This window comes from Dasypus novemcinctus, chromosome 5 (assembly GCF_030445035.2).
Source record: "Dasypus novemcinctus isolate mDasNov1 chromosome 5, mDasNov1.1.hap2, whole genome shotgun sequence".
In the NCBI taxonomy this organism is placed as follows: domain Eukaryota; kingdom Metazoa; phylum Chordata; class Mammalia; order Cingulata; family Dasypodidae; genus Dasypus; species Dasypus novemcinctus.
The window spans coordinates 130,116,507-130,188,595 of record NC_080677.1 but is presented as its reverse complement, the minus strand read 5'-3'; the positions used below and the strand labels follow the sequence as shown (position 1 = coordinate 130,188,595).

At 38.7% G+C, this 72,089-nt stretch overlaps 1 protein-coding gene and 1 pseudogene across 1 annotated transcript; both read left to right on the top strand.

The window, feature by feature from the left end:
• The first annotated feature begins 23,915 nt into the window (after nucleotides 1–23,915).
• LOC131278432 (zinc finger protein 425-like) lies at nucleotides 23,916–27,981 on the top strand (annotated as a pseudogene).
• Nucleotides 27,982–35,330: 7,349 nt separating this feature from the next.
• Nucleotides 35,331–69,252, top strand: ZNF786 (zinc finger protein 786). Its single transcript, XM_023586292.2, has 4 exons — nucleotides 35,331–35,512; nucleotides 60,564–60,690; nucleotides 63,464–63,616; nucleotides 64,413–69,252. Exons 1-4 carry the CDS (start codon nucleotides 35,495–35,497, stop codon nucleotides 66,506–66,508), a joined length of 2,394 nt encoding a protein of 797 aa, XP_023442060.1. The 5' UTR covers nucleotides 35,331–35,494; the 3' UTR covers nucleotides 66,509–69,252.
• The last annotated feature ends 2,837 nt before the right edge of the window (nucleotides 69,253–72,089 follow it).

Below are 72,089 nucleotides of genomic sequence, written 5' to 3'. Positions count from 1 at the left end.
AGCCTGGATCTCCTTCCAGCCCTGAGGCGGGTACCAGCCCAACTCCTGCCTTCACTGCTCAGCCATCAGTCTGCCGGGAGGATCTGCCTTCTAACCCTGCCTGAAGAGATTAATCCTCTCACCAGAAGAAAATGCAAAAGAATGCCCTGAGGTCAGTAGCTTGCAAGACATTTCTAATCCTTCTCCTTACACACCCACACCACCCCTCTTCTTTTCCAGACCTTTTACTAGACTAAAATCACAAGAAGACATCAAAAGTGACATACAAAATGTGACTCAGGAGGAAGTACTCTATACTCTGAAAGAACTGCATGTGCTTTCCAACTTATATAGGCAGAAATCAGGGGAATATGTGTGGGAATGGATACTAAGGGTATGGGATAATGGTGGAGGGAATATAAAGTTGGATCATTCTGAATTTATTGATATGGGTCCACTAAGCAGAAATTCTGGATTCAATGCTTTAGCTCGAGGGGATAGATAGGGCTCCAACAGTTTGTTTGGGTGACTGACCAAAACACTGGCCAAAAGATGTTATTCATTTTGCTTGGAAGAAGAAATGGCCAGAGGTGCATTTGTATACTGATTCATGGGCTGTTGCCAGTGGTTTGGCTGAATGGTCAGGGACTTGGAAGGAACATGATTGGAATATTGGTGACAAAGAGGTCTAGGAAGAAGTATGTGCTAGACCTTTCTGAGTAGGCAAAAACATGAAATTTTTGTGGCCTACGTGAATGCTCACCTGAGGGTGACTTCAGCAGAGGAAAATTTTAATAATTGAGTAGATAAAATGACCCACTCTGTGACTAACACTCAGCCTCTTTTCCTAGCCACTCCTGTCATTGCCCAATGGGCTCATGAACAAAGTGGCCATGGAGGCAGGGATGGAGATTATGCATGGGCTCAGCGAGATGGACTTCCCTTCACCAAGGCTGACTTGGCTACAGCCACTGCTGAGTGCCCAATCTGCCAGTAGCAGAGACCCACACTCATCCCCCAGTTAGGCACTATTTCTTGAGGTCATCAGCCTGCTACCTGGTGACAGGTTGATTACTTTGGACTACTTCCACCATAGAAGGGGCAGTGATTTGTTTTAACTAGAATAGACATGTACTCCAGACATGGGTTTGCATTTCTTGCATGCAATACTTCCTCCAAAACTACCATCCATGGACTTACCGAGTATCTTATCTACCACCATGGCATTCCACACAGCATTACTTCTGATCAAGGACCCCATTTCACAGCAAATGATGTGCAGGAATGGGCACATGCCCATGGAATTAACTGGTCTTATCATGTTCCCCATCGCCCTGAAGCAACTGGATTGATAAAATAGATAATTGATAGATAATTGATAAAGACTCAACTTAAAGCACCAACTAAGCAACTACTAAGCAGCAACTACTTAGCACCAACTAAGTAGCAAAGCCTTGCAGGGCTGGGGCAATGTTCTCCAGGAGACTGTGTAAATCAACATCCACTCTATGGTGCTGTTTCTCCCATGGCCAGGATTCATGGGTCCAGGAATCAAGGGGCAGAAATGGGAGTGGCACCACTCACTATTATCCTTAGTGACCCACTAGGAAAATTTTTGCTTCCTGTCTCTGCAGCCTTAAGCTCTACTGGGCTACAGGTCTTAGTTCCAAAAGGAGGGGTGCTGCCACCAGGGAACATAACAATGAGTCCGTTGAACTGGAAGTTAAGACTGCAACCTGGCCACTCTGATCTCCTCTTACCTCTGAATCAACAGGCGAAGAAGGGAATTACTGTCTGGCTGGGGTGATTGATCCTGACTGTCAAGGGGAAATAGGACTGCATCTACATAATGAGGGTAAAGAAGAGTTTGCCTGGAACACAGGAGATCCTCTCAGGCGTCTCTTAGTACAGCCATGCCCTGTGGTTAAAGACAATGGAAAATTGCAACAACCCAATCCAAGCAGGACAAACAATGGCCTAAATTCTTTGGGAATGAAAGTTTGGGTCATCCCACCAGGCAAAGAGCCATGGCCTGCTGAAGTGCTTGCTGAGGGTAACAGGAACCTGGAATGGGTAGTGGAAGAAGGTAGTGATAAATATGAGCTTCAACCACATGACCAGTTACAGAAATGAGGACTGTAATAGTCATGAATCTTTCTTCCTTGTTTTGTTATGAGTATGATATGTACACAAAATGAATTTCTTTGTTTTCTTCCCCAACATTTCCCCTTATCATATGACAAGTTGTATTAGTTACATCATAATATTTAAGGATATCAAGTTTTTTGTTTTGTTTTGTTTTGTTTTTTTGGCTTTACAACTGGAATTTATTGGCACAAGGTTGGATGTCAAATTTAAGAGTGAATATTATCTAAGGACTTGCACCCTGATCTGTAGGGAGTTAATGCATTTCTGGTTGTATGCAGGAGAGTTGAACATTATTAGGCGGAAATGTAGCTGGATTTTGTCTAGGTTCCTGTCTAATCTGCTAGAAATGAACTTCAAGCCACGTTGATTAGGCCAGTGATTTATTAAGGTAAGGAGGGAAGAGAAATGGGAGAAAATTCCCAGTAGAGAGGAAGGGGCTGAAGAATGATAAAGAAGGCTGATTTATAGAATACAGTTTCCCATATAGATTATAAATCCCTGTTTTTACTTGTGTATTGATCCAGGAGGGGGCAAAGAAGCCATTTCCAAGTCATTATCCATTTAGGCTAAAATTATGGATGACATTTAAAATTTTTAAAATATTTTCATATTTATGTGATATAAATGGGTTGAAATTATTTTCTAATTTTAACAGTGGCCATGAAAACGCTAAGATTAACATGTTTACTTTTTTTTTAATGTACTGGGGCATTGAACTTGAACTCAATCACTGAGCCACATTGTCTCCCCCAAGTTGGTTTTTCTTGTTTGTTTGCTTGTTGTTTGTTGTTCTGTTTTTGAGGAGGCACCTGGGACCAAACCTGGGACCTCCCATTTGTGAAGCAGGCACTCAACCACATGAGCCACATTCACTCCTCACATTTAAGTTTTGCCTTTCTCCATTCACATTTTATTATTTTCCTTTGCTTGCAGAACATTTATAAAATATGGGGATGTAAAAAGAAGACAAGAATTGCCTATAATCATACTATTCAGAGATAACCACTTTTAGCATTTTTGGTATCTGCCCTTCTGGGCTTCTTTTTCTACATGTATTTGTGTGTTATTTTTTTTTTTATTTTTATTTTAAAAAATTTTTAGCAAAGATTGGGCCTTGGATAAACATCATTGACTGTGATACTACCACTGTTTATTTGTGCTTTTTAAAAACAGACTTGTAATCATAAATGCCATTTTGAAATCTGACTTTATTACTTAATATATTTGAACATCTTCCATAGCATTAACTAACATGAATGTCTGTGTATTATTTCATTGTATGAGTGTTTCATAATTGATTTATACATTTAGATTCTAGGTTTTTTACCACTAAAAACCTTTAGATGATTCTACCGATACATAAATCTTTATTTTATGGTTTCCATAGTATAGGAAAATAAGATTGTTTCCTTAGAATCAGTTGCTAGAAATGGGAGATTACTGGGCAAGGGGGATTTATTTAGGCTCTTGAAGCATATGGCCAGATTACTATTCAGAAAGATTATGCCAGTTTACACTCCCATCAGCAATATATAACTCTAACTTTCATTTTTTAAACCATGCCTTTCAATGTTCCACTGTTTTTATTAATATAATCAAATCTCTCAGTGTTTCCTTTTATGGCCTCCAAGTTTTATGTTCTGCTTCCTTACCCCAAAACTATAAAAATAGTCTTACATGTTTTCTTCTAATACTGTAAAAAAATCTTTAAAGTTCTTTTTCCATTCTATGATATGTTAATATCAATAACTCTGACATTTATTGAACGTTTACCAAATGTCAGGGACCATACATCATACTTTGCATGTTTTATATGATCTGATCTCCTCAGCCATTCTATAATGATTACATGTTTTATTTATTTTTAAAAGATTATTTATTTATTTATTTCTCTCCCCTTCACCACTCTCCCACCCCCAGTTGTCTGTTCTCTGTGTCCATTCACTGTGTGTTCTTCTGTGTCCGCTTCTATTCTTGTTAGCAGCCCAGGAATCTGTGTCTCTCTTTGTTGTGTCATCTTGCTGCATCAGCTCTCCGTGTGTGCGGCCACCACTCCTGGGCAGGCTGGACTTTCTTTTGCGCTGGGTGGTCTCCTTGTGGGGCGCACTCCTTGTGCGTGGGGCTCCCCCATGCAGGGGCCACCCCTCCGTGGCATGACATTCCTTGTGCGCATCAGCTCTGTGCCTGGGCCAGCTCCACACAGGTCAAGGAGGTCCTGGGTTTGAACAGCGGACCTCCCATGTGGTAGGTGGATGCTCTATCTGTTGAGGCAAGTCCGCTTCCCTACAGAAAGATTAAACAATTTAAAAGTTTAAATAAGAAATGGACAAGTCAAGATTCAATTGACTTCACAGTCCAACCTTTTGACCACTATGCTGTGCTATCTCCTTTGAGGTCTTTTATTTCATTTTTTTCTTAATTTTTTTGTTTTTCCTTTGTGGTCTTTAAACCATACCTTAATGTGAAATTAGCCAAATGAAATAAAGAGAAAGGGTCTGAAGATCAGATATAGCTGAAGATTGTTTTTTCATTGAGAAGACATTGCAATTCCAATATTAAAAAATATGCAAACTTCTGCTTCTGTCACTGCAAGGTGTAAACTGATGAACAGCTTTTGAGTTTGGGAAGTCATCAATGATCACTGACACTATGACATTTCTTTTCCGTGTAACTGATTGCTTACCATGTGACAGATATTGTTCAGGGGATAAAGAATAGAGTAAGGTATAGCTCCATTCCTCATGTGGAAAGTTGGGTGTGGGTGTGGGTAGGGGACAAGGAAGCAAATATCTTCAACTCAATGCATAATGTATATTTATGTGATACAAACAAAAAATGGAGAGCAGTAGTAAGTAGTACAGAGGAATGAAAATTTTTACTTATCCTGGGCATGTCGGATAAGGCTTCCTAGAGAAGATAACATTTTAGCCGAGTCTGGAAGTAAAAACAGAGTTTGTCAGTTGTCCTGGGTATGGGAGATGTACATTCTAAGCAAAGTGAGCAGGAACGCAAAGCCAGAGGCACACACCAGCATGTTGTATTCAGAATACTGTGTGTAGTGCAGTACTACTGGATCTTAAAAGTATGGTCACGTGGGGAGTAGAGCACAAATGTGGAAGACCAGAGAGGTTCATAAGATGGATGACTTCTCAGAAACTTGACAAATGAGGTTTGAAAAACTTTTTAAAAAACAATTATTGAACTAGGTAAGGAAATTAACATTTAACTTGTCATTACTATTCGTTGGGCACTTTACACAATCATCTAATTTAAATCTTATGTCAACCACAGGGGATAGATATCCCTATTCTACTTTTATTTATGGTTAATGTGAGGTTTTTTGGTGTGAAAATTACCATGGTGGTTCTGGATGTCTTGTGACAGCTTTTATTCCTTAGCACATTATTACAAGAGATCTATGATATATATTCACCCTTTTTGGGAAAATGTTTATGGTTTAAAAATTCAAGCAATGGAGAATTGTGGTGAGTACAAATTCAAAATCCTACTTCACTTCCCTCAATCTACTTCCATTCTCTCCCAGTAAGAAACTATTTATACTTTCAGACCTTATAAATACATACACATCAAGTTTTGTTTACATAAATGAGATAATTCTATCATCTATCTACCCACTAACCTATCTATCTAGTTCTGAGATATGCTTTGTTTTCAAATAACAATAGAGGTCATTTCATTTCAGTACTGTAGCTCCATCTCAATTCTTTTATCAACTGAATAAAATATTTCATAAAATGGATATATTATTTATATAATTATATCTCAACTGGTGAACATTTAGATTATTACCAATTTTTCACTCATAAAAATGCTGCAAAAAAAACCCCAACAACCTTGTGGATAATCTGTCTGGCACATGGTATTTCTCTAGTGAATTTCATGAGTCAAAGATTAAGCACATTTTTAATATTGTGATTGTCCTCCAAATTTCTGTAATAACTGACCTCCCCAGCAAATGATTTTCTGACTCATTGTTCAATCTATTACTGAGAGATATAGTTAGATATTTTAGCTAAAATATCTAACTATAGGAGGGCAGATGTGGTTCAAGTTATAAGGCTTCTGCCTACCATGTGGGAGGACCTGGGTTCAATCCCTCAGGCCTCCTGGTGAAAAAGAAGAGAAAGTGTGGCTGTGTGGCGAGCCGAGTGCCCATGTGGCTAGCCGAGTGCCCATGTGGGTGCCCACATGGCAAGCTGAGTGCCTATGTAGTGAGCCAAGTGTCCATGTGAGTGCATGCGTGGTGAGCCAGTGCCCACATGGCAAGCCGAGTGCCTGCACAGCAAACTGAGTGCCTGCATGGTGAGTCAGTGCCCATACAAGTGAGTCACACAGCAAGATGATGATGCAAAAAAAGAGAGACAAAGGGGAGAGTCCAGGTGAAGCACAATAGAGACCAGGAACTGTGGTGGTGCAATTGACAGGGAACCTCTCTGCACATCAGAGGTCCCCAAGATTGAATCCTGGTGAATCCTAGAGGAGAAAGACAAGAGAAGATAAAGAGAAATAGATAGAGAAGATCACACAGAGAATGGACATAGACAGCAAAAACAGCAGGGCAGGGTGGGGGAGGGAGAAAAAAAGACAAAAACCCATTTAAAAAATAAAAAATATAAAAATATATCTAACTATAATTGTGGGTTTATCTTTTCTTTCAATTCTATCCATTTATATATATATATATTTGAAATTCTTTTATTGGAGGTATACATATTTAGGATTGCCATAACTTCTTGATAAATTCCCTCTTTTATCCTCATGAAATGTCCCTCTTTATACCTAGTAATAGTCCTGGTTGATGTCAACTTTGTTTCATAATTATATAGCCAGTTAAGCTTTCTTTTTCCATCTTTTTACTTTCAACCTATCAAGGTAGTAATTTTTTTTCATTTGAGAAGTTGTTTTGTGTGTTTACAAAACAATCATGCATTCCATACAGGTTCCTATACATCACCCCAACGCCTTATATTGTTGTGGCACTTTGTTACAAATGATAAAGGAACATCGTCATAATATCACTGCTATCTATAGTCCATAGCTTATATTTGGTCTTTTTTCCCCACAAACCATCTTATTATTAACACCATATATTAGTATTGTTTATTTTTTATAGTTCATGAGAGAGTGTTCTCATATTTTTCAAGATTGTATTTTTAATGTGGTGTTATTGTAAACTGCATTTATTTAACCTTACTTTTCTTTTTATGAATCCAATCTTACAATCTGTGCCTTTTAAATGGGTGTTTAGGCCATTTATATTATCAATAAGGTAATGATTAAGTCTACCATACTGCTTGTTTTCTATTTGTTCCATTTGTTTTTTAATAAATATCTTAAAAGATTTATTTAATTTATTTTCTCCCCTCCCCCACCTCTTTGTTTTACACTTGCTGTCTGCTCTCTGTGTCTGTCTGCTGTGTACTCGGGGGGTTTTTTGTTTTTTGTTTTAGGAGGCATTGGGAATATACCCAGGACCTCACATGTGGGGAGGGAGGCAGGCACTGAATGGCTTGAGTCACCTCGACTCCTGTTTCATCTTTTTTTTTTTTTTTTCCCTCTTCCCTGTTTGCTTTGGGATTGAGCATTTTTTAAGAATTCACTTTTGGCCTATTATCTGTAGTAGTTTCATATGGATGGACTAACAAATTACCACAAACTAGGTAGCTTAAAACAGAAATGTATTATCTCATAATTCCGGAGGTTAGAAGTCTGAAATCAAGGTGTCAGCAAGGCTGTCCTACCTCTGAAGGATTGAATTTGTCAGGATTCTCCAGAGAAACAGAATGGACAGGATATATGTATGATTTATTGTGAGGAATTGGTTCATGTAACATAGAGGACGGCAGTCTGAAACCCTAGGGTAGGCTATGACCTGGAAAATCCAATAATGGTGATTCTGAAGTCTAGCAGGTCCAGGTATTATCCAGTGGAAGTTGGCCAAATTTGAAGCAGAAATTTTTCTTTCTGATTTCTGAAATCCTCAGTTCAGACTTGATACCTCCAACTGACTGGATATGGAGACTCACATTGCTGAGTGCAATCTCTTTTTGTTGGTTGTAGATGCAATCAACTGATTATAAATGCAAATCCATCTAGTGAATACTCTTGCAATAACAAATCAGGCCACTGCTTGCTCAATCAAACAACTGGACATCATAACCTAGTCAAGCTAACACAAGGCTCTAGCAGAGACTCCTTTCTTGCCTCTTGTTGTCACTCACTTTACTTCTATATATGCTATAAAGCCCATAATACACAGTTATTATTTTTGCTCTAACTTTCAAAGATCTTTTATAGATATTAAACATGAGGAAAATATATTTTATATGATCTATTTACCATTTTCAGTCCTATTCTTTTGTGTAGATCCAAATTTTTATGTTATTATTTTCCTCTTGCCTGAAAAAATTTTAATCTCCCTAAAATTTATTGTAGTGCCAAATTGCTGAAAATTAATTCTCTCAGCTTTGCTTTTCAGGGGGAAAAAGTCTTAACTTTGACTTCTTTTTTTAGTAATATCTTTGTTGGATATTGAATTCTAGGTTGACAGGATTTTTTTTCTTTCATATTTTAAAAATTTCACTGTATTGTCTTCAATCTTGTATAGTTTCTGAGGAGAACCCTCTCTTACACTTATCTCTATTCTCTCACTGCTTTCAATATTTTCAAGTTGTCACTGGTTTTCAGAAATTCGATTATTATGTTTCTTGATGTGGTTTTCCTTTATGTTTATTTGCTTGGAATTTGCTGAGTATCCTAGATCCTTGGGTTTATAGCTTTCATCAAATTTGGGGAAATTGTGGGCACTATTTCTTAAAATATATTTTCTGTTCATTCTTCCCTTTCAGGACTTCAATTACACATAGTTAGGGAGCTTCATGCTATACCACAGGTCACTGTGGCTCTGTTCACTTGTGTGTGTATGCATTTTAATGTTTATTAAAATTTAATAATAATCATGCTTTATTTTCTAGGCTGCTAAAGAAAATACTAGGAGGTGGTTCTTATCAAACAGTGCGAATGTTTTGAAGCCAGGAAGATGTCCAAATAAGGCATTATTACGGGTGGGTTTGTCCCTGAAGACTGTGGCACTCTGGGCTGGCTGCCAGTGATCCTTGTTTCCTCTGTCACATGTCATGGCAGGTGGCAGGTCTCCTGGTCTCTTCCTTATCTTTAGGAATCTGTTTCGATTTCTTGCTTCCATTGTTTTCTCTCTCTCCTTCTGAATTTCATTCTCTTATAAAGAACTGCAGTAATAGGATTAAGACCCATCCTGACTGAGGTGGGTCACACCTTAACTGAAGTAGCCTCATCAAAAGAAGTTCCTTCTTAAAATGGGTTCATGTCCATAGGAATGAATTAAATTTAAGATCATGTTTTTCTGGAATACATATAGCTTCAAACTACAACATATCATAATTCAGTGGTGTTGAGTAAATGCACAATATTATGCTACCATCCCTATCATTCACTATCAAAATGTTTCCACCACCCTCAATAGATTCTATACCAATTAAGCTTAACTACCTATACCTTACCCCTTTCCCAATGCCAGGAAACCTGTATTCTGGTTTTTGATTCTATGAATTTGTTTATTTTTGGTTATTTCATATCGGTGAGATCATACAATATTTATCTTTTTGTGTCTGTCTTATTTCATTCACAATGATGTCTTCAAGGTTCATTCATATTGTAGCAAGCACAGAACTTCATTCCTTTTTTTTGACATTTCTTTTTTTTTTGTACTTTTATAAATTGAAGTTTATCATTCATACTTAAACATCCATAAACAATAAGTGTATAGTAAAAGTTGTGAATTTACAAAACAAACATGTGTATCATCATATAGGGCTCCCATATAGTACCCCACCACCAACACCTTGTATTGTTGTGAAATAATTGTTACAAACTATGAAATTTCATCATCAAAACATTACTAATAGGAGATGTGGCTCAAGCAGTTGGGCACCCACCTCCCACTTGGGAGGTCCCGGGTTCATTTCCCAATGCCTCCTAAAGAAGACGAGCTGCAACAAGCCTCAACAAGCCACTAGCAGAAGTGGCTCAAGTGGTAGGGCACTCATCTCCCACATGGGAGGTCCTCGGTTGGGATCCTGGTGCCTTCACGAGCAGACAAATGAGGGAGCCACCTGGGGGAGGGATAAAAAAATTTTTTTAAACCATTACTAGTAACTATAGCTAATATCTTACATTTGGTGTATTTTTCCCCCAACCCACCCAGTTAATGACAAGCTGTAATAGTATTATACATTGTTATAGTTCATGAGAGAATGTTCTCATAACTGTTCTGTTTACCACAGTCCATCATTTGCCACCAGATTAATTCTGTTATACCATCCCATGTTTTGTAAATGTGTACATTCGAAGTGTATATTCAGTGGCTCTCATATTCATCACAGAATTGTGCTATCATCACCTCAATCAATTTTAGAAGATTTTCTTTACTCCAAAAGGAAAAATCACATACCCCTTAAACTCTCATTGTTGTCCCTTAGAATTGATATAATATCATTTTGCCATTGCTGCAAAAATATTACAATATTATTGTTAACTATAATCCATAAGTTACATTAGTTGTAGTTTTTCCATGTTTCACTGTATACTTAACAGTTTGAGAACTTCATTCCTTTTATGGCCAAATAATGTTCCATTGCATGCATAGACCTCATTTTGCTTATTCATTCATCTGTTGATGGACACTTGGGTTGCTTCCATTGACAGTCAACTGGGAATATGCCACTATGAACATTGGTGTGGAAATATCTGTTTAAGTCCCTGTTTTCAATTCTTTTGGGAATATCTAGAATTGGGATTTCTTAGTCATATGGTAGTTCTATACTTTTGGAGGAACTGCCAAACTGTTTTCCACTGTAGTTGAACCATTTAAAATCCCATCAACAAAGAACAAATGTGCTTATTTCTCCACACCCTCTCTGACACATGTTATTTTCTCTTTCTTTTTTAAAAGTAACCTTTCTAGTAGGTGTGAAATGGTATCTCATCATGGTTTTAATTTGCATTTCCTTGATGGCTAATTATGCTGAGCATCTTTTCATGTATTTATTGGCCATTTGTAAATCTTCTTTGGAGAAATGTCTATTCAAGTCTTTTTCCCGTTTCTAAATTGTCTTTTTGTTGTTGAGTTATAGGGTTTTAAAATATATGTATATCCTATTAAAACCTTATCAGAAATATGGTTTACAAGTATTTTCTCCTATTCTGTAGGTTATCTTTTTACTTTCATAGTAAAGTCCTTTGATGTATAAAGTTATGTTTTTATTAAGTCCATTTTATCTAATTTTTTCTTATGTTGTTTATGCTTTTGTTGTACAGTTTAAGAAACCACTGAATAGGTCCTGAAGATGTTGCCAAATGTTTTCTTCTAGGAGTTTTATAGTTTTAGTTCTTTTGATCTTTGATCCATTTTGTGTTAATTTTTGTATGTTGTATGAAGGAGGGGTCTAACTTCATTCTTTTGAGTATGGCTATTCCTGCTCTCCCAATACCATTCATTGAATAGACTATTCTTTCTCCCTGAGTAGATCTGGCACCTGTTTCAAAGATCATCTGGCCAAAGGTGTGGGAGCTTATTTCTGAACTCCCAATTCTATTCCATGGTCTGTATATCTGTACTTGTGTCCTTACTACACTGTTTTGATTACTGGAGCTTTGTAATAAGTTTTAAAATCAGGAAGTGTAGGTCCTCCAACTTTGTTCTTTTTCAAAATGTTTTTGGCTATTTGGGGCTGCTTACTCTTCCATATGAATTTTTTTTTTTAAGATTTATTTATTTATTTCTCTCCCCTTCTCCCCCCTCACCTCCCACCCCCCATCCCCCACCCCCCACCCCCCATGGTTGTCTGCTCTCTGCGTCTATTCGCTGCATCTTCTTTGTCCGCTTCTGTTGTTGTTAGCAGTACGGGAATCTGTGTCTCTTGTTGCGTCATCTTGCTGTGTCAGTTCTCTGTGTGTGTGTCACCATTCCTGGGCAGGCTGCACTTTCTTTCGCGCTGGGCAGCTCTTCTTATGGGGCGCACTCCTTGCACGTGGGGCTCCCCTACCCGGGGGACACCCCTGCGTGGCACGGCACTCCTTGCACGCATCAGCACTGCGCATGGGCCAGCTCCACGCAGGTCAAGGAGGCCCGGGGTTTGAACCGCAGACCCCCCACGTGGTAGGCAGACGCCCTAACAACTGGGCCAAGTCTGCTTCCCTCCATATGAATTTGATGATTAGATTTTTCACTTCTGCAAAGAAGGCTATTGGAGATATGACTGTAATTGTGTTGAATCTGTATATGACTTTGGATAGAATTCACACCTTAACAAAATTTAGTCTTCCGATTCATGAACATGGAATGTCCTTCCATTTATTTAGGCCTATTTAGTTTCTTGCAATAATGTTTTGTAGCTTTTCATATATCCTTGGTTAAATTTATTCTTTTTTTTTAACAAATCAATTTTATTGATGTAATTAATAAAGCATATAGATCATCCAAAATATACAATCAATAATATCTGATGTAATCACATAGTTGTGCATTCATCACTTCAGTCATTATTAGAGCATTTTCATTATTACAGTAATAATAATAATAAACAAAAACAGACAAACAAACAAGAAGATTCTCCTCCTCTCAATCTCTCTATGTTTCTCCTGCTTCATATAGCTGCTATTTCTGGCTATTCTTGCACATTTATTTATTTATTTAGCAGTTTTATTGAGATATTTCCATATACCATATGATCTAAATATGTAATCAATGGCTTTTAGTATAAACACAATGTATGCCTTCATTACCACAAAAATTTTAGAACTATTTAATTGCCTTCCCCAACCCTACATAGCCACTAGTCTAATTTCATCTGTATAGATTGATTTATATTTACATTTTATGTAAATGGAATCATACAATATGTTACACAATATATTTAGTTCATAGAAGCGTGATCATACAGTATTTGTCTTTTTCTGTCTGGCTTGCTTCACTCAACATAATGTCCTCCAGGTTCATTCATGTTGTCATTTGCTTTACAACTTCATTTCTTCTTACAACTGCATACTATTCCACTGTGTGAATACACTACAGTTCATTTATCCATTCATTGGGTGATGAACACGTGGGTTTTTTCCAACTTTTGGCAGTCATGAATAATTCTGCAAAGAACATCAGTGTGCAGATGTCTGTTCACATCACTGCTTTCAGTTCTTCTGAGTATATACCCAGTAGTAGTATTGTAGGGTCAGGTGGCCAATCTATATGCAACTTCTTTAGGAACTGCCAAACGATCCTCCACTGTCATTGTGATTGTACCATTCTATATTCCCACCAACAGTGAATAAGAGTTCCTATCTCTCCACATCCTCTCCAACACTTACAGTTAGAATGCTTTTGGCATTTTATGTGCCCTTTCCCTTCCAAATGATTTGATAATTGCTTTTTCTATTTCTGTAAAGTAGACTGTTAGAATTTTGATTGGTATTGCATTGAATCTATAAATTAGTTTGTTTAGGATTGACATCTTCATGATATTTAGTCTATAAATTAGTTTGTTTAGGATTGACATCTTCACGATATTTAGTCTTCTAATCCATGAACTCAGAATATCTTCCCATTTGTTTATGTCTTCATTGATTTCTTTTAGCATTGTTTTGTAGTTTTCTGCATATAGGTCCTGTACTTCTTTGGTTAAACTGATTCCTAGGTATTTGAGTGTTTTTGTTGCTATTGTAAATGGAATTTCGTCCCCTGATATCTTTTTTACATTGTTAGTCTAGCTAAGGGTTTGTCAATTTTATTGATCTTCTCAAAGAAACAGTTTTTGTGTTTGTTGATTTTCTCAATTGTTTTTTTGTTCTCAGTGCCATTTATTTCTGCTCTAATCTTTATTATTTCCTTCATTCTGCTTGCTCTGGGATTGGTTTGCTGTTACTTTCCTTGTTTCTCAAGTTGCTCAGGTAAATCTTTTGAGTGATGTGTTGAAGTCTCCAACAATTATTGTAGAGATGTCTATTTTTCCCTTCAGTTTTTGCTGGAGTTTTCCTCATATATTTTGGATGCATAGATATTTATGACTGTTATATCTTCCTAGTAAATTGTCCCTTTTATTAATATATAATTGTCTTCTGTATCTCTTACTTTTTTGCATTTAAACTCTTTTGTCTGATATTAGTATAACTACCCCTTCTCTTTTTTGGCTACTGTTTGCATGGAGTCTCTTTTCCAACCTTTCACTTTCAGCCGGTTGTATTTCTCTGTGTAAGGTGCATCTCTTGTAGGCAGCATATAGATGGCTCATGTTTTTTTATCCATTCTGTTTGCCTATATTTTTTAATTGAGGAGTTTAAGTCATTCATATTCAATGATATTATTGTAAATGCATTATTTACTTGCACCACTTTATTCTTTGATTTTCATATGTTATATCTTATTTTTTTCTTTGTTTTTTTACTCTTTTGGTTATCCTTTCTGCTATTCTTTTTTCTATATTCTCCTCCAAGCTTCTCTCATCTTTTTCTTTCAGCCTCTAAGGCTTTCTTTAATACTTTCTGTAAAGGTCGATTCTTTTCTACAAACTGTCTTAGTTTCTGTTTGTGGATATTTTATACTCACCTTCATATTTGAAAGACAGTTTTTCTGGATAAAGAATTCTTAGTTGGCAGTTTTTCTCTTTCAGTATTCTAAATGTATCATAGCACTGTCTTCTCATGTCCATGGTTTCTGATGAGAAATCCACACTAAATCTTACTGGTCATCTCTTGCATGTGATTATTTGCTTCTTCTTTGTTGCTCTCAGAATTTTCTCTTTATCTTTGACGTTTGACATTCTGAGTAGTGTCTGTCTTGGTGTAGAACTATTTGGATTTATTCTGATTGCAATTCTTGGACATGTAAGTTCATTTCTTTCATGAGAGTTGGGAAATTTTCAGCTATTATTTCCTCAAATAATCTTTCTGTCCCTTTCCTTCTCTTTTTCTGGATCTCCCATGAATGTATGCTGTTGCATTTCATGTTGTCACTCCACTCCCTGAGCCCCTGTTCCATTTTTTCCATTTTTTTCATCTCTCTGTTTCCCCCCCCCAAGATGGCTCCCTCACCTGTTTGTTCATTATTTTTGCTCAGTGTTTGCGCTCATTGTTTGTATTTTTTGTCTGCTTGTTTTCTCTTTAGGAGGCACCAGGAACCAAACTCAGGACCATCTATGTGGGAGGCAGGTACCCAACCACTTGTGCCACACTGCTCCCTGCTCATTTTGGTTTTGCTCATTGTTGGCTTGTAGTTTTTTCATTGTCTTACTTGTTGTTTTTGTTCATTGTCTGCTTGTTGTTTTGCTCTTTGTCTGCTCATTGTCTGCCTGGTGTTTGTCTTCTTTAGGAGGCACCAGGACCTCCTATGTGGGAGGCTGGGACCCAACCTCTTGAGCCACATCCACTCCCCTCTAATGTGTTTTTGATCTCACCTATTGTGTCTTTCATACCCATGAGCTCTGTTACTTTTCTATTCAGGTTTTCAAATTCTTATTTCTGCTTGCCCAATGTCTTCTTTTTTATTTTTTTTTTTAAGGATTTGTTTATTTATTTAATCCCCCCCCCCCCCCACCCCCCGGTTGTCTGTTCTCTGTGTCTATTTGCTGCGTCTTGTTTCTTTGTCCGCTTCTGTTGTCGTCAGCAGCACGGGAAGTGTGGGCGGCGCCATTCCTGGGCAGGCTGCACTCTGGGCAGGCTGCACTCTCTTTCCCGCTGAGCGGCTCTCCCTACAGGAGCACTCTTTGCGTGTGCGGCTCCCCTACGCGGGGGACACCCCTGCATGGCACGGCCCTCCTTGCGCACATCAGCACTGCATGGGCCAGCTGCACACAGGTCAAGGAGGCCCAGGGTTTGAACCGCGCACCTCCCATGTGTAGACGGATGCCCTAACCACTGGGCCAAGTCCTTTTCCCCCAGTGTGTTCTTGATGTCATTTATCTCTTTAGCCATATTGTCTTTCAACTCATCAATTTGATTTTGGAGATTTGTTTGCATCTTTTTTGGGAGTTTGATATATTCCTTTACTTGGGCCATGTCTTCCATTTTCTTAGTGTGGTTCATAATTTTTTATTGATGTCTAGGCACCTGATTAGTATGGTAAGTTTACTCAGATGCTCAATTTCTTTCTCTTTCATAGGGAGTAGTCATGGAAAGCGGTGTGTTACTGTTGTTCTTTGATTCTTGATTCAACTTGGGTCTTTAGGGTTGGCTCTGTTAGTTGCTCAAAAATGGGCTCTGGACCCAGTTATGGGTTACAGACCGGCTTCTTAGGACATTGGGGCCAGAAGAAGCCTCTCTTACTTAATTTCTTCACATGCACCTCCTTAGTCTGTCAGCAGATGGCTCTGTTTGGCAGCCCTCTCAGTTCAATGTTAGGTTGAAGTGTGTTTGTTGCAGCACAGACTGGATCAATGTGATATGGTTCCTGCCTGGAGGCTAAGAGCCTTGTTATTCAAACTTTCTCAGAGACGGTTTCGAAAGTTTGCTAGCAGCCTCTTCCCTTTTCCCCTGGCAGGAAATAATTCCACTCCCTTCTGCATCCTCAACAATCATTCCCAGTTAGTAGAAAGGAAGATTGAGAGGGTTGGATCTATTTAGTCCTATATCTCTTTAGTCTCAAACTGGCTCCCAGCACAAACAATGGCATGGCCCCACCCAGCCTGGAAGGGCTGGCTGGACAGACCAAATTTGTGAGTCAAAAGCTGAATCAGCTGTGTCCCTCTCTCTCCCCTTTCCTGGAGAGGTGAATCCCTGGGGCCCCTCTTATCTGTAGCCTGAGTGTTCAAAAGTGTCATTAGTATAGAGAAGAGTGCTGACAGTAGCAGCTGCCACTTTTATCTTACAGTTTTGTTATTGCAGTTCTTTTCCTTTGTCCCTTTCTCTTCTAGGCAGTGTCCAGCCTTCCCCTATTGTTCTATACTCTAGAAGATTTTTTCCAGGGCATGTCTGCCTGTCCTCTAGCTATTTGTCTGGGAGAGAAGAGAGTCTCATGTCTTTCTAGTCTGCCATCTTCCCAGAAGCCCAAATTTATTATTATTATTTTTTAAAGATTTATTTTATTTATTTCTCTCCCTTTCCCCCACCCCATTGTCTGCTCTCTGTGTCCATTTGCATTTTTGTCAGGTGGCACCCGTAATCTGCGTCTCTTTTTTGTTGCATCATCTTGCTGCATCAGCTCTCTGTGTGTGGTGCCACTCCTGGGTGGGCTGCATTTTTCGTGTGGGGTGCCTCTCCTTGTGGGGTGCACTCCTTGTGCATAGAGGTCCCCTATGCGCAGGGCACCCCTGCTTGGCACAGTACTCATTGCGCGTGACAGCACTGCATGTGGGCCAGTTCACCACAATGGCCAGGAGGCTCTGGGTATCAAACCCTGGGCCCTCTACATGGTAGGCGGATGTCTATCAGTTGAGCCACATCCCCTTCCCCAAATTTATTCTTGATATTTATTTTAGTTGCTATTATAAATAGAATTCTGTCCTTTTATTTCCTTTTGGATTATTTATTACCAGTGTATAGAAACACCACTGATATTTGCATGTTGATGGGCAATTTAATTTTTTACAAAGGTGCAAAAGCAATTAAATGGAGAAAGGATAGCCTTACAACAAGTGGTGTTTTACCAATTGGACATTTATATGCAAATAATAGTAATATACCTCAGTCTAAAGCACATGCATTTTATACAGAGTAACTCAAAATAGACCATAGGTATAAATGTGTATCATAAACTATAAGCTTTCTGGCAGAAAACAGAAAACAAATTCTTCATGACCTGGGATTAGGAAAAGAGTTCTTAGACATGACAATAAAAGTACATCCACAGAAGTACATCCACAGAAGAAAATAATGATAAATTGAACCTCATCAAAATCAAACCTTTTTGTCTGGAAAAGATACTATTAAGAAATGAAAAAACAAGTAACGGACCTGGAGGAAATATTTTAAAATCATATAACTGAAAAAGGACTTAAATCCAGAATATACCAAAAACTTTTAACACTCAGCAATAAGTAAATAAACAGCCCAATTAAAACATGCATAATGTGCAAAAGATAAGATCAAACACTCTACCAAGTGATGGCAATTAAGGGCATGTGACAGTTTGAATTTTGTGAATCCCAGAAAATATTACATTCTTGAATTAATCCATTCCTGTGGCTGTGGGTCCTTTGAGTACATTAAATTCAGTTAAGGGAACTTTGATTAGATCAATTGATTAGATCATTTTAGAGTCTTTTATTGGCCTACAACAGTGAGGTATGACCTAGGTTGGGTCTCGGCCCTCTTGAAGGAGTCTTCTTTTTCTTTTTTTTTTTTTTTTTTGGTGTCTTATATAACCTGAGAACTAGAAGCAGAAACACTGAGAGAAAGACAACTGCCATTTGATCCCGCCATGTGAGAGAATGGGAAAAACCTCAAGAGACTGAGAGAGATGTCAGAGACTGGAATCAGCAGAGAAACTGAAAGAGACAGGCCCAGGGAGAGATGAGCCATATGTTTGATCAACCACAGCTGACCTTGAGGAGAAGGGGAAGGCAGGAACATAGGTCACCATCTTGCCTTGTCACATGGCATGACTCCACGATTTGCCAATGACATTTGGTGAGAAAGCCAACTCTGACGGTGCCTTGATTTGGACATTTCATGGCCTCATAACTGTAAGCTTTTAGCCCAAATAAATTCTCTTTATAAAAGCTAACCCATTTCTGATATGTTGCATTGGCAGCCTTTTAGCAAATTATTAGAGAGCATAAAAAGATGTACAACCTCACTAGCCATTAGGGAAATGCAAGTTAAGCCTGCATTGAGGGAGCAGATATGGCTCAAGTGGTTGAGCACGTACTTCCCACATGGGAGGTCCTGAGTTTCGTTCCTGGTGCCTCCTAAAAATAAAAGACAAACAACAAGTAAACAAATGAAAAACAGTTCAGGGAGGCTGATGTGGGCTCGGTGGCTGAGTGCTGGCTTCCCACTTACAAGATCCTGGGTTCAATGCCTGGCCCCAGAACCTAAAAACAAAAACAAAAAAACTACATTGCGACATCTTCACAGATCAATTGGAATGTCTAAAATAAAAGAATAATAAACAATACCAAGTGCTGGCAAGGATGAGGAGCAACTGGAACTCCCATACATTGTTGGATGAATTGCATAATGGTACAGGTACTCTGGAAAATGGTTTGCCAGTTTCTCATAAAATTAAAAGCACAGTTACCATAGGACCCAGTAGTCTCATTCCTATATATCTTCCCTATAGAAATGAACACTTATGCTCACACAAAAAACCTGTACTTGAATTTTTATAGTATCTCTATTCATAATTGCTAAAATTGGGAAAGAACCAAAATATCCTTTGATTAGTAAATGGTTAAAGAAATATTAGTATATCCATACTATGGAATACAACTCTGCAATTAAGAGAAAATAAACTACTATTGGTACACACAAAAATATGCTGCAAAGCATTGTACTTTTGAGAAGCCAATCACAAAAGGTTCCATTTAGATGATATTTCCAAAAGACAGAACTATAGTGATGGAAAGCACATCAGTCCTCACCAGGCAGTATGTTTATAGAGGGGGGGCGGGGGAATGACTAAAAAGAGATAGCATAAAGGAGCTTTGAGGATGATGGAACTGTTCTTTATCCTCATGTGATGATTTGAAACTGAATGTACCCAAGAAAAGCATATTCTTAAAAAGTTAATACATTCCTGCAGATGTGGACTCAATTTAAGTAGGATCTTTGATGAGGTTACTTCATTTAAGACATGACCAGGGTGGGTCTTAATCCTTTTACTGGAGTCCTTTATATGAGATGTTAACTCAGACAAAGAAAGGAGAAAGTCATGGAAGCAAGAAGTTGAAAGCAATGAAATCCAGAAGAGAAGGAAGAGACCAGCAGATGCCATGTGCTTTGCCATGTGACAGAAAAGTTCAGGATTACTCCCAGTTGTTCTTTAGGAAGAAGGCATTGTCTTGATAATGCCTTGATTTGGACATTTTCACAGCCTCAAAACTGTAAGCTTGAAAGCTAATAAATTCTCATTGTTAAAAGACAACCCATTTCATAGTATCTGCTTTCAGCAGCCTAGCACATTAAAACACCTGATTATGGTGGTATTAACACATGTATTTATACATGTTAAAGTTCACAGAACTTTACACTAAAAAAAACTCAATTTTATTGCATGATAAGCTAAATTTTATAGAAAATAACAGAATGATGAAAACTTCTTAGCTACTGTATTATTTGGATGGACAAGGAAAAATCAGCATTTTCTGCTTTATTTTCCTTTTCTCTGAGACAGTCCTGTGCTGATTGTGAATATGAGCACAGGTGAGACTTTTGTAGGGGAAAACTCCTAGATGAAAAGCAAGAAAATTAGAGAGGAATTTCTTTGAAAGTCTCACTTTATAAAAATGTTTGAGTTTGTTTGTCAGGCCTTCTAAATTCTCTTACTGGGAGAATTTACTTTGTAATATTTGTGACCACTTTTTTAATATACTTGAGAAGAGCCCTATCTATCTTACAAGATGTCCGGAGCTTTTATATTTGGTTTTCATCGTTGTAGAAAAATCTCGCAGGAGTGAAAATGGAATTCAAAATGTTAAACTATGTACACATTCTATTGCTTCCGTAGTGCTACAGTGGATCTGTCCTTGGTACTTCCAGGACTTCCAAAGTCCTTAGTACTTTGTTAGTCCATGCTGTTGGTTGTAGATAAAAAGGCCTTGCAGACATTTTATCTGGACCACCCTCATTGTTAAAATTGTGAATTTTAGTTGCCAAGATGTAAAATTCAGGAGAGTTCACATTAAAAATGGACATTTCTAATTTCTTTTTTTCCAGTTTCAAAGGAATTTAAGTTTATTTATACAGTTAAGGAACAGGTAATATATTTCCATTTGTTAGAAACAGATCTCTCTATAATAAAATAGATAAAAAATTCAGTGTATGTCATTATTACTGCTAAGGAAATCAAAGTCCTTGTCTGCCTTAAAACAATTGTTATTTGCTGTAATCATTTAATCTAAAGAGTTTTGATTGAAATTCCTATTTCCTTTATAAGAAAACTAAAAACTTTTTTTGTTCTGTTTCTACTTTCAATTCTGTAAAGTTTAAAAGAAAGAAAGAAAGAAAAAATGACTCTAACCCAAATTTGGTTAAATATCTTAAGACAAGATAGATGATAAATCAGATTCCTCCAAGGCTACAAGCCACCCTAACCACCAATTGTACACTGACTGTATATTCAAGTCTTGAGTAGACTGAAGACATTTTTTTAAGCCTTTGTCTGGTATGTCCAAAGTCTGGTCTTCTTCATTGATGGCTTCTGAATTTTTATCTTGTTCTACAGATGGGCTATTATTTCCTATTTCTTTATTTGTCTTGTAATCTTTTGTTTCTTACTGTATATCTTCATATTTTAATATGCCAATTGTGCAGTTTAGTCCCAGAACTGCCAGTTTCTTAAGTTTGTATCCAACTACTGATGTCGCAGAAGTTTCTTGGAGTGCCAGGAGCTAAGAAAAAACAAAGAAACCAAAGCAAAAAACACCTTTCACAACTTTGAAAATTGGCTGTGCTTTGGCTGGTGCTCTCCTTCAGATTTAGCTTTTCTTTCAAGAAGATCAGCCTGAAGTAAAAGGGAAGTGTGAGGTCCTTGACTTCTTTTCTGAACCTGCATTTTGTCCCAGGCATGTGCTTACTGGTGCCCATAGGAATTCCCCATTTACAGGAATTAAGAGTGTCCTTTCTATTCTCTATGAAATACATGTTCATCCCTCCCAGGAGCTCTATCATATGCCTTAAAGCCAATATTCCTTTGCCCCAAGGAATACTTAATTATTTCTTACAATGTTTTAACTCTCTGCAAACTGTTTCTGACTGAGGGCAATTTCTGTGAGAGTGACCCAGAGATCGGTTTCATGGCTCTGTCTTTCAGGTTGTCACTTGATAGATTGGCACCAACATACATACACCCCAGTGTGCATATAGAGATTACTCATCTCCTTTCAGAACGGGGCCTGGGACCCACAATGTGACCTCAGGCTGGCTTCAGCCCCTGCATGGGGGAGGGATCAGCAAGGGTACCTTGAGGTTTTCCTACTGTTTTAAAAGCTACTTTTTCTTGATTCAGCACTTGCTCAGCTATTGCAATGCTTTAGCTGTTCCTGGCAGTTTTGAGGAAGGTTTCTTGGCCAGTTTTTGCTAATTGTTCAAAGGTTCTGTAAAGGACCAAGCCCTGGAGCATCTTATGCTGCCATCTTGGTTGACCAGATATTCTGGGAAGTTTTTTGAGTAACAAAGAATGAACAACATTAGTGGCTAGACTGAAAATAAATGTTCCTTTTGTACAAAGCAGTAGTCACTCAGAATCACAACTGCTGTTTTTGCCTGAGGTGAACTGTAAAAGGTTATTTTTAGGAAGACCAACCTTCCAGTAATTAGAAATGAGATTAAAGGAGACAAATAATTATATTTTTATAATTGTCCAAACATTGAGTAGTAACAAAAAATAACATCATATAGTTGGAAACATAACTTTCCTTGTTGTCTAGATCATCACAGGAGTTAATTTAGAGTATTCCGGGGTCATGCCCTCTCTTCTTGATAGGAGAAGCTTCCTCCTAGATAAGAGAAAGGAAAGATGAACTCCATGGCCTACTTCAATAGGATATGGGAATAAAGCAATTCTGAAGTATTTAGCATAGTTGAGTGTCTGGAATAGTACTCTCCAGATATAGTGGGTAAGAATAATAAGATACCTCAGCACCTTCTATTTCCTGTCTTCATGGCTTTTACTTTGGGAATAACAGTGCATTTTTTCATACAGAATGATTTCTTAACACACAATGAAAAGATTTCTGTATAAAATTTCAATTTAACTATAATTTGCCTGTAAGAGGCAAATTCACAGAGTCATTCTGGTCAATGGGATCCCCTTTCCCACTTTGTTAGTGACATGAAGACAGTGATTCTAACCACACCATAGAGTAGACATATCATTGATGAGGGTGGGTCCCCTCTTTTTTTTCCTCCAGATAGCCAAGGAGCTCTGAGGACCCAAAAGGAGTAATGCCATTTAAAGGGTCTATAAAACCAAGACTTATGTTGTATCTTATCAGGAAAGAAAAGAAAGCTTTCCTCCTTATCAGATCAAAGAGCCACATTACAATATCTATGCCTCCAAGAAACAGAGATTCTAAATAGAAAACTAAATATCATGGCATCTAAACAGAAAAGGAAATAACCATGGTATAAGCATCAAAGTATCCCAGGTAGCCAGGAAATTCCATCAGGGCAGATATTTTATTCTTGCTTTATCTATAGGAAAGAGTTCCAAGTAAAGAGTGACTTGGTAAAATACAGAAAGAGCCACTTCCAGAATCAGCTGTCTAAATATCCAAAGTACAAAATTAAATTAACAGGAAAACCTGAACTAAAGTGGAACTACTGAACACATCAGAATTCATCCAGGAGAGAAGTGCTTTTGTGTCCTGACTATAATAAAAATTTTTGCCTAAAGAGAAGCCTAAAAGCCCTTCTGTTGTTGCACAGTGGGAAAAAAGCCCTCCCAATGTCCTAATCGTGATAAGAATTTCCCTTGAAAGACTTCCCTGAAGGCCCACCAGCATTTCCGTGGTGAGGAGAAGTCATTCTCCTGTGTCAGGTGAAACATGCACTTTATCCAGTAGTTCTTCCTCACTCAACACATGAGAATTCATAGAGGAGAGAAGCCATTCTGCTGTGGGGTGTGTGGCAAGAGTTTTACCTGGACCTCTAACCTTGCCCGCCACACCAGAATCCACAATAGTCAGAAAGAATTTTCCTGTAATGAATTTAAAAAGACTTTTCCTTGACAGTTTAGGCTCACTGAACATCTCAGAGTCCACACCAAAGAAAAGCCATTCTGTGTCGAGTGCAGCAGGAGTTTCACCCAACTCCGGAGAATATGAGACTTCATAGTGGGAAGAAGACCTTCAAGTGTCCTAAGTGTGACAAGAGCTTTTCCTGAAAGGCATCCATGAAGGTCCACCCACAGATACACATGGTTAGGGAAGTCTATCTCATGTAGTGAATGTGGTGAAACCTACACTCAGCAGTCTCAGCTCACTGGGCATATGACACAGTGGAGAAAAGCCCCACCAGTATCCTGAGTGTGAGGGAAGTTTCTGTTTTAAAGGAAATTTGAAAACCCACCTGCTCCAGCCCAGTGAGAAAAGCCCTTCTCTCAACCCAAATGCCCATCAACAGATGAATGGATAAATAAAATGTGGTATATACATACAATGGAATACTACTCGGCTTTAAGAATGAATACACTACAAACACATGTGATAACATGGATGACTCTTGAGAACCTTATGTTGAGTGAAGCAACCCAGGCATTGAAGGACAAATACTCCATGACCTCAATGATATAAAATGAGTAAACCAAGCTACCTCAGAGAGCTAGATACCAGATGATAAGCTTAAAGGAATTTGGGGGGTAGAGGAAGGTTGTGAGCTGACACCTACTAGGTGAAATCTATGATAAGCTGGAAGTAAGTATTTGTACAAGGAAGGGATAAAATGAGGGCATAGGGATACTTTTGGTGGGGCTTTGCAAGCTTGAGGGAGGCTAGGGATGGGAGGGTGGATAATATGGCCTAAGAAATTTGGCAGAGGGTGGGGAACATATGAACATAGGAGATTATCAGATATTTGGTTGAGAGTATAATGCTGAGAAAATTTTTTCAAAAATATGATAAGGAAGGTTACCTGTTTAAGATGCTTAAAGGGGATAATCTGACACAGGACAGGCTTTTAGTGAGTGTGTGAGTGCTCATTTTGTCACAGTGGGTTATATCATTGAATGGAGACCCATACAATGAGAGTGAAGGTATACCCACATCCTGGGGAGAACTGATGTTCTCAAATAGAGGGAATTGTATCTCTCGAGAGAAATGGTGGCTCCCAATGCATTAGGGCAGTCGAGCATGTGAAGCCCTCAACATTGATGCAAGTATCTCTGAACATGGCCCTTCAAGCAATGAAGATTGTCACTGTGGGCCCTGAGAGGAGGGGGAAAGAGGTATTGAACAGATGGAATCAGTGTAACTGTGGGGCAACAGAAGTGTTCCACAAGATTTTGCAAGGATGAATATAGAACATGTTAAATTACACCAAAAATGTATAAGGGCCTATAGGCCAAAATGTAAATCATAAGGTAAAACAAAAGATAACTAAAAATTTAGAAAATTGTATAGTCTAAAATATAAAGCATAATGTAAATCCAAGTGTAACCTTGTTTGAAAGCTATTGTCTCAATATCTGTACATCAGTTTCAGTAAATATAGTATGAACATGTAAAAAGATTATTGGTGGGGAAGGGACAAAGTGTCTGATGTTGGATATATGGGACTACTGTATACTGTATATATGAATTACTGTGATCTAAAACTTCTGTGAAGACAGGCTTGATAATTAGGAAAAAAGAAAAAGAAGGGACATAGGCACTGAAGAAGAGATGGAAGAAGTTGCCTTCCCAATGTGCATACAGGGCAACACTTATTGCAGTGATGGAAGGCAAAGCATCAAAAACAAAGCTTTTTCATTTTTTAATTGTTTGATACCCCAATTTATTTTTACTTTAATTTTTATAAATTAGTATGTATTCTATATCTAACCTTTAAACCCATCACTACTTTCCATTTTACTATTAATGGAACCTGGCAATATATTAGGCTTCATTTTCAAAGAAGTTTTGGACCACAGAGAGGTTCAACAATGGCAGGGGAGGAATACTGGTGTGGGATGTTATTGAAGGGTGCACATTTTTGGGAGGGAGTTCTCCAGGACATATATACAAGGTACATAAAAATATTTGGATATTTTCATAGTGGTTACAGTTTAAAATGACAACTGAGGGAGTGCTGAGTTCCTAGCATGGGGAGCTCTATCACATTAACTAATGGAACTGCAACAATCCCCCAAGTGCAATGGCAAAGACCAAAATAGAAGGATGGTGCAACAATGAGCCCTTGATGAAAATGACTGTGCTTGTTAGCCTGTGCACCTGAAGTAAGAACTAGGCCTAGAACTGCAAGGTGCCTAAGAGTTACCTCCTGAGAGCCTTCATGTTGTTCAAATGTGGCTACTCTTGAAGCCAAACTCAGCATGTAAATGCAGTGCCTTCCCCCCAGAATAGGACATGACTCCTGGGGATGAGCCTCCCTGGTACTGAGGGATTACTACCGAGTACCAGCTGATGATGTAACTAGAAAATGATCTTGAATAAAAGGGTCAACTCAGACCAGCAGAATATCTCAGGTTACATGTAATATCAGGAGTTAAAAATGCTTTCTGACCTTGAATAAAAGAGGGAAATGGAAAGGACAAAAGAGCTTATGGCTATGAGTGTCCAAAAAGCCAGGAGGTCATCAGAGAGGTCACCCTTAGTCACACCTCAGCAGAGTCCCAGAGACAGTTAAAGTAGAAACAACCCCAGGTATTGGTTCTTCTGAGGGCTACAGAGACTCACCAGTTCTATGGTCATGGCAGATGGAGTTCAGTGCCATGTCAGTTGACCCTACTGTGGAGTTTGTGTTCCTGGGTGTGATGGAGCTGGACTCAGATGTGATCATTGTTCACAAGCCTCTTCTGTTACTTTTACCAGACATGTGGTTGACGCTGGTCTTTATTGTATACTCAGGGGACCTGAATCTCTGGACTGTCCATGTGATGGCCAGGCCCTGAACCTCAACAGACTTGCAACTCCTACCCTCTGGTTTATTGGATTTACCCCAGCCAGTTAACAGGGAGTTGAGGAAGGTCAACCACCACACCAGGCAGCAAGAGTGCCTACAACTGCAAGCAGAAAGATTGCATCCATCATCCATGTGGAATCTAAGCACCCTCTCAATATAGAGGTGGAGTGGACATAACCATCCCAGGGTCCACAGAATGGAGGAATAGAGTATGGATTAGAGTGGACTTACTGATATTTTATTCATGAACTATTGTGATTAGTAATGGAAGTAAATGTAGCATTGATGTGGAGAAAGTGGCCATGGTAGCTGCTAAGGGTAGGGAAACGGAAGAAGAGATGTGATGTGGTGGCATTTTCAGGACTTGGATTTGTCCTGGGTGATACTGCAGGGACAGTTACTGGACATTGTATGTCCTGTGATGGCCCACTGGGTGGACTGGGGTTGAGTTTAAACTATAATGTGGACCATTGACCATGTGGTGTAGTAGTGCTCAGAGATGCATTCACCAAGTGTAATGAATGTCCCGTGATGATGGAGAAGGTTGTTGTTATGGGAGGAGTGGGGTGAGGGGGTTGGGGGAGTATGGGGACTTCATATTTTTTTAATGTAACATTAAAAAATCAAGACAAAAAATAAAGTTAGTGATATATTCCAATAAGAAAAAAAGAAAAAGAAAAGCCCTTCTCTTGTGTCAAGTGTGGCAAAAGTTTTACTCAGCATTACAAGCTCACAGAACACACTCGTGTTGATAGTGGTGAAAAAGGTCCAGAATGTGACAGGAATTAGGGGAAGTGTGAAGGTCCATGTGCATAATCATAGTAGGGAGAAGGCTTTTAGGTTTCCTGAATGTAACGAAGTTTTCCTCTGGAAGGGAAGTTTGGAGACCTATTTGTACCATCATAGAAGGGAAAGGTCTTTTTCTTGTGATGATTATGGAAGGAGCTTTACAAATAGGTGAGCACTCAATGCCCATATTGCAGTACATGCCAAGGAAAACCCTTCAATCTCTAGAGAAAGCCATACATAGTAATCAAGCAGTGACAGTTTTCAAACCAGCTCTGTTGGCTCTAGTTTGGGCAGGATAAGAGTTCACAAGTATACTGGCTACAAATACAATGACTAGATGCACAAAGGGCAAAGCATGATGGCTCCTTCACAGAGGTTTCAAGTAAGCCAGGCATCACAAAGTCAAAGAGGAATCTCCCCCCTGTGATCTTCATGTGCAGAGCCTTCCAAACATGGGAGAAATGTTTTGGCCCAATCTGCTATTCCATCCTTTTTTTTCTTTTTTTAGTGTCTTCCAAGACCTTGATAATCCCTTCATCAATTCTGAATCCAGAGCTTGAATGAAGAAATGCTAGGGACTTAAACATTTCCTTCAGTGTACCTGAGTTTGTTTTCCCATTACCAGTCATTTTCACTTAAAGATTTCTATTGACATTTTCAGTTTTCTCCTATCATGAAGATCAAATGGTGATTGGGTATCTGATTCTTGTGGGAATTTCTGTATATTGCTAAAAGTAAATGTTGTAACCATCTCATTTGTTAAAATGATTTCCCTCATAAGCATTTTCATTTCCTTCTGGATTGATTTAATATATCTGCTAAAACTCCACTCTGTGGTGAGTAACAAGAAATGTTATTTATCTAACTCCTTTGCATTTTAAATGGTATGGTGTTAATTCTCAAGTAAATATACTGCCTTAACATTACAGGTAAGCACTAAAGGAAAAAATATTGGCATTGGGGGCTGATAGCATTCCATTATTTGCTCTGTGGCCTAATCTGTCAATGTAAGGTAATATTTAGCCTATGTGGCACACCTCCATCCTATTCTCAGACTGTTACTTTTAATATTTATCCTGAAAAAACTCGTGAACTCATTTTCCTGAGAAAACTTCCTTACATTTTATATCTTAAGAAATCTTTGTGACCTCCAACATTTTTAAGTCTTTATAGCACTGAATTGTTCTAGTTCATGTCTCATTTCCCTTCTGGTTTTAAGATACTAGAGAACCTTGGATACATACTTACGGAGTTTGAACTTTTTTATGTAGGTAATTGCGCAAATGCTCAAATCTTTTTCAACAGAGGAGTGATATGATTAAAAGGTGTTTTAAGAAAATTTATACTGCATAAATTCTCGAAATGTGGTCCCAGATCACATGACTCAATTGGCTTATGATCAAGGCTGCTCCTAGAATCATAATACCTATACAAAGTAAAAAGAGATGGCACCTCTGATTGGAAATAGTTAGGGTGCAAGACTTGGTGAGTCAATGATTCCTTATGCAAAGTAAAAGATCCACTTTCATGTGGCCTGGGCCACAGCATGTGGCTTTGTGAGTGAGTGGGCTGGATTTCAGTGTGTATCGTCCTCTTTACCAGACACCATTACATCTGTACCTCTGGACAACTGTATGTGTGCATTTGCCTGGGATACATGTTAAAAATGCAGACTCCTGAAAGCCTTCCCAAATGTACTGAGTGAGAATCTTCCCAGGTGAGCTTGTGCAAACTAAGCTAGTTCATTGCTAGTCTCCCATTTATATTTTAGGGAGATTGAGAATGAGTCTACAAATAACTCCATAAAAGCAAAATCTTTCACCAAGTTCACACCAGAGAATTTTTGTGTTAGCAGTGTGTCTCTGTCTTAGTTTGCCAGAGTTGCTATCACAAATGATTTACTGGTTCCTGGTTCTGAGGCTAGACAAAGTCCAAAATCAAGATATTGGCAAGGGTGGTTTCTCCTGGAGTCTCTAGCATTCTGATGCTAGCTGCTAGCAATCCTGGGCTCCTGGGGCTTGAGTCTCTGCTTCCCATCCCCTGTGATCTCTCCTCGTGTCTGCTCTGCCAGGTTCTGCTGACTTCAGCCTTCTAGGTGACCTTTGTTCCTAGGCTGCTGGTTTATTCTCTTTATAGGGCCTCTAGTTAATGGATTAAGACCCACCGTAATTCAGTTGGCCACACCTAACTATTAACACCTTCAAAAGATCTTCTTTACAAATAAATTCCTACCCATATGATCTCAGATTAAGACTATATTTTGTTGGGTTTATAATTCAAACTCCCACAGGTTCTAAAGTTGGGCATTTATCTATAGATAGGGCTGATTCTCTGCAGGTACCCTCTTCTTTTCTAACCTCTACAAAGCAGAATGTTGTATAAAAAGCATGTAAGTCTTTCCCCATCATTATATTAAATGTAGAAAATTTCTACATTTCTAGCTCTTTTCCAAGATCTATTAGAACCAGGATCCATATGCCTGTTGGTTTCGAAATCATGCATTCTTCCTATTATGTCACATTTCTGTGTCCCCTATATGCCATCTCATACTCAGCCACCGTATACCACACAATTCAGTCCAAACACCATGGACATTTTAGGTGTGCTCTCATCTTTCCTCACAGCATCATCAAATATCTTTCTCTAATAACACTCTTCACATTAAACTATAAGTTGTCTGCTTCTCTTCATGTTCTGATCCCCAGGAGGGCAGCAATTTACTTTTGTTTTTGCATTTTGTTTCCATCATTGTATTTCCTTTACCTAACACATGCCTGACATAGGAGACATTCTATAAAGCCTGTTGAATGGTCAAATGGAGGGATGAATTGGATTTAGTTTAGTAAGAAAAGGAAGAAAGGTTGGATATGAGAGCTATACAAAGAATGAGTGGGGTCCATGAGGAGGGAGAGATCAAACATTCTTAAGTCACTGGTTCTGAATCCTGGTGGATGATGTGAAGAATATATGTAGTTTTTTTCCAAAGCTCTTTCAGGTGATTTTTTTTTTATTAAAGATTTTTATTTTTTATTTATTTCTCTCCCCTCCCCTTTCCCCCCCCTCCCCGCCCCCCGCAGTTGTCTGCTCTCTGTGTCCATTCGCTGTGTGTTCTTCTGTGTCCGCTTGTATTCTTGTCAGCGGCACCAGGAATGTGTCTCTTTTAGTTGTGTCATCTTGCTGAGTCAGCTCTCTCTGTGTGTGTGGCGCCACTCCTGGGCAGGCTGCACTTTTTTTGCTCTGGGTGGCTCTCCTTACAGGGTGCACTCCTTGCGCATGGGGCTCCCCTACATGGGAGACACCCCTGCATGGCAGGGCACTCTTTGCACACATCAGCACTGTGTGTGGGCCAGCTCATCATATGGGTCAGGAGGCCCTGGGTTTGAACCCTGGACCTCCCATGTGGTAGGTGGACGCTCTATCCATTGAGCCAAATCTGCTTCCTTTTTTCAAGTGATCTTGACAGAAAAATATGCTATCATTACTCATTCTCTCCCATTTTTTTCAAATGCTGAATTTGAGAGGAACTGCTAAAGTGAGTTTTTCATGAAGAGGGTTGTTTGACAACAGAAGATTTGAGATAGGAGATTGAAGATGTGAAAATGAGAGAAAAGATAATCTGAGCAGATGGCATGGAGGTAGTATGAGAGAAAAGCGTTTAGAACTTTCTGAAAAATATTCTTAGTAAGAAGTTGTACTTATTCTATTGAAATAGGGCAGTTAAAAATATGTGAGAACACATCTGAGTCCAACTCCATCACACTCAGGATGCAACCTTTCTACACACACCTCTTCTGTCAATTTTACTGAACCTGTGGATGGTGCTAGGGTTGGTGTATACTCAGGAGACTTGAATCTCTGGACTGTCTGTGTGCCAGCTGGGCCCTGAACCTCGGCAGAGTTGCAACTCCCACCCTCTGGTTCATTGGACTTACCCAGGCCAGCCAACAGGGAAGTGAAAATGGTCAACCACCACACCAGGGAACCAAATGCCTACAACTGCAAGTAGGAGAACTGCATCCATCATCCACGTGGAATTTAGGTTCCCTCTCAATATAAAGGTGGAGTGGACATCACCATCCCAAGGTCCACAGGATGGAAGAATAAAATATGGATTAGAGTGGACTTACTGATATTCTACTATGGAACTATTGTGAGTAGTAAAGGAAGAAACTGTAGCACTGATGTGGAGCAAGGAGCCACAGTAGTTGCTGAGGGCAGGGAGAGGGAAGAAAAGATGTGATGTGGGGGCATTTTAGGTACTTGGAGCTGTCCTAAATGACATTGCAGGAACAGAATGTGGACATTATATATCCTGCCATAACCCACCAAATGGACTGGAGGAGAGTGTAAACTACAATGTAAACTACTATCCATGTGGTGCAGCAGTGCTCCAAAATGTATTCACCAAATGCAATGAATGTGCCACAATAATAAAAGAGGTTGTTGATGTGGGAGGAGTGGGGTGAGAGGGAGTGGGGGGTATGTGGGAACCTCTTATATTTTTTTAATGTAACATTAAAAAAATACAGAATTCATTAAAAAAATGTGAGGAGATATGAACAGAAATGGAACGGATATAGTTGAGGGAGTTTAAGTCAGATGGTCTTGACCTTAGTACATAGGAATTGGAGTCATCTCTTAAGGATGGGAGGAAGAAATGGCCAAAAGTGATTGTGCTAAATGGAATGCTAATCCCAACCCTGATCCTCTTAATATTCCTATGCTACTGGCCATGAAGTCACATGGGAGAGGAGGAAGTGAAACATCCTAACACTAAAGCACATACGTCCAGCCCATAAATCTCCTTAGTGATAAGACAAAGGGAACTAGGTGGCCCTTTCCTCTATACATACATTGTACAACTGTTTTTTTTCTCTCACAACTGCCCTTGCTTCTTTAGATATTATTTCTTCTCTTCAAAAAAGGTTTGCTTTATTTTGCATTTGTAAAGCTGTGATTTTTAAAAAATGGAAATATTCAGCTTTGTAGTGATATTTGAATGGAATAATGAGGAACTGTGAAAAGATAAGTATTTGGAAAGGAGAATATTTATTTTGATAATATTTTTGTGGAATCATTAATATCGCTAATAAGATTGCTAATAAGCCTTATGAATTCTGCTGAAATGAGATAAAGACTGCTTCATATTGTGTTTGGAAGAAGACATGAACCAATCAATTTATTCCATCTCAAACATGACCATCTAAGGGTGCACTGGGCAAAGGCTATGAACAAAACTCAAGTAAGGGGAATCAGATTAAATTCATATTAGAAAAATAGTTCCATCATGGTAATTTGATCAGCTATAAAATACTATTTTTCCATTAATAAATTAATAAAATAAATTAATAAAATTGCTAGTGAGGCTACAGGAATAGAATATGCTTGTGCATTGCTCATTTTAATGCAAAGGCTCATATATCTTGATAGGAAATCTACAAAAATAATAGATGTTTTTAAAAATAATCATGTTTTTAGTCCAATGATTCCTCTTTTTAAGAATTCATCCTATAGGAGTAATACAAAATCAGAAAAAAAGCTGTATGGTAAAAAAATGTTAATCTCAAGTCTATTTGTAGTAGTAAAATAGAAACAAAGTAAATGTTTAACCTAGATAAGCTGTCAAATCAACTAGATGTAGTGTTATACAGCAACTAAAATGTCAAATATGAAGACCATGTAGATGCACAGAAAAGTAGATACAAAACAAGAAACTAATATGCAGTCCTTAAAATTGTAAAACATTTACTTCAGTAGAAAATCAGGAGGGGGTCTTCTGATCAAGATTGCTTTGAGGAAGCAGCTGTGGCTCAAGCAATTGAGCTCCCATTTACCATATGGAAGATCCAGGACCTCCTGGTTTAAAAAAAAAAAAAAAAAAAAGTGTCCCAGAGATGCACTAAAAAGATGATGATGCAACCAGATAGGAAAAGAAAAAGATTGCTTTGAAGCATAACCTCTCCCCCAATCATAAAGCAATAATATATGAAAAGAAATATTAAAATTCATAGCCACGTCAAAAACAAGACAAATATCTACATAGTCAAGAAATGTAACCAAATGCAAAGAGGTGGTGGGGTCTAGGTGTGATTGCTGCAGTTAATAGAGGCTAAAGGTGTTGCCTGAGTGACCGATGAGCAGATCCGCACAAACCAGGGGAAATGGAGGGCTTGGGTAACATTCTGCCACTCAAAAGGATGAAGAAAATGTGTCAGCCACTGTTTTTAGCTATGCCTTAAATGAAACTGCATAACTAGGGAGAAAGAAGGATGTAAAATACAGACTGATAGTGACCAAATATTTAACCAAATAAGCCATGTCTTAATACCTATATGTTTGATACTCTGAATATCGCTTACTGGGAGAAGCACCGAACCACAGAAACAGAACTTTGTTATGTTATGAATATGAATGCATGATTTCCTTTTTTTTTTTAAGATTTACTTTTTAAAAATTTATTTATTATCCCCCCTTCCCTTTGCCGCTTGCTTGCTGTCTGCTCTGTGTCCATTTGCTGCTTGTCTCCCTTTGTTGGGAGCGTCAGCTCTCCCCAGGGACCGCATCAGCTCTCCCCAGCGCCGGCCAGCTTGCCTTCGCAAGCAAGCCCTGGGAAGGGAACCAGGGCCTCCCGGATGGTAGACGGGACAATCAGTTGAGCCACATCCACTTCCCCATCATTTCCTTTTAATAATGTAGCTTTCATTTACCAGCTTCACAAATGATCAAAAATTTTTTCCTGTTTGGGTTCTTTATTAGTAAATAACTATTCACACTAGAGAGCACAAAAGGAAATTAACATAATCTTGCCATTCTAGAACACAAAATTAAACTAACTGTAAGGGATTCTTAAATTTTCAAAGACTGGAAAAAGAAAAAAGGAAAGAAAAATTGCAGATCATTTAGGACAGTGTTTCTCAAATTTAGCTCCTTCCATGGACATATTCTTATTTGAGGGAACAGCAAGATTTCTACAATAATTTTTAAATTTTGCATTTTAATTTTGATAATCTAATTAATTAATACATATTCGTCCAGGATTACCGGACAATTATATAATAATATTGCCACATCTGCATGCACTTGCATCTCTGACCCCTGTGGCACCGAGTGAAGACCAACAGTGCTTAACTTTTCACTCAGTTTCTCAAGTTGGGTCCTCAGACCTTTCATGAAATTGTTAACATTTCCCACGAGAACACCGGCTCAGAGCAGAAGGTCAAGTTCAGCAAAATAATTCTGGCTGATGGGTAGTACCAGAGACTAAATATAGGTTCATACTGGAGACTCTGGAATAAACATGCCTGTGGTTGAGAAACACTGGTTTAGAGGTAGTGGAGTGCTGGCCCATGGAGAACAATCAGTAAGAAAAACATGTCAACGAGAAAGTGAAAAATCTGCCCACTCAACGAGGGACCACAGACAGCCTTTTAACTGCTTTTCCAAGAAATACAAGCCTCAGAAGTCTGAAGATTCGGATATCATATGCTCAACACAACTCAAGCTGCTCTAGCTCCTCTTTCCCAGTGGAGGCGCAGTGAGAGCTGAGGGGCCGCTACTTTCTAGGGAGTGCCAGGTGGCGAATCCCAGACTGCACCGCGTGTCCCCAGGGCAACCGCGGAGGTTTGGGGTTGCCGCGTGCTCTGCCTGAAATTCCGCACCTAGCGGGAGGCGGCGCTCGGCTGGGAAGGTTCTTACGAGCTAAGCTGGGACTGTCGGTCTCTCCCGGCCGCGGCTGGGCAGGCTCGCGAAAGGCCATGGCCGATCCGGCTCGGGTAAGAAGGGCTCCTTGGCGTGGACGCCCAGATTTGGGGCCCGGGGCGTGTCTTCGTGTTGCAATTTGGGCTGTGGTGGACGCAAAGGGCGGAGCCTGTGTGTTCGCGTCATGCTCCGCGTCCGGGGCCCCGGCTGTGGACGGAGCCGGTGGTCGGCGTAGGTCAGGGGCTGGTCGGGGGCCAAACCCCTGACAAAGCCGAGCCTGGGCTGTGGCAGACCCCGGAGCAGGGCCGAGACTTGGGGAGGGACGCCCCAGGTGTGGCTGGGGAGGAATAGAAATGGATTGGAGGACGGAAATGTGTTTTTCATCTCAACGACAGATTTACATCATAGAATTACTGGATTCAGAATAAAATTTCGGAAAGATTTAAGAATTTGAATGGCTGAAATGATAAGAAAAAATATCAGATTAAATATCAGCATTGCCGCTAAGGTGAGAAAGTTTGTATTGCTAATAAGTGAAGAGGAATCGAGGAGGATAAAAAAACCTAAGTATCGTACACATTATTTGATTATTTGGTATTTTGTTGATGGGGAAATTGAGGTTTCGCGAGAGTGGTCATATTTTTTGTTCTCTTCATTAATGCTTTTCTGTATTTTGTAACATTTTTATATCGAGCATTATTGCTGACCATAAGCGAATTAATGAGATCATGAATTAAAAAGTACAAACTCAACAAAACCATAATTTCCTAGGATTACATCTACAAAACATGTGAAACACCGTAATGGAGAAATTTATAAAGAAATGGAACATACACCTGGCCCATAGATGGGAAGACTAAATTTAGTAAATATGCTATTTTTCCTCCAAATTTAATATGTAAATTCACTGGAATTTAAACAAAATCACAGTCTGATTTTTATGAATTTAGATGACCAGATTTTAAAGTACATTCGGAAAAAATAAAGGTAAAAAAATGAGTAATGTGATTCTGAAAAAAAGAGTAAAGGGAAAATGTCCTATCATATTACAAGATTTATTGTAAATCTATAGAATTAATGCAGTGTTGTTTTGGACAGGGATAGTCACATAGAGCAGTGGAAACAGAACACAGAAGCAGACCCAAGATCTCAAGGGACCTTGGAATAAAACACGGGTGGCATTAGAAAGTAATAGGCAAAGAATAGACCATTCAAAATGGTGTTGGGACAATTGAGTTTCCATGTGGAAAAAAATTAAGGTAGATCATTATGTATAACATTGAAGATTGCATTCTTGATAAATTAAAAATCGAAACCTAAGAAGCTCTTTTAGAAGATAATATAAGATATACTTGTGACCTTAGTGTAGAAAATAATTTCTTTAAACAAGACACAAAAAAGGAAAAAGACCTAAGAAAAGGTTGATATAGTTACATCAAAGTTGAAGTTTTCTTTACAATATAAGACAGCACAAATAAAATTAAAAGATAAGCTATAAAGTATTTGCAACCTGCAGTCAACATACAATTAATATACAAATTATATAAAGAAATCCTACAAATAAAGGACAGACAATGCAATAAAAATAGACAAAGGATATAAACAGGCAGTTCACAGAACTTAAGATATATATGGGCCGTGAATATTAAATAATCAGTTAAAAAATTGTGACGTCAGTGGAACACTGTACAAAATTAAAATAAATTCTTTGTATATCAGCATGGGTAGACCTTAAATACAATATTGAGTAAAAATGCAAGTTGCAGAATAATAAAACATGTGTAAAAGAACCAAAGCAATGCTATATATTGTTTGTGACTGAAGATATGTGTATAAAAAGATTATAAACATAAGCTGAAAAGATTCACAACACTCTATAATAACGTTTGCCTCTGGAAATGTAGAATAAGACTGACTATAAGAACAGGTTTTAAGGGACCAAGAGGGTTTCAGTTTTGTCTGTCGAAATCTATTGGTTTTATTAAAATGAACTCTGAAGCAAAAATGTTAAAATTGTTAAATCAGTGGTGAGTACAAGATTATTTGTTATAATACCCTCTGCAATTTCCTTATCTTTTAAACTTTTGAAAATTAAAAAAGTAATGAACAATGAAAAGTTTTTGACATTTAAAAAGGAAGGAATTTAATTAGAGAAAAGAGGAGAACAAGTACATTTAATGAATAAAAACATACAATCAGTTCTGCTATAACACATCAAATACATTTCTGAAAATCACAATGTGTGTAAAATTGTGCAATAAAAACCTCAGAGCTTGTGGGGGAAATGCAGTTATGGTACAACACTAAAAAGTTTGTCAGTGGTGCATTAAAAAAAAAAAAGTTAGGGACCTAACAAAAATAGTACCACTGTTTACATATGTTAAATGGTTAGAAATACATAAATACTACAATAAGTATGACACTTTGCCTTAAAAAAGACCTGAAGTTGGCTTGTGGAAGTGGGTATAAAAAGGAATGTATGGTATTTGAGGTGGTAGAATGAAGGGTATCTGAAATCAGAAAGTTGTAATACTAGACGTGAATGAGTAAGGCTCATAACACACAGGGTAAACAGCGATAGCCAGTAGATGTGAAGGATGTGCATGTGTGCATTTTATTTTATTCTGTGTGGCTCAGTTCAGCTGGGTACAGTTTTCTGCATTTTCCTAGTGTTAAGTTTTCTCAGCCCTAGCACTGTTGACAGTTTGGACCAGATAATTCTTTGTTGTGGGAGATTATCCTATCCTGTGCATTGTAGGATGGTTAGCAGTATCCCTGGGGTTACTGCCAGTAGCACCTACTTCTCCAGTCTTAGAGAAGAAACATTGTCAAATAACCCCTCTGGGGAAAACTTACCCTGGTAGTGTTTTCCAGAGCCAAAATCACCTAAGGAAATGTGATATTTGTGTTATGTTCAGATTGTTCCCAAATCAATCACAGTGGAACACATTCACATTTTCAAAATAAGCATTATAGTAGAACTGATTATATTTCATTAAACTTAAAATAATGAATCTGATTTAAATGTAAAAGAATACATTTCATATTGCATGCTAAAAGATGCATATAAATTAAAGACTTCAAACAAAATATCCTTTACTACCCATAGAAAATTAATGTGTAGCAATAACAACTGGCGTTAAAACTGGCTTTTATTTTATTTTTATTATTATTATTTTTTTAAAGATTTATTTTTTATTTATTTAATTCCCCTCCCCTCCCCCGGTTGTCTGTTTTCTGTGTCTTTTTGCTGCGTCTTGTTTCTTTGTCCGCTTCTGTTGTCGTCAGCGGCACGGGAAGTGTAAAACTGGCTTTTAAAAAACAGTTCATTAAGAGGTGGGGATGTACACAATGTGGAGTGTTTAAAACTAACAGATGTATGCAGTTTATATATAATTCTAATTGTGAACCTCAGAAAGTCTTCAATTCATCCAAGTCAACCATAATAAATAAAATATTAACCAATTTAATTCATTTGTACAAGTTGTATTTTTTCTAATGCAGTTTAAAAGAAAGCCATGAAATTCAAAACCAATTCCTCTTAAATTCTTAGTATCATAGAAATAGGTGGAATCTTGGTTAATCAGTTAAAGAACCATCAAACATTATTTTTAAAGGTAAGCCATTAGAAGCATTTTCATTAAAGAATAAGATGGAGACACCTACTACCATTGCTGTTGTTATTCAACATTATTCCAGCCAATTCAACAAGAAAAGTAAGAAAGGACAGGCTTAATTAGTTAAAATGGAGAAGTGCTGTTATTTGCTGACTTGATTTTCTACATAAAAACCCCAAGACAATCAACTGCAAGTGTTAGTCAACAAGTAATTGATAAAATAAACATATAAAAATAAACATACCCACACTTTCATATTAGAAATTTTAATGAAAAAAAGAAAGCAAGTTCTCAATCATAGTAGGAACCAAAACTCTAAAATAACGACATATCCTATCAGGAATTATTAAGATCTATATGAAGAAAACTATAAATTTTACTAAAACACATAAAAATATCTAAATAAATGCAAGAGATATACCATGCTTTTGGATGGGAAGATCCCATATTTTAGAGATCCCGTTTTCCCATATTTATCAATACATTCAATGTAGTCCTGTTAGAATCCCAGTATAATATATCAAATGATTTCAAGTAAAAATTGATGGGATGGTCATGCTCTCTCAGATAGCAAAACATTTTCTAAAACTATAGGAATGAGTGAAGTATTGGGGCAGGAATACAAAAATTTATCACTGGGACAAAATATACTTGAGCATAAATGGGAATCTAGTTTATGAAAATACAGTCCATATCAGTGGTAAAACAGACAATTCAAATAAGTATTGTGACAATTGAATATCCATTTGTAAAAGAATTATGTTCTTTCCTTACATGATACAGAGAAATAAGTTCCAGATGGAATAAAGTTTTCATTCTAATAAGCAAAAAATAAAAAATAAAAATTTTACACAAATTTCAGGAGAGTATCTTTTATAATATGAAAATGGGAAAAGCCTTCCAACTCAGAACACTTAACCCTGAAACCATAAAAAGAGGTTCTAATAAATGTGGTAATATAAGAGATGAAAGCAGCATGCCCTGAGAAAAGAAAGGGGAATTATTTTTATTTGAAAATTATATGATTGTAGCCAACAAAAAAATCTCAATACTATTAAGAATGATTAGAAAATATGGTGCATTAATTGGATACAATTTAAGTTACAAAAATCATAATTTTTAAGATACATAATAGTTTGAAGTAGCAGTACCATTTACAATTGTACAAAAGCTACAGGATACCAGAAATAAAGGTAGTTTTGAAAATTCAGAACATTTATGAGGAAAATCATTAAATTGTTTAAAGGATAGGAAGCAAGACCTAAATAAATGAAATGATAAGCCCTGTCCTTAGATGAGATTAATCTTTCCTAGATACATATATAAATTCAGTGCAATTCAGAATGAATCTCAATCTCCCCCCCCCCTTTTTTTTTTTTTACCGGACCAAATGATTTTGAAATTTATAAGAAAGAATAAATATTCTGGGAAATTGAAAACAAAAACTTGGAAAAGAAAGGTTGGGAGAAGTTACCCTCCAGCTGTTAACAGCATTGGGTAGGTACTATTATATAATCAAAATATATGTAGATAGTGTACCAGAATAGAAAATTAAGGAGTTAAGAATACATAGATTCATATATATATATAAATCTATGTGTAAAGGTTGAAGGTTGGCATTTCAATTTAGATGATAAAGAATTTATGGATATAAATAAAGATGCCAATCTCATTTATAGAATAAATTGCAAATCTATATGTAAAAAAAATTAGATTATTTGTATAACTTTGTGAGGAACATTGTCTAAAGTGACAGAGAAATCTGGAATCAATTTGGAAAAAACTGACCTGATTAAACAAAAGGGTAAAAATTTCTATTTGGTAAAAGACAAAGTCACAAGATAAGGGATAAACTGGGAAAAAAATGTTTGCCAGTCAGTTAAAGGTTTATAAGAATATAAGAAGAGTTCATTCAACATACAAGAGCCCACTAGAACACTGAGGAAAGAATATGAATGAATAAGCATTCTCAAAAACATGCAAAAAACTGCCCCCGAAAGTATGAAGTCTCACAGGGCAATGCAAATTAAAACAATGAAATACTACTTTTCACTCATCACATTGACAAGAAAATAAGAGGTATTAAGAATATCCTGTGCTGGCAAAGGTATTAAAAACATGAAGTCTCATCTTATTTACTAGCAAAGGTATAAAGTGCTGCCTTTTTGTAAGGCAATTTAGTGGTATTTATTAAAACTGAAGATATTTATACCCTTTGATTCAGTAGTTGTCCTTTTAGACTTTATCCTAAAGAAGTAAAAGTACTAATGCGTAGTAGAGCGTATCAGAGCATACTCTCCTATGTAATTCAAAAAAGAAATCGAGATGAGTGATGTCATCAACATGGCAACAAAAATCATCCCCTGGAAAAGTCTTCCCACAGAATTAACTAATAAAAGGAGAAATCCCACTTGCTTTAGAACTTCGGAGGACCATAAAGACTGAAGAAGGAGTCCACAAATGCTGAATCAAAGAAAAAGGAAAAAAAAAAACTCCAATATCAGGTAGGAGATTTTCTTCCCAGAGCTGCTTATCCTTCCCCTCACTCAGTCCCACCCAGCTTGGGAGTTGCGTAGTGACAGCATGGCCCAGGTCACTTCTATCGTGGATGCAGAGCATAGACCCTCTCATAGCAGCGAGTTAGACCCTCACACATATCCAGGCACAGGAATCCAAATCTGCAGAGCACAGGCTGCTAAGGAGTGCCACATATAGAAGGGTTGCTCAGGAGGGTGGGGGGAAAGCACAGCAGAACTGTTGGGAAGAGGTGTGCTCTTTCAGTCTAGTGTCTGTTGGCTGGACCACCTAAATGCAAAACAGAACTTTATGAATTGACCCACTGTTTTAGTTTCCCAGGCTGCTTAAAGCAGATACCATGAAATGGGTTAGCTTACACAATAGAATATATTAGTTTACAATCTAAGGCCAAGAAAATGTCCAAATCAAGGCATCATCAATGCAATGCTTTTTTCCCTAAAGACCAGCCTACCAGAGATCCTCAGCTCTTGTGTCATGTGGCAAGTAAAATGGTGGCATTTTCTAGTCTCTCCCTTCTCTTCTGGATTTCAGTGATTTCAGCTCTTGATTTTGTGGCATTCACTTTTCTCTCTCTCTGCATTCATTCTGTTTATAAAGGACTCCAGTAAGAGAATTAAGACCCATCCTGAAGTAGTGAGTCACACATTAACTGAAGTAGCCTCTTCAAAAGGTGCTACTTACAATAGGTTCACACCCACAGGAATGGATTAGACGTAAGGACATGTTTTTCTGGGAACATACAATTTCAAACCAAAAAACTCCACTTTCTGGACATAAAAAGATATGTTCTTAACATATGCAATACATTCTTTCAGTCATAATATCCCAAAAGCTTTAAGTCATTTCAGTAACAATGCTTAGCACAAAGACTGATCAAAACTGGTTACAAGTGTCCTGGGGCACAGTTCCCCTCAGTCCGTGGAGCTGTGAAACCTAGTGAACAAATGATTTGCTTCCAATATATAAAAGAGGCACAGGCATAGAATAAACATTTCCATTCCCATAGGCAGAAATTAGAAAGCAAACAGGGGCCAGGGGTCCCAAACAATTCAGAAACCCTGCGGGACACACTCCATTAGATTTCAAGGTCTGAGAGTCATCTACAGAATGATGTTTGGTCCTGCCTGATGAAGTTGCAGCCCCACCCTTTCACATGCTCTCCCCAGACACTGGGTTGAGGGTCCATAATCTATAAGCATTGAGGTGATGCCAAGGGAACACCCAGGGAAATGACTCCAATTTCTGACAATAATGGGGCTTGTTCTTACTTAACAATGGGGTGGAAGGTCCACCCTCTCCAAGTTTCAGACTCTCCCTTTTCACACATGGGTAGGCTTGCTCTCTTGGTCCAAGTATATGTCTGGTTCAAAGCTTCCATGGCCCTGCCCTCAAAGTGTTTTCTTTCAGTCTGTCCCTTTTCTCTCCCCCTTTTAATCCAGGTTGCCAGAGGTTCTATTCATACAGATCCTGCAAAACAAACAAATAAAAAAACAATTTGTCAGTTTCATATGTAGAACACAGGGGTCCAAACAAGACAAAAGACTTTCCACAAATCCTTTCTGGATAACTGCATTTCCAATCCTGACTTGCACTAAAATGGCTGACTTGATCCATGTTCAGTTAAACCCTCATGGCGCACTCTTCTCTGGGGACTCACTTTCTGGAGATTCAGAATTTCCCAAAATAACAATTTCTGGTTTCTTTGTACACAGAAGTTCAGTTCGCAGGTAATCCCTTTCCTTTTGCATTTTATGTAAACTACAAAGAGAAACCAGGATGCATATTCCACATTTAGCTTAAAAATCTCTTCAGCTAAATACCCAACCTCATCATTTAAAAATTCTGCCTTCAGTCTAACATCAGAACTCACATTTGCCAAGTGCACTGCCACTTTAAAACAAGGATTGCCTTTCCTCCAGTTTTGAATGACACATCATCCTTTCTGATGCCTCATCGGTGGTACCTTTGCATCCTTATTTCTACCAATAGTCTCTTCAAAGCAATCCAGGCTTTTAAAATTTTTTTCTTCCCATGCCCCTCCCCTGCCCTGCTGTTTTTTCTGTCTGTGTCCATTCACTATGTGATCTTCTGTATCTCTTTCTCTTTTTGTCTTCTCTTCTCATCTTTCTTCTCTAGGATTCACCAGGATTCAATCCTGGGGACCTCTGATATGGAGAGAGGTTCCCTATAACTTGTCCCATCTCAGTTCCTGGTCTCTGCTGTGCTTCACCTTGACTTTCCTCTTCGTCCCTCTCTTTTTTATGTTGCACCATCATTTTACTGTGTGACTCACTTGCACGGGCACTGGCTTGCTGCGCAGGCACTCAGCTCACTATGCAGGCACTGGCTTGAAATGCAGTCACTCGGCTCGCCATGTGGGCACTTGTGTGGGCGCTCAGTTCACCGTGTGGGCGCTCAGTTCACCACATGGGCACTTGGCTCACTGCTTGGGCACTCACTCATCACATGGGCACTCAGCTTATCACGTGGGCACTGGCTCGCCATGCAGGCACACTTTCTCTTCTTTTTCACCAGGAGGCCCCAGGATCGAACCCAGGTCCTCCCATATGGTAGGCAGAGGCCTTATCACTTGAGCCACCTGTGCTTCCCTAGGCTACAGTTTTGAGACCAAGAGAATATACACATCAAGGCATCATCAAGGCAGTGCTTTACTTCCAGAATACCAGTTACCACCAATCCTTTGCTCCTCTATCATGTGGCAAGACATAATGGTGACTTCTGCTAATCACTCCCTTTTCTTCCATTTTTTTATTTTTTATTTCAGCTTCTTGCACTTGTGGCTTTCTCTTTCTTTCTATTAATTCCATTTATAAAGGACTCCAGTAAGAGGATTAAGATCCATTGAGATAGAGATGGGTCTCCCCTTAACTGAAGTAGCCTTATTGAAAAGTCCTATTTTCATTGGCTCCACACCCACAGGAATGGATTAACTTTAAGAGGTATTAATAGAGTGAATTAACAAATTTAGCAAAGTGGTAGGGTACAGGACCAACCTGCAAATATCATAAGTGTTTCTGTGCACTAGTAATGAGCAATCTGAGGAGGAAATCAAGAAAAATACTCAATTCACATTGGCAACTAAAGAATCAAATATCTAGGAATAAATTTAACCAAGAATACATGGAAAAGTACAAAACTTTGCTAAGAGAAATAAAAGATGGTCTAAGTAAATGGAAGGACCTTCCAAGCTCATGGATTGGAGGACTAAGTATTCTTCAGATATTAATTCTACCCAAAATGATTTCCAGATTCAATGAAATCCCTGTCAAAATTCCAGCAGCCTACTTTGCAGAAATGGAAAAGCCAATTATTAAATTTATTTGGAATGGTAAGGGGCCCCAAATAGTCAAAACCATCTTAAACAGGAAGAACAAAGTTGGAGACTCACACTTTCTGACTTTAGAGTTGTCAAAACCCCTTGGTATTGACACAAGGATAGACATGAACACCTGGAGGATCTAATGGAGAGTTCAGAAATAGACCCTCACATCTATGGCCAATTGATTTTTGACAAGTCTGCCAAGTCCATTCCAGTATGAAAGAATAGTCTTTTCAACAAATGGTGCTGGGAAAATTGAATATCCATATGCAAAATAGTGAAGGATGACCCCTATCATACTACATACAAAAATCATCTCAAAATAGATGAAAGACCAAAATGTAAGAACAAGAACTATAAAGCTCCTAGGAGAAAATGTAGGGAAACATCTCTAGGATCTAGCATTAGGCAATGGCTTCTTAGACTTTACACCTAAAGCACAAGCTACAAAAGAAAAAAATAGATAAATGGGACCTTGTCCAAATAAAACAACTTATATGCATCAAATGACGTTATAATGAAGGTGAAAAGACAACCTTCTCAGTGGGAGAAAATATTTGGAAACCACATATCCAATAGAGGTTTAATGTCCAGAATATATAAATAAATCCTATCACTAACAATAATACAAACAATCCCGTTTTTAAAATGGCCGAAAGACTTCAATGTACATTTCTCCAAAGTGGGTATGTAAGTGGCTAAAAGGCATATGAAAAGATGCTTAGCATCATATCTATTAGGGAAATGCAAATCAAAACCACATTGAGGGAAGCAGACTTGGCCCAGTGGTTAGGGAGTCCATCTACCACATGGGAGGTCCGTGGTTCAAACCCTGGGCCTCCTTGACCCTTGTGGAGCTGGCCCACGTGCAGTGCTGATGCGCACAAGGAGTGCCATGCCACGCAGGGGCGTCCCCACATAGTGGAGCCCCATGCACAAGGAGTGTGCCCCGTAAGGAGAACCACCCAGCGTGAAAAAAAGTTCAGCCTGCCCAGGAATGGTGCCGCACACACAGAGAGCTGACACAACAAGATGACACAACAAAAAGAAACACAGATTCCCATGCCACTGACAACAAAAGAAGTGGACAAAGAAGAACACACAACAAATAGACACAGAAAACAGACAACTGGGGCGGGGAAGGGGAGAGAAATAAATACATCTTTAAAAAACACACACACACACACATTGAGATGCCATTTCACACCCATTAGAATGTCTACTATTAAAAAAAAAAAAAAAAGAGCCAGAAAATTACTAGTCTTGGAGAGGATGTGAAGAAATGGCAAGACTCATTCATTACTGGTGGGAATGTAAGATGGTGCAGCCACTGTGGAAAACAGTTTAGCAGTTCTTCAAAAATCTAAATAGAGAATTTATATATATCCAAAAGAATTGAAAGCAGGGAGTCAAAGAGGAACAAACACCATTGTTCATAGCAGCATTATTCACAATTGCCAAAAGAAGGAAGCAACCCAAGTAGCCATTAACTCATGAATGAATAAACTACACATGGTATATACATAAAATGGAATATTCAGAATTAAGAAGGAATGAAGGAGACAACCAGCAAGATGGCAGCAGAGTAAAGAGCTCCTAGAGTCAGCTCATCCTACAGGCAGTTAGTAATCACCCAGAGCTACCTAAAACACCTGTTTGGGGGTTCCAGGAAACCAGAAAAGCATCCTGAACATCCTTGAAAGAATGGAAGGAGGAGACTGCTTCTCTGCTGAGAAGATTCGTGAGTACAGCATTCTGCACCATGGAGAACGGTGCCTGTCCTCCACTGGTGACACAAGCTGTCTTGGGAGCCTTTCTGCTGCTGGAATTGGATGCTCCACTTCCCAAAAACAGGGGAGAAAGAGATGACTGGGTACCAACTCCAGCTACTGATTAATAAACTCGGCTGGTTAAAGTATAACCCTGAGAACAGCTAAAGTTTGAGCCTGTCCAAATCAGAAAGAGACCAGTAGCCACCATTTTAACTCCACTCCTAGCATGAGGGGAAGCAGGGTGGACTGAAAATCACAATGCTGGTAGGAGCTGGCTTCTTTCCATCCAGATCAGATTGCAGCTCTAGCCCAAGCCCCAGCCCCACAACTAGCAGGGACGAGGGGAACCTACACCAGACTCTCCGGGAAAATACAAGCCACATCACAGCTGGTAATCATTCTACTCTGGCGGTACAAACTGTCTTGGGAGCTGTTCTGGGGCTGGAGTTGGAAGCTCTATTTCCCAATAACGGAAGGGAGAGATGGCTGACCCCTGACTTCAGCTACTGATTCGTAAATTTGGCGAGCTGAAATATAACCTGAAGAGCAGCGAAAGTTTGAACCTGTCCTTATGGAAAAGAGGCCAGTAACTGCCATTTTGACCCTGCCCCCAACATGAGGGGAAGGTAGGCTGATTGAAAATCACAGTGACAGTAGGGACTGGTTTATTTCACCCAGATTGTACTACAGCCCTAGCCTAGGCTTCAACCCCACCTCTAGCAGGGAGGAGGCTGGCAAACCCTGAACCAGCCCCTCTGGGTAACTACTCTCTGGGTAGCTGGCACAGACTGAATAGTTGGAGGTCTACTGGAGTAACTGGTCATTTTGGACCCGCATGGCATAGATTGCGGCCCATACCTGCAGCTCCATTCCAGCCCCAGGCAAGGGAGGAAAGGGCATGAAGCTTCATCAATCTCTCTGGGCAACTATAGTCTAGGCCTGCATGACTTGGATTATTACATATGGCTGTGGTACTGTCCCTATTCCTGGCAAAGGAGAAAGTTGGGAGCAGCTTCATCTGTCCCTTAGGCAATGTGGGCAGCTTGAGCCTCCACAGCTTACAGCACCATCTACATCCTTGGCTCCTACTACACAAGGGAGAAAGGGCAAGAAAGTCTTAAACAAAAGTGAGAAACTGAACCCAGAATACATACATCTAGTGAGCCAGATGCCAAGACACCAACAAAAAATTACAGTTCACACCAAGAAACAGGAAGATATGGCCCAGTTAAAGGACCAAGAAAACATAAAGGAGTAGAGACAACTAATCATAGATGTTCAAACAATTCTCCTTAATAACTTCAGTGAGATGGCTAAAGAGATTAAGGATATTAAGAAGATATTGGATGAACTCAAAGAAGAATTTGAAAGCATACATAGAAAAATAGCAGGTCTTATGGCAATGAAAGGCACAATAAATGAAATTAAAAATACACTGGAATCATATAATAGACTTGTGGAGGCAGAAGAAAGGATTGGTAAGATTGAAGAAATGGCCTCCAAAAGCAAATATACAAAAGAACTGATGAAGAAAAGAATTGAAAGAATTTAACAAGGTCTTAGGGAACTAAACAACAGCAAGAAACATGCAAACATATGTGTCATGGGTGTCTCAGAAGGGGAATAGAAGAGAAAAGGGACAGAAGGAATATTTAAAGAAATAATGGTAGAAAATTTTCCAACCCTATTGAAGGACATGGATATCCATGTCCAAGAAGCACATCATACTCCCATCCTAATAAATCTGAATAGACTAACTCCAAGACACATACTGATCACAATGTCAATTGCGAAAGACAAAGAGAGAATTCTGAGAGCAGCAAGAGAAAAGCAATGCATAACATATAAGGGATCTCCAATAAGGTTAAGTGCTGATTTCTCATCAGAAACCATGGAGGCAAGAAGACAATGGTATGATATATTTAAGAGAAAAACTTCCAGCCAAGAATCTTATATCCAGCAAGATTGTCTTTCAAAAATGAGGGTGAGTTTAGAATAGTCACAGATAAACAGAAACTGAGAGAGTTTGTAACCAAGAGACCAGCTGTGCAGGGAATTCTAAAGGGTGTGATACAGTATGAAAAGAAAAGACAGGAGGAGTTTGGAAGAGAGTCTAGAAATGAAGATTATGTCAGTAAAAGTAACTGAAAATCTCAAAAGACTGGTGAAAATAAAATATGAGAGAAAACCCAAAGGTCAAAGTGGGTGAAATAAGAACTGCCTTTACAATAATAACATTGACAGTTAATGGATTAAACTCCCCAATCAAAAGACACAGACTGGCAGAATGGATAAGAAAATATGAGCCACCTATATGCTGTCTGCAAGAGACTTGCCAATAGATTGAAAGTGAAAGATGGAAAAAGATATTCCATGCATTCAGTAACAAAAACAAACAAACAAACAAACAAAAAACTGGAGAACCTATACTTATATTAGATGAAATAGACTTTAAAAGACATTAGTAATGTGCAGTCTAAGGAGGAAATCAGGAAATAAACTTGCATTTACAATAGTGACTGAAAGAATCAAATATTTAGGGATAAACTTAACCAATGATATAAAGCATTTGCTTTCAGAAAACTACAACTCATTGTTAAAAGAAACCCAAAAAGACCTAAATAATTGGAATAACATTCCATGCTCATGGACTGGAAAGCTAAATGTCATTAGGATTTTAATTCTACCCATATTGATATACAGATTCAATGCAATCCAAATAAAAATTCCACCAGCATTTTAAAAATAAATGGAAAACACAATTATAAAATTTATTTGGAAGGATAAGAGATCCCAAATATCTAGGAACATCTTAAAAAGGAAAATGAAGTTGGAGGACTCTCACTTCTGGACTTTAAATCATATTACCTTGCTACAATGGTAAAAACAGCATGGTACTGGGATAAAGACAGACACAAAGACCAGTGGAACCAAATTCATGGTTAAGAAACAGACCCTCACATCTATAGTCACGTGATATTTGACAAGCTGTCAAACCCATCCAGCATAGTCCATTCCACAAATGGTGCTGAGAGAACTTGATAGACAAAAGAAGGAAAGAAGGTTCCTATTTCATATCTTACAAAATTTAACTGAAAATGGATCTAAAAACTAAATATAAAAGCAAAAACCATAAAGCTTCTACAAGAAAATGTAGAAAATATCTTCAAGACCTGGTGGTAGATGGTGGATTTTAAAGGAGATAAGACAAGGGCTGAGATGGACTACTGATGTTTAATGTATGTAGAAGTTTCAATTAACTTTACTGTAAAAGTGTGGAAATGTATAGAGTTGATGGTAAAACATTATAGTGAGTAACAGTTGGTTTATAAATCAGAATGTGGTTGAAAAGTGTAGTCTAAGGATGCAAATGCCAATTGAAAGAAAGCTAGAGAATAATCTAGGGACTGAATAACACAGTAAACCTGGAGGTGGATAAGGATTGTGGTTGATGGTACAGATGCAAGAGTGTCCCTTTGTGAGCTAGAGCAGATGTACATCACTATTGTAGGGTGGTGGGAATATGGAGAAGCATGGGAAAAATACAACTGGAGTGACCTATGGATTGTACTTATCAGTAATAATGTAATATTCATGCATCCAAACCAAGGATGTACTGTGCTGATAATGGCAGAGTATGGAAAAGTGTGCCAAATGTATGCTATGGACCTGGTAATAGTCTGATGATACTATCTCGTAATCTGTAATGAATGTTCCACCACGGTGTGGTGTGTTGATAGAGGGGTGTTGTGTGGGAATCCTGCACATGTGCATGATTATTTTGTAAGTTTACAACATCTGTCATAAAAATATATTTAAAAAATAATAATAGGATGGGTTGGGGGGTAATACACCAAATGTAAGATAAGGACTATAGTTAGTAGTAAGATTTTGATGATATTCTTTCATCATTTGTAACAAATGTCTCACAACAACTCAAGATGTTGGTAGTGGGTTGATGTATGGGATCCCTGTATGATGTTATGCATGTTTGCTTTGTGATTTCACAGTTTTTACTATACACTTACTTTTTATGTATGTTCCTACATAAATCATTTAATAATAATACTAATAATAATGGGTTGGTTTGGGGGAAAAATACACCACATGTAAGATACTTTGATTGGTAGTAATATTTTGAAGATGCTCTTTAATCATTAGTTTAAAATGTTTTACAACAATGCAAGTATTGTTAGTAGGGTGAGGTATTATGTCCCTGTGTGATGTTATGTATGTTTGTTTTGTAAGTTCACAACTATTACTATACACTTATTGTTCATGTATGTTTATATATGTGTGATTTACTTCAATAAATTTTTTAAGAAGTAATGAAGTTCTGGTTCATGTGACAACATGGATGAACTTTAAGGACCTTATCTTGAGTGAAATTGATATGGGCTGTGTGTGTGGGCTATGTGTGCATTCAAGAATGAAATGGGCTGTATGTGTGTTCAGGCTCATCTGGCTCCCAGAAAAGCCCCTAGGCTCTGAGAAACCGAAACCTAACTGTATAAGAAAACCCCCCTCACACTTTCATGCCCAAACCTCTCCTGGCCCCACTCCATGTGTCTCTTGTATAAAAACAACTTGAAAACCCCACTCAGGGTTCAGTCTTTGGACATAAGTCCACTGAGCCTGGCTAGCTGTTAATAAAGCTTCCTTCTCAGAAGAGTCCGTGTCCTGGTCTTCAATACTGGTTTCACCAAATCCTCTCAACTGCTGCAACATTTCTTGGGGCTTGTCTGGGATTGTAGCAAAACCCAGAGATGGTAAAGTTTAGTTGCACCCCTTAGACACTTCCAAGGAGGCCGGGAAGACCGAGATAAACCCCAGCCCAGGGTGTCCCTGGACCCCTTTAGTCCAGAGAGGTCATGAACTCCGCTGGAACCCTCCCAGAAGAAACCAGAGGCATCAAAGTGTTTGAAGGAGACCCTGAAAATGAAGCAAAGGAGCCCCGTGTGCCAGATGAGTAAGTCCCCTGGGGGCATAGTGTGGGGAAAGCTTGAAGCTGAAAGTTAGAAGGGGAGCTTGATCACCTCCGGAGAAGACCTGACTACTCCCAAGAAGAGAGGAAACCATCTTCTCCAGGTCAGAGAAAGGAAGGGCAGGAGGGTGGTTGTGTGTGTGTGATTGAGAAGAACATGTGAGACACAAAGAACCTTTGTGGGGCGAGTGCGGAGTCCCAATCCACAATTTCATAGTGACCTCATGTGGTTAGAGGCAATGGAGGAGCTCTGTTAAGGGCCCTTCATCCGAGACAGGGGTTTTTACCATCCTGCCATACTAAGAGGCACTTAAGTCCCCATGAGGGGAGCAGCTGGAGAAGGAGAAAGTGAAAGGCTGAACATGTGTTGCACAGTACTGACATATGGCAGGAACATGGGAAACACAAAGTTAGACCCCGCTAGTTTGCATGGTGCAAATGTTAACCCACATTTTCACCTTCCTACGTCTTGCCACTGAATTTCTCTTTACAGGTTTGTGTTAAAATGCTTTGGAATGTTATACATTTAATTAAAATAGTAACACCACGAGTTAGCATTTGTTTTACTTTTGCTAAGGTAGTAAAGGTTTGGCAGTAGTGGAAGAGGTTTCATGTGTTAGAGTCTGACTCCCTTGCGCCCTTTAAAGGGAAGCCTTCTGCCTTTTTTTTTTTTTTGTCTTTTTTTTGTTTGTTTTTTTGTTCTGAAATTTTTATTAGACACATTGTAAATATGTAGATCAATTTATTGGATATTGGCATATTAACCATGCTGGGCTGTCCAATCTACAAATGCTTTATTTTTCTATTGATTTAGACATTCTTTTATTTCTTCCACAACCTTCTGCCTTTTTGTGCCTTTATTTTGGCTGTTCTCTCTCTCCTTTTTCCACCACCATGGGAAATGAGGCATTGGTACCCCAGTGCTTCCCACTAGGATGCATCCTGAAAAGTTGGTCTAAATTTGGGGGATCTCGGTTATAGAAAAATAAATTAATTTTTGTAATGAAGCTTGGTCTAGATTAGATGACAGAAAAATTTGACCAGAAATGGGTCTTTGAATATTAATGCTATATTGCAATTAAACTTGTTTTGTGAACAGCAAAAAAAAAAGGCTAAAGGTCCCATATTTTCAAATCTTCTTTGAGTTGTAAAAATATAAAGGAACCAAAAAGTTGTGAGTTAATGCTGTGTGAGTCCTCTTAGTCCCAGTCAAAGATCTTAAAAGCAATAAAAATAAAAAATGTGAAATGATGGAAAGCTTGGAAACAACCTTACCAAAAGAGTAAGAATTATAAATCAAATTGGCAAACTTTATGTTTTTGTTGTATTTTAACTCTTTTGTGTTTGTCTGTTTGTTCAGTGTATATTTTCATACCTCCAGATGGTAATATTAAATTATGTAGAGTGGTGAACATTAGTCAGACTACAACTCTGGGATGCCAGATCAGTCAGCTAAAACGTGCTTCTTCATTCTTTCTAAAGTAATGGGTGCGGCCTCTAGCATACAAGCAAACTCCCCATAGGAGTCTCTTCTCAGGAATCAGTAATTCTGCCTACAGCTGATCCACATGACCACAGTATAACCAAAAACAGCCTCTGTATAAAACACTGAATTCCAGTTAAACCAGTGTAAGAAAAGAGGACTGATAAATCTGAGGCCCAGAAACCTCATGTCATATCTCCTTAAGGAAATGAGGAAATATACCTCAAACTTCTCAGTTTAATCTCAGTTGTGCTATAAACAATATGAATAGTAATCAAGATAAAGAGAGCTCATATGCCATCATTAAGATCAAAGAGTTCCTAAAAATGTTAAAGGTATGAAATTCTCTCTTCTGTTTTAATCTGTGCTTACCTCTTTGTTCAACTTTGAAATCTGCATTTAACTTTGTCAGTTTGTTTATGCCTAGGAAATCAGACTTGGGGTTCACCTGTTAGAAATTGGATAATGGTGAACGGTAACCTAAAAATGAATCTTCGAATGTCAATATTGCCTTGCTGGTGGATTTAATGCATAAATCACAAGTAGAATTTATTTAATTGCTGGAAAAGCAGAGAAACTTCACAAACTTGTTACTGATAAAATTCTTGTGGCTTAGTTAATAAAAGTACCCAATTCATCTTAAGGTAAAAACTTACTAAAAACTGTAACTAAATTCTAAACTGACCTTACCTTCATTCATGGTCACTTCAAGCTTAGCATCACCCCTTGCCTTTGCTTATGATTATTTTACAGTTATCTCAGAGTTTGTTTTTTTTTTTTAAGATTTATTTATTTATTTATTTAAACCCCTCCCCTCCCCCGGTTGTCTGTTCTCTGTGTCTATTTGCTGCGTCTTGTTTCTTTGTTTGCTTCTGTTGTCATCAGCGGCACGGGAAGTGTGGGCGGCGCCATTCCTGGGCAGGCTGCACTTTCTTTCACGCTGGGCGGCTCTCCTTACGGGGTGCACTCCTTGCGCGTGGGGCTCCCCTACACGGGGGACACCCCTGCGTGGCAGGGCACTCCTTGCAGGCGCATCAGCACTGCGCATGGGCCAGCTCCACACGGGTCAAGGAGGCCCGGGGTTTGAACCGCGGACCTCCCATGTGGTAGACAGACGCCCTAACCACTGGGCCAAGTCCGTTTCCCATGAGAGTTGAGATTATTTATAGATGCCTTTATATTATAAAAGAGCAGAAGGATAATAACTAAAATTATATTTGGGTAAATTTAACCTAACAGCCTCTTCCCCTCTGGCTCAGGGAAAAACAAACTTGAGACATCGCTGTCTCCTGTCCTACTGGTCCCTGAGGCTTTAATAGCCTCAGTGAATATACATATAATTAGTCTTGCTCATCCTAGGTCTGCTAAAGTCAAAGTAAAATATAAGGTTCTAAAGCAAAAGGAAATTGTATGAAAGCATTGGGGCATTTTAGTTATAAGCCATTAATTAAGAAACAAAATTCTTGTGCAAAACTGCATGATCATAGTGAAAATTAAAAGAAGACCTTCAACATGCTCAAGTGAACCCTCGTGGAAGCACCAAGCCTTGGGCTCCCAGACCTCAGCAAACCATTCTACCTCCCTTTATAGGAAGCCAAAGGGGGGAAACCCCAAATCCCTAGTCTGGGGAAGCCCACAAAGGAAAGCCTTCAAGGAGATCTTTCAAATGTTGTTTTACAGTTAAACTTGTTTTGTAAAAGAATGGAAGTTTGAAGTAGCTAAGTTGTGTCTCCCTGTCAAACTTTTCATGCCTACCTATTTGTTCAGTGTATATCTTCATACATTGGGATGATAATATCAAATTAACAAATAATTCTTAAAAGAGCTCTATTCAAATTGTTAAAAATTAAATATGCAGTTATATATGTGATAAATATTCCTAGAGCCCAAATTAGGCTAAAACAGAGAAGTCATATAGAAATTTAAATATAGTAGCTGTTGAAAAAGGGAAAAGGATTTTCCTGAGCTCTTTAACCTATCCAGCCCCCTGGGCCTTCTCTTTGCAAGAGCTCTGAAGGAGGGGCAAGGTGTTACAGATAAAAACTCTCCTAGGCAGAAGGAATTAAGAATCAGTTTGTATTAAAAAAGGGTTTAGCCCCCTATAAAGAAATGGAAAAACATTCTTTATCTAAACTGTAACAGTTTCAATTTATTTAGCTTGGGTGTTATCTCTTTGGTTTATAAAATACCAAGTTAATAAATTAACATTATATGTATTAGATCTTTAAAATGATGAAAATTCTAAGTTCATATCTAATGAAATTAAGTTAAAGAAATATAGATGTGCCCTCTCTTAAAAACACAAAGTAAAATCCATCGTTTGCTAATTGTAATCTAAGGTAAATTAACCAGTCTATATGGTTGTGGTTAATTATAAAGAGTTTGTAAGAGCATCTTCCAAACTAAAGAATTTAAATGGCTAGTTCTAAGAAGCCATTATTAACTAGGAACTTAAATTGATGTTAATGGCAAAAAGTAACTTCATAGCAGTGAAACCTGTCTGGAAGTTACCTCAATGTGGTAAAATTTACCACCATTTAAGAGGTGGTAAAGAAGAGTTACTTTGATACCATTGGGAATCTTCAGTTTTCATTTTAAAAATGGAAAAAGTAGTTTTCCTCTACTGCTCTACATCTTCATGGTAAAAGTGTAAAAGAAGCAAAGTACTAAAAAGTTCATTTTATTTATTACACGTTGCATTGGAAGTGTTTAAAAAGTATATAGGGAAGTGGATCTGGCTCAATGGATAGAGTGTCCACCTCCTGACCTGTGTGGTGAGCTGGCCCACACACAGTGCTGATGCGCACAAGGAGTGCCGTGTCACGCAGGGGTGTCCCCCATGTAGGGGAGCCCCACGCGCAAGGAGTGCGTCCGCAAGGAGAGTCGCCCTGCACGAGAAAAGCATAGCCTGCCCAGGAGTGGTGCTGCACACACGGAGAGCTGATGCAGCAAGATGACACAACAAAAAAGACACGGATTCCAGGTGGCACTGACAAGAATGCAAGCAGACACAGAAGAACACACACAGCTAGTGTACAGAGAGAGCAGACAATGGGGGGTGGGGAGAAGGAGAGAGAAATTAATAAAATAAATAAATCATTAAAAATTTTAAAAAATTAAAAAGTGTATAAACATCAAGAGAGACTTCAGCATTGTCAAACTCTCTTGTGCATTCAAACCAGACCTTCAAAACACTGCAGGTTTGCCTCTCCATTTGAGTTACTGGCTAGGTTGGTCACTGACCCCTAAAACAATTAATGTATCTACTACATCTCTGGTTGTATTCTTGAAGTCAATGGAAACAATTTGCTGTTTCAAACTCCTGCAGTAGCCAACAGTGGTTCAGTACAGCCAAATGTACAATGGATATCACCTCCAGACTGGCTCTGTTTCATAGTGCTGAAGGGTGCTGTGCACCAGGCCAGTGGAATACTGGAAACACTTTCCTAGCTTCTCTCTAGTATCAATGGTGCTGCAGCTTCTGTGAAGAACATACCAAGTGGAGTGGTGAATACCAGAGTACTGTGAGTAGAACTTAAACACAATTGGCATTATAGCCTGCTTCCATGGAGAGATAACATGTAAAGTATTGCAAACCTGAAACTTAAATCTATTAATTGCAGCTCAAAGAAAACCTTATGCATTGAGATGTGTGGTAATTAGTATTAAATTCTGTACCTATATCCTGTTCCCTCAATCTTTTAATAATTATGGTGATATTCCTATTAGATTATATACAGAAAAACATTGAACATGTTTAAAGTCATGGTAAACTTATCTTCTGAGTAGTTAATGAACATGTCTATAAAATAAAGAAATGGCCACCTTGCCTGAGATCAGTGGGGCCAACAGCCCTTTTAATTGAAAAAGTCACCAAACTAACTCAGGGGCAACCTCTCACAGTCTTCACCCTGCACCAGATGAAGGATGTGCTTGAGACCAGGGGCCATTAATGGCTTATAGGTAGCCAGTTAATTAATACCAGGCTCAATTACTAAAGATGCCCAAGGTGCAGAAAAGGGTGTGTCAGACTCTCAACCCAGCCACCCTACTCCGGTAGAGGGCCCAAAGTCAGATCCTGAGGGGCCCCTTCTCCAGTCCTGCCTTGAGACTCTGAACCAAAACTACTCAAGCAGGCCAGATTTTTAAAAATGAGTCTCTTGTGAACCCAAACATTGAATAGTTCACAGATAAAAGCAGTTTTATTAGGGAAGGATTTAAAAGAACAGCTATGCAGTGGTTTCTCAGTTTGAAACCATAGAGGCCAAAGCTCTTCCCCCTGGAACTTCAGCCCAGAAGGCAGAGCTGATTGCCCTTACCCAAAATTTAAAGCTAGCAGCCAGGAAATGGGCTAATATTTACAGACTCTAAGTATGCTTTCCTTGTCCTTCATGCTCACTCTGTTGTATAGCAAACAACTTGCTTACTAACAGTAAGTCACCGATTAAGCACTGGCAAGAAATCCCAGACTTACTAGAAGCCATACTGTTACCTCAAGAAATAGCAGTTATGCATTGTCCAAGGCATCAGAAAACTCTGCTATAGAAAAGGGAAATGCTCGCACTAACGCAGCTGCTAAAATGACGGCACAAACCCAAGTTTCTCTCCTACCCCTTATTCTAGCACCTGTACCAGTACTTGAAGTTCCACAGTATACCCAGGATGAACCAACCAGGGCAGCTAGCCAGGCATTCACCCTGGAAGCTGATGGGTGGCTTGTTGGGGATACTCAAGTCTACCTGCCAGGAGCAGTGCAGTGGAAAGTACTTCATGGGCTTCACCAAGCCACTCATCTGGGGAAAGATGTCCTAATCAGTTTAGCCAAATGGGTTTTTGAAAAACAAAGCCTGGTAAAGACAGTTAAAAAAAATTACCAGAAGTTGCTCAATTAGAGCCAAAATGTAGAGAACTGTCCTCTGTAGTTCTGACTTCTCCCACGGCTATTAAAGCCAAAAGAATTTCCATCTTAGTGTACTAAGCCTGAGTGAAGCCAGCTGCCCAAGAAAGTGCCAGTTCACCAGAAGCACCTGACGAAATGTATGAATGCCAGTCACTGGACGGCCTGAAATTCCACTTCAAGAGAAAAGCTAAGTAGTGTCTATGTCAAAGTCAGTTGTTCCTTCTAACTCTACCCCAAATGCCTATTGCTAGAGGGGAAACAAACCAAACATCCCTTTAAGAAACCGTATCTGTTTTCATCTCCTTTAACTTAACTGAAAAAGCAATGCTTCTTTCCTTTCTACTGAAGGAAGAATACTGTTTCCCACCAACTTTGGGAAAATGTAGCCTTTGTAGACACCTGACCTTTTCTACTTCTGTGGTCCAGTGTTCCCTTAGTGGGACCATATATTCTCAAAATTCTAATCAAGTTTATTTCTTCCAGAATCAACATCTTGTTAGCCATATGTGGACTTCATCTAGCTTCACCAGAATGCCAGATCCGTCTTCCTTCAACTGAGATAAAATAGCAAGAGAGTTTTACACCTTGTCAGGTAGGGCCTATGCCCCTAACCATCAGGAAGTAGCTACAAAAAAGGAAGATCTTCTTCCTTCAGCACCCCTTTAAGATTAAAGGTGTAAACTCTCTGAGGGGGAAATGAAGCAGGCTGGTAAGATAGGGAATCAATAGATGGATCTGGAACCTGGCAAGAAGTCCACATGGACATCAATAACCCCCAAGATGGGTGCTGGAAGACTCTCCCCCAAATTCTGCCACCTGGAAGAAGACTTCCTCTGGAAGCCAGAGAAGCCCCAGATATTCCCCAAGTACTTTATCATTGGGCCCTCCTGGGAGATTGATTGGAGAAATAAGCAGTCAAAGTGGTGAGCAGCTGGAACTCCTCCTATGCTCTCATCATACTTCCCTGCTTCCTCCCCTTAATAATAGCTAGGGTACGTGCTTTAATAAATAATGCAGTAAGAACGTAGACAGCCACCCACCTTATGACTCCAACAACAGTGATTCTGAAGCTTAACAATTAAATAGGCATCAAAGAGGGGAATGATATGGGCTGTGTGTGTGGGCTATGTGTGTATTCAAGAATGATATGGGCTGTATGTGTATTTAGGCTTGTCCGGCTCCTGGAAAAGCTAGGCTCTGAGAAACCGAAACCTAACCTTACAAGAAAACCCCCCTCACGCTTTCATGCCAAAACCTCTCCTGGCCCCATCCCATGTGTCTCTTGTATAAAAGCAACCTGAAAACCCCGCTCAGGGGTTTTGGACATAAGTCCACTGAGCCTGGCTAGCTGTTAATAAAGCTTCCTTCTCAGGAGAGTCTCGTGTCCTGGTCTTCAATCCTGTGAGCACCAAATCCTCTCAACTGCCGCAACAAAATAAACCAGGCTCAAAAGGACAAATTTTTTATCATCTCACTGATAGGAAATTATTAGAACAAGCAAACTCATAGAGTTAGAATCTAGAATATAGGATACCAGGGGCTGGGTTGGGGGTAGGGAATGGGGAGTTGATGCTCCCTTTGTACAGAATTTCTGTTTCATCAATTGTAAAGTTTAAAAATGAATGGTTGTATTCGTACCACAACATTGTGAGTGTAATTAACAGCACTGAATTACATATGTGAATGTGGTTAAAAGGGGAAATTTTAGGTAGTATATGTGTTGCTGGAATAACGTTAAAAGATAAAACCTAAGCCTGTATAACAGTGGACCTTATTGTAAACAATGGACTATAGGTAATAGTACAATTATAAAAATGTTCTTTTGTGAATTTCAACAAATGTACTACACTAATACAAGGTGTTAGTAATAGGGTGTTATATTGGGGGGGAAATCCAATGAAAATTATGGAGTATAGTTAATACTACACTTATTTTCTTTCATCTATTGTAACAAAGGTACCACATTAATGAAAAGAGTTAATAATTGGGGGGTAATATGTATCTTCTTTATGATTTTTCTGCATACCTCCAATTTCTCTAATTAAAAAATTAAATAAAAAAGAACTGGAAAAATCTTTTATGACCCATCAGTGGGCTGTATAAGCTGTAGTTACTAAATAGTAACAATTTACTAAAATTAGTGCAAGGTATTTAAAAAAATAGTTTGCCTTCCTATGTCTTGAAACAAGTTTATGGCTTATTAAGTGAATGAAATACACACACACACACACACACACACAGAGGAAAATAAATCCATATACCTATACATGTATAAATGGAGTTTGAATGAACGTGAAAAAACACCAGGAGGGAAATGCAGGGATTAACAACAGGATCAAATGACCAGTAGGGAAGGCGCAATTCCCCAAGGAGGAGACTGCTGAACAGACGAAAACAGTGTCTACTACAAAACTTCTAACTTCATGATGAGAAGAATCCAGAGTGAGTCATTTTGAAGCAATCATGATTGTATATTTGTTTATCATTTCAGTTACCTCTCACTTTTGAGGATGTTGCCATTTATTTCACGGAGCAAGAATGGCAGAATCTAGAGGCGTGGCAGAAGGAACTTTACCAGCATGTTATGAGAACCAATTATGAGACTCTTGTTTCTCTAGGTAAGACATAATCAATATTGTATAAGTTATGGGAGTGAATCTTTCAAAAGGTCTCACTCACTTGATTCTCCTGGATGTCAGCTAGCAAGATTTTTCAGAAATTTATTGAGAAAGGTATTTTTATCCCCGTATTCTTTTTTTTTTTTAAATTTCTCTCCCCTTCCCCTGCCAGTTGTCTGTGTTCTTTGTCCACTTGCTGCGTGTTCTTTTGTGTCTGCTTCTATTCTTGTCAGTGGCCCAGGAATCTGTCTCTGTTTTTGTTGCATCATCTTACTGCATCAGCTCTCCGTGTGTGCGGCTCCATTCCTGGGCAGGCTGGACTTTCTTTTGTGCTGGGCGGCTCTCCTTATGGGGCGCTCTCCTTGTGCGTGGGGCTCCCTTACGCAGGGGACACCCCTGCGTGGCAGGGCATACCTTGCACACATCAGCACTGCACATGGGCCAGCTCCACACAGGTCAAGGAAGTCCTGGGTTTGAACTACGGACCTCCTATGTGGTAGGCGGATGCCCTGTCCATTGGGCCAAGTTCGCTTCCCCCCCATATTCTTTTGTTAGTACTTCTATAAGCATGCCTAGTCCTTACTCAGGGGTAGCTATTGTTCTATGAGAATATTTGAGATGACATGTAATATAAGATGTTTAAGGGTGACTAAATAAATATATGTCAGGGCTTTTGGTCCAAATACTCTCAGGTTGCCATGATTTTCTACATGCCTAGTTCATATCCATAAAGTTCCCTGGATATCTTAAGCCTACCTCTCAATTTTTGCAGTGGAGTTTCTATACTTCAGAAAAGCTAATGTTATTCTTTCCTGGAATGAGATTTTGGAAAGCTATGTTATGAGTTGTTTACTGTTGGCTATCTCTAGGTTGTTATGGTAACGGATGTTCTTTATGTCTTTTTACTTACTTGGTCTTTATTTCTTTTATATATACTAAATGTACTGTTCCGTGAGATTGCAAATTAGTACAGGCACTTTGGAGAGCAATTTGGTAACATATAATAAAGTTGAAGACACATTTGCCCTGTGACCCAGCAACTCACTTGGAGAAACATAAACTCTTGTGCCTGTCCTCATAGAGGCATGTCAATGAACAGAAAAAAGACAAAATAAATTGTGATATATTCATATAATAGAATACTATCTGATGGATGAACCTGAGTTGTTTCAAAATGGAGAAATTTTGAAAACATAATTTGAAGAGAAAAAAGCAAACTGTGGAAAAGATACAATATGGTTTGTACAAACTTTAAAGCCAGCATATAGTATTTTGTTTATTTATTCATATATATGTATTTAAAAGATAAAATTATCCTTGGGGATGTTCACTATGAAATTCAAGGTAGTGATTACCTGTGGAGAGGGGCGTCCAGGGTTTAAGTTGTGACCGTAATGTTTCATATCTTTAAAAAAATCTGAAACAAGTGTGTCCACATGGTAAGATTTTTCTCTATGGTAGAAATATTTTTAATAAGAAATTAAAGCATCATTTTAAAAAAATCATTCTGACTGAATTTGCCTCAGCCAACTTGCTTAAAAGTTGAACTCCTATGAACTAGCTGTTGATAAGTGACTTTTAAGAATATTCATGGGGAAGGGGGATGAAGGTATGCATAAGCAAGCATAGAGTTTTTCATTGCTATGTTACTGATAGCTAGAAATCAATACCTATAGTTTAAACTTTGATATGAATTAACTGTGACATTAAAGAATTGATTAAATGATCTATACTGTTAGAATACTATCATGCATTAAGAACAAATGGGAAGACTAGCAAGATGAGAAAATGTGTATTTGATTTATATATAATTTAATAAAATTGCTTTGTTCTTTTTCAGATTAAAAAGGGAATTCATGCTAAATAAAAAAACAGATAATACATTTAAAAAGAAAGGGAAAATTACTCATAATTCCTTCCTAAGGAAAACCACCATTAGCATATTGGTTTAGCTCTTTCAAGATTATGTTTGTGTATTTTGTATGTATACATTTACAAAAATTATATCATAATCTAAATACTTGTTTTGTGGCTTGTTTTTTTCCCATGGCAGTATATTATGCGCATATATGGTATCATATATTACCATTTAAATTATTTTAAAAATGTATAAGGTAAAATAGACTGGAAGGGAATATATGAAAGTTGTATTCATTATTGTATTAAGGTAGTGAGGCTATTTTTTTCCTTTCCCCGAAACTTTCTATAATTGTTATTTTAAGAAAAATAAATTTTTATAACAGTTTTATTAAGGTACCCACATATCATACAACTGACCAATACAGAATTATTAAAATACAGAATTCAGTGTTTTTTTCATATATTTAAGAGTTGAGCAACCATCACCTCTATCTAATTTCAGCACATCTTCCTCACTCCAAAAAGAAACCCTATACCCATCCACAGTCACTCCTCATTCCTCCCCCCTCCCTGCTCCTGCCATTACTAATCTGCTTTATGTTTCTATGGATTTTCCTGTTCTAGACATTTCATATGAATGGAATCATACAATATACATTGCTAAATAAATGGAGACCTTGGCAAAATTAAAACAACACTTTAGGCCTAACAGGTCCAGATAAATTAGGAAGCACTGTTATGGTGTTTAGTCAGTTTTGTTCCTTCTTGTATCAACCTATAACCCCCTATGTTTTGACATTTTTTTTCATATGTTGCCACAGGAGTGAATTTTGAGAAGTTTAGAAACAACTCAATGTGTTTTAAATTTAGTGCTAAAGGAAGCCAAATTACCCTGTCTAACTTCTCTGTGCAGATGATGGAATTCCCAAACCGGAACTAATATCCTGGATTGAACAAGGGAGAGATCCCTTAAGAAACTGGGAAGAATCACAGAAATCAGAAAACATTATTTGTTCCTCTGCTGATATGCATTTTGATCAAGGTATTGAGGGCCAGCTCTTTTGGGGTGAGTGTTAAGAAATCAGGACCCTGACCTTAAGATTTCACATTCAAGTTTCTCTGATCATGTCTTCCTATTTGATCAGGCTGAGGCTTGATTTCTGGTATATTCTAGAGAAAGTCAGTAAGCATAGTGGGTAGGAGTGGATTCTGGATTCTCTTCTGGGTGACCTTGGTCAAATTATTCGAAACCTCTTGGTATATCAATTTCTTGATCTATAATGAAGACAATAAAAGTGCCTACATTATAGGATTGTCATGAGAATTCAATGGGTTAATGTATGTAAAGTGTTAAAATAATACCTGGCACACAGTAAGAGCTTAAGAAATGTCAGCTATTCTAATTATTAGTAGTTGGGAAAAGACCAAACTCAGGGACTGGTCATACAGAGCCATGTGAACAAGATTGCTTCCTTCCTATCTGGAGACTGTCTCCTCTGTTTGACTGCTTAAAACTTGGCTCACCTCTTTTTTTGCTTGTCATAATGGGAGAGTGTGAGATTTTTGGATTCTTAAAGATAAGTATTAAGGTAGGGAAAGAGAAAGCCAAATGAGAACATCGTTCTAAGAAATTATTATTCTAAGATATGTCTGTTCAGTTTAGCATTATCAGGCTATCCCCAAATTCCTTTTGGTTATGAAACATAGCCCCACTGATATGTATATGATTGTGTAGCTCAGTGGAAGCTAGATTTCCAGGCCATCAAAGGTCACTGTTAGGGATCACTTTACTGGAGACATAAATCTTTATCATGCTGCAGCATTAACATGAATACTTAATGAAATTTTGTTTTTAATTTCAGGAAATCAAGAAACTGTAAATTCAGGAGAAATTAAATGCCATTTCCAATTAAACCCTCTTGTTAGCCAGTATTTCTCTGGACCCTTAGGAGGAAAAACGGAAGAGGATACCTTCAGACCTGAACAATGGGTTACCCTCATGAACCCACACAGACAAGACACACAGGCTCTAATTCCAGTAGTCCCCAGTTCCAGGGAATCTATCCAAAGGGAAAGAATCCCAGGTCATAATTCCTCAACTCTACCTGACTTCCAAGAATTCTCCTCTTGGCAGAATGTTCACCATCTTTGCCCTGACTGTGGGGAAGGTTTTTGGATGAAGAGCCACTTAGTGAAACATGAAAGGAGCCACTTGAAGGACCAGTCATGTAGGTCTTGGAAGAAATGTGACAAACGAGCTGATCCACAGCATCAGCGGCATAGCCCTTGGGGACAGAAGTGCTTCCAAGGTAGTGACCATGATAAGAGCTTCTGCCTGAAGCAGTACTTCCTTAGACATCTAACTGCACATCCAGGGGCAAGCCCATCCCCGTGCCCTGAATGTAAAGTGTACTTCCATCACAAGGGGACCTTTTTCAATCACCACCTCATGCAGAAGGGGGAGACGCTTCCCCAGTGCCCCAAATGCAACAAGTCTTTTCTCCAGAAGAACAACATGCAGGCTCACCAGTGCCAAAACTGTAGTGAGAGGCCAGTCTCTTGTCCAGCAAGCAATACGGCTTTATTGGAGAAGTCTGAGCTCTCCAGTGTGCAATCAGGAGAAAAGCTATCCCAGTCCCCTGATTGTGATGAGAACTTCTTCTCGAGGGAGGAAACAGAGGCTCTCCAGCACGACCACAGTGGGGAGAGGCCATTCTCTTGCCCCATGTGCAATAAGTGCTTCCCTACAAGGTCTCAGCTGGCCAGGCACTTCATGGTGCACACAGGAGAAAAGTCCTTTCATTGTCTTGAGTGCAACAAGAGTGTCTGCCTGAGTGGCTTGCTGATGGTCCACCAGCGTGCACACCGTGGAGAGAGGCCATTTTCCTGCAGGAAGTATGGCAAGGAGTTCACCAAACAATGTAAACTCACGGAACACATGAGAATACACTGTGGGGAGACAGCTTTCTGGTGTGCTGAATGTGACAGGAACTTCCATGAAAAGGGACAACTGCTGAGACACCAGCGTATACATACAGATGAGAAGCCTTTTCAATGCCCAGACTGTGATTTGAGCTTCCGTCTGAAGAGCATGCTGAAAGCCCACCGCCTCAGACACACTGGAGAGAAGCCATTTTCTTGCAGTGAATGTGGCCGAGGCTTCACCCACCAGTGTAAGCTCCGTGAGCACCTGAGAGTGCACAGTGGGGAAAAGCCTTTCCAATGCCCCGAGTGTGACAAGAGCTTCCGTCTGAAGGGCATTCTGAAGGCTCACCAGCGCACCCACAGCAAGGAGAGGCCGTTCTCTTGTGGCGAGTGTGGCAAGGGCTTTACCAGGCAGTCTAAGCTCACTGAGCACTTCAGAGTACATAGTGGGGAGAAGCCCTTTCAGTGCTCTGAGTGTGACAGGAGGTTCCGCCTGAAGGGGCAGCTGCTTAGTCACCAGCGTCTGCACTCCGGAGAGAGACCCTTCCAGTGCCCAGAGTGTGACAAGAGTTACCGTGTGAAAGCCGATATGAAGGCCCACCAGCTGCTGCACAGTGGGGAAATGCCATTCTCTTGTGAGTGTGGTAAGGGCTTTGCTAAACAGTCTAAACTCATTGAACACATTAGAACACATACGGGGGAAAAACCTTTTCGGTGTCCCAAATGTGACAAGAGTTTCCGCTTAAAGGCACAGCTGCTCAGCCACCAGGGCCTGCACACAGGGGAGAGACCTTTCCACTGCCCTGAGTGTAATAAAAACTTCCGAGAAAAGGGACACATGCTTAGGCATCAGCGCATACATAGGCCTGAGAGGCCATTTTCCTGTGGAGAATGTGGCAAGGGTTTCATTTATAAATCTAAACTTGCTGAACACATCAGAGTACACACAAAATCCTGCAGTGCTCCAAATGAGCATGATATTAAAAAAAGGCTTAGCCAACTGTTTGCAATGATAGAGGCTGATTGGAGTTGAGGTAGAGTAGGACATCCAAGGATGGAACAGACTTTATATTGCCATGTTATCCAAGAATCCACTATAGTACCCAAACTCCACTGGTACACCACATATAATAGGATTTTCTCCTTTGAAAAAAACAATTATATTCCCTATCCATTGATTAAAAAGAGATAAATGCTCTTTTTTTACCCTTTTACATGGTAATCCCCGTTCCCCCAATACTAAGCCAGCTCTCTGTGTCCATTTGCTGTGTGTTCTTCTGTCTGCTTGCATTCTCGTCAGTGGCACCAGGAATCTGTGTCTCTTTTTGTTGCGTCATCTTGCTGCATCAGCTCTCCCTGTGTGTGGCGCCACTCCTGGACAGGCTGTGCTTTTTTCACATGGGGACGCTCTCCATGTGGGGCATGCTCCTTGTGCACGGGGCTCCCCTATGCAGGGGACACTCCTGCGTGGCACAGCACTCCTTGTGCGCATAAGCACTGCACATGGGCCAGCTCATCACACAGGTCAGGAGGCCCTGGGTTTGAACCCTGGACCTTCTATATGGTAGGCAGATGCCCTCTCAGTGGAGCCAAATCTGCTTGCCTGAAATCCCATTTTGAATTAAGACAGAATGAAATCCCTCCAGTATCACTCTCAGAGCTAAAGAGATGAGGATGGCTGTTAAATGTCAGTTCTTTTTTTTTTTTTTAGAGTATGATGCTAAACTGGGTTTATATACAGTCATTTTTATTGCAGTTACTGAAAAAATGGTGAATGTGGTTTTGATTCATTTAGTTTGAAACTGATAGCAATAAATAAGTTTTCGAGATTTTACTTTGTTTTTGTGAATGCTGTAGTTTCACAGCAGGCTCCAGAATGACTTTGCATAGGTTCTCCCTAAGGAAAAGTGGACAATTTGAGCAAAATTTGGCTAGTGTGAATACAGCAAACATAAAACTGAAGGTGCTAAGAAGTGTGGAACTAGAACTTGGACAAGAGATTGGGGCAGGAGATAAAGATTTGGTAGTTCTAGAATAGAGGTGCTATTTGAAGCTGAGAGACTGAATGAAATTCCCAATAGTGTATCTAAGCTGACAACTAAAAGCTTAGTTAAGACAAAATAATGAAGATTAATGGTTTTACGAGGGACTGTTACAGGCAACAACAGTTTAGTGTGGAGAGTTTTTAAGAAATGTTAAAAATAAACCAGTAGAAGTCCAGAAAAAAGATGAACATTGTACAAACACTGAATGTTTATAGTCTAGGAGCAGAGTTGTACTCCAAACAAAGAACTGCTGACTTTTAGAGGGTTCATGCTCATGTTAAAAGAATGACTGAATTAAAATTCTGAGGAAGACTGAAAATGAGATTGTCAGTATGCTGTAATAAATATTACTATACAACAATATATTTTTTATTTTTTTATTATCTTTTTTTAAAAGATACATAGATCACATGAAACAACATTTCAAAAATGTTTTTCTCTGAAACATTAGTTCCCAAGAGAGCCTGCAAGAAAAGAATTATCTGACCAATGAATTCAAAGTTAAACAGTTCTCCCACCACCACCAGAGTCTGGAATGTATCTGTACATTGTGAATCTCCAAGGGCAAGCTATAATGTGCAGTATATTCTGAATACATTTGACCTTGGAATTCTTCCCCCCATCCCTGCCCTTTAGAACACTTACTACATCCTATAGAACTAGAGTTCTTCAGGAATCATTTTTGAAAATATTGAAGAATAGTCTTGGCTCCAGAAAAGTATCCCTCAGTCTATTAATAAGAATGAGAATTCCAAGGAATGAATGTGTTCAGTTTTAGATGACAAAGAAAACCGACCTTTCTAGGTGATGTGTTCTCTTGCCTCAAGTGATAGGACACTAACAAAGGTCATTGGTAATATTAAGAAACTATTAATTTAGGCAGGTTTATAATTACTGAGGCAGATGGTGATGCCTGCTGTCTTCTATGGGTAGTAGACCTCACAAAGCTTATAGATCACTTAAACTCAGCTTAAGCAAAGAGGAGATGGAAGTCCTGCTACATATGAGTACCACTGGTGTGGGAAAATGGAGGAGGAGAATGTTATAATGAACCTAAATATAGATTTTGGGGGACACTAAATACCACAGTCTCTAATCTGGTGTTCTCACATGTTGCCTTTTGTGGCAGTTTGAGATTATTTATGAATCCCAAAAAGAGAAAGATCATGTTTGTAAACTATTCCTCTGGGTGTGATACCCTTTGATTGTATTAAATTCAAATGATTCAAGTTTACTTGATAAAATCAATTTAGGGCTTTTGATTTGACCAAGTCAGTAAGGCGTAACTCAGGTTGAGTCTCCACCCTCTTGGTGGGCTGATATAAACAGACACTCAAGAAGACACACAGAAGAGGAGAGAACGTTGTCATTTTTAAGCCTGTGGTCCTGGGGAGAGATGGACCATTTGCCTGGTAGCTTACAGCTGACCTTAGGGAGAGAGCTGAGACTGATACAGGAAATCCTGAGAGACAAGTCCTAACCAGGAGAGAGAGAGGACTGGAAGCCCGGAGGGAAAGGAGAGACCAGCAACCACCTTGCTTCAACTGATATGGCAACTGACTTTGATGAGAAAGCAACCTTGATTTGGACTCTTTACAGCCTTGTAACTGTGAGCTTTTACCCCATGTAAATACCCTTTATAAAAGCCAATGGATTTCTGGTACTTTGCATTGATACCCCTTTGGCAGACTAATACACCTGTTATAAATAAAGGCTCTCAGTGATAATAAGAGATCCAGAGTGTTTGAGTTTTGTAGACACTGGAAGCATTTTGGAGGAAGTTGTCAGAATGAGGAATAATGCCTAGAAGCATTCAAAAAGAAGAACCTTTCGCCTACAAAGGAATAATAATCTAACTGGCCCAACAATGAATATCATATTACACAGGATCATTAAAAAAAAAAAATGCCCATTAAAATTAAGACGACAGTGGTCTCTGCTTGAGTCATTATTTAACAAGGAATGCATTGTATTATATTATTAGTGTATACCTGGAACATCCAAGAGAATCAGCTCACCATTATAAGTGCCAAAAAAGATGCCATTTACTAAAGTATACTTACTGTCTTTTAAAAAAAAATCCATTTTATTGAAACATTTTCATGAACTATACAATTCATGTTTACTGTACAATCAAAGACATTTGGTATAATCAGGGTTGTGCACATATCACTTCAATCAATATGAAATTATTTTCATTTCTCTAAAAAAAGAGAGAGAGAAAAAAAAGAATGAACACAAAAAACCCTACCTCTCAGTAGTCGGCTCTCTCTCTTTCCTTCTCCCATCTTACATAGCTGCTAATCTATTTCCATCTCCGTAATTTATTAGTTTTCACATTTTGCATAGATGGAGTTAAACAATATATATTACTTTTTTCTCTATTTTCTTTCACTTAGCATGCTTCCTTTTTTTTTTTTTTTTTGCCACTGATGGAAGATTATTAATATATTACTATACATATATGTCCATAGTTTGTTTTGGTTGTATTTTTGTCCACATATCACCCTGATATTAACCTCTTGTAATATTAACATACATTTGTTCTGTTTCAGAGAAAATCATTCTTATATAAGCACTATTAACCATACTCATTTTTCATGAGAGGGTTCGCTGTGCTATACAGTCCCATCTTATTTTTAAGCTTTCCTTCTAGTGAACTGGGATTTCTATAACTAAAAGAATGAAAGAAGGCCCCTCTCACTCCTTATACAAGAATCAACTCAAGATAGGAGCTAAAGAACTTTTTAAAACTAAGCACGTGCACATATCGGTCTCTTCTGCCTTTCAACTGGAATTAACCACAACTTGGAAGAAGCAGAAAGGGAAATAAAGCTGAGGAGGGTATTACTTTGCTCAGAACCTAAACTTGGGGAAACTAGGTAGGTTGAATGGCTGAAAATCAGGCAATTCACTTAAAGTATATTACAGTGAATAGTCAACACCCACTCCATCCACTGCTACCACCACCAATACCACCACCAGAAAAGATGTCTGGCAATTAGATATTTACCTTGCAAGAGAAAAGAGGAACTGGACAAACCATCTGGACATAATTAGAGCAATTGTTCTGTATGTTATTTGAAATAAAACCCTCCTCATTCTAACTGTGTGTGGAATGTAAAATGTTGGTGGTTGTCACAGGAAGTCTTATGAGGACAGGTTCATTGATTTAAGTCTTTGACATCCATCTCCTTTGAAGGAGCTAATGGAATACTCAACAAGGTCACTCGTATTGAAGACTTTTTCTGAGATAAGAACAGCCTGGTTGCATCTTTCACTCCTCCTCAGATCTTAAAAAGAAATCTTCATCTTGAGTGGCTCAAGAGCACTTTGGGGGACAATGAAGGGTCCTAATACTAGACAATCCTGACGTCCAGAATAGGAGAAACCAAGACTTATATGAAGATCCCTATCACAAGAACATTCAAAATAAGTCTGGGATAAAAAGTAATTCAAGAAAATAAGTGTAAGCAGTAAAGTAGAATGCATGGTGTGAGGGAAACCAAGGGAGAAGGGAGTTCAAGAATAAGGAAATGGGAATTCTCTAGAGGGGTTCAAGAGCAGATTGGAGCTGATAGAAGAGTCAGTGAACTTGAAGGTAAGACAAAATCATTTAGTCTGATGAACAGAAAGAAGAAAAAATGAAAAGTGATCAGAGCCTAAGGAACCTGAGGAACAGCATCAAGTGTACACATTGTGGGAGTCCCAGAAGGAAAGAGAGAAAGGGCAGAGAGAATGTGGTGGTTTGGAGCTGTGTAGCCCAAAAGAACATGTTCTTAAAGTTAATTCATTCCTATTGTTGTGAACTCTTGTAAACAAGACCTTTGATGCAGTTACTTCTGATAAGGTGTGGTCCAGCTAACTCAGGATGGTTCTTAATCCTATTATGGAAGGCCTTACGGGGTAGGTCACAGACAGACTGAAAGCCAGAGGGAGTAGCCAGAAGCTGAATGTCAACACAACTCAGAAGAGAAGGCAGAAGCCAGGAGAGGCCAACATGTTACCATGTGACTGAAAAGCCAAGGACCAAGACTCAGCAGAAGCCAGGCCCAGAATGCCACAGTCTTCTGAGAGAAAGCATACCCTTGATGACACCTAGGTTTTGCATTTTTAGTCTCAAGATCATGAGCCAATACATTCCTGCTGTTTTAGCCAACCCATTGCATGGCATTTACTTTAGCGATTAGGAAACTAAAGCAGAATGTTCAAGGAAATAATGACAGAAACTTTCCAAATTTAATGAAAGACATGGATATACACAAGATGTGTAAAAATCTCTAAACAAGATAAATCCAAATAGACCAATGTCACAGCATATTATAATAAAACTATTAAGTGACAGAGATAGAGAATTCTGCAAACTGTAAGATAGGAGCAACATGTAACATGCAAGGGAGCCTCAATAAGATTAAGAACTGGTTTCTCTTCAGAAACCATGGAGACAGAAGGCTGTGGGATGACACATTTAGAGCACTGAAAGCAAATAACTTCTGACCAAGGATCTTATCTGGCAAAACTGTATTTCAAAAATAAAGGAGTAATTAAGACATTTTCAGATAAGCAAAA

Excerpts from the sequence above, each read along its gene's own strand:
- ZNF786 (XM_023586292.2), top strand. Across the intron at positions 60,691-63,463 it reads TGAGACTCTTGTTTCTCTAG|ATGATGGAATTCCCAAACCG; the intron begins GTAAGACATAAT and ends TTCTCTGTGCAG. Across the intron at positions 63,617-64,412 it reads TGAGGGCCAGCTCTTTTGGG|GAAATCAAGAAACTGTAAAT; the intron begins GTGAGTGTTAAG and ends TTTTAATTTCAG.